The 72,089-nt window shown below is 35.5% G+C and overlaps 2 protein-coding genes across 3 annotated transcripts; one reads left to right on the top strand and one right to left on the bottom strand.

Moving 5' to 3' along the window:
• Nucleotides 1-23,688: 23,688 nt before the first annotated feature.
• Nucleotides 23,689-71,651, bottom strand: LOC108729146 (cleavage and polyadenylation specificity factor subunit 6). Of its 2 annotated transcripts, none has more exons than XM_018458125.1 (9): nucleotides 71,544-71,651; nucleotides 68,678-68,753; nucleotides 48,610-48,641; nucleotides 47,666-47,753; nucleotides 45,251-45,330; nucleotides 32,365-32,408; nucleotides 25,712-25,772; nucleotides 25,310-25,356; nucleotides 23,689-24,930 (listed from the first exon to the last, which is right to left on the bottom strand). In XM_018458125.1, exons 1-9 carry the CDS (start codon nucleotides 71,564-71,566, stop codon nucleotides 24,092-24,094), a joined length of 1,290 nt encoding a protein of 429 aa, XP_018313627.1. In that variant the 5' UTR covers nucleotides 71,567-71,651; the 3' UTR covers nucleotides 23,689-24,091. The 2 variants fall into 2 exon arrangements, with proteins under 2 accessions (XP_018313627.1, XP_018313628.1); XM_018458126.1 differs by having other exon boundaries at nucleotides 23,689-24,891.
• LOC108729147 (uncharacterized) lies at nucleotides 37,301-39,668 on the top strand. The gene is made up of 6 exons (XM_018458127.1): nucleotides 37,301-37,381; nucleotides 37,734-37,942; nucleotides 38,211-38,249; nucleotides 38,355-38,536; nucleotides 38,954-39,005; nucleotides 39,369-39,668. The coding sequence occupies exons 1-5, from the start codon at nucleotides 37,314-37,316 to the stop codon at nucleotides 38,957-38,959; spliced, it is 504 nt and encodes a 167-aa protein (XP_018313629.1). The 5' UTR covers nucleotides 37,301-37,313; the 3' UTR covers nucleotides 38,960-39,005; nucleotides 39,369-39,668.
• Nucleotides 71,652-72,089: the final 438 nt, after the last annotated feature.

The following is a 72,089-nucleotide window of genomic DNA, read 5'->3' as shown; positions in this document are numbered from 1 at the left end:
GCAGCAGCAGCAGCAGCAACAGCAGCAACAGCAGCAGTCCGGCGACGACGTGGGCGTTGCTGACTCTATATCTACCCACGTAAGTAGACAGTAGTCTGGGACGCGACCACGCAAAAATCCATTTCTACGATCGTCCCGTTTTGGCGGAAAAACAAAATCGTCGTGTCGCCGACATAACCGAATCGCGCCGCCAACCACCGTATTGCGTCTTATGTATATACACATTCATTACATCGAACATTATGCAACACATAATTCCTCGGTCGATCGCTGTCGATCGCAAGTGACAGTCATTGGTTGGTCAAAAGTTGCATTCAGCAGAGAAAGCAACTTTGCAACTGTTGTAAAATTCTTTAACATAATTGATTTATTCATTCAGATCCAGTGAGAAACCAAGGACTAGACTAATCATATTAAAGAATTTTACAACAGTTGCAAAGCTGCATTTTCTGCTGAACGCATCTATTTTACATTACATAGTTACGTTATACATGTAATACTTGTATTCGATTCGGTACATACGTCACGTCGAGTGAAATTGCGATGAACTCGACGGAGCAGCGAAATAAATAGCGTCGTTGGAGTCATAGAAGCGTGGATCCGTTTTCGCGTTACAACAAAATATTTGGTCGCGAGAAATTTTTAATTTATGTAGCTGACGCGCGTGGGGTTTATGTTCTTTTTAATACTGTTTCGTGCAAAGAATCCGATCCCAATTGCGATCTTCTTGCGCCAAGCTTCTTGCGCATTTTCGTTACGGATGCTCGACAAATCCGTCAGTGTCCCAACCTACGCACTATCGATATCCTCGATGATCCGTGACATGCGTCGAATAGAATTTAGAAACCGCAGCTAATTTCCCGTCCTGTTTTCATGCTGCTGGAGAAGCTATCGACTAACTCGAGGAAAGTCGTAGTGCATCGCGAGATGCGGTCCGATTAGCGTTGTAGTGGTGAGCGTAGCACTCTGAATGACGTCAACGGTGTCCCTGTATCCCAAGCTCCCATTAACTTCGACCGAGCGCCGAAAAATATAAAAGGAAATTTCACGAACAAGATACCGCGTTTCTCACTCCCTCGTCCGCAATTAATCCACCAGCTTCTCGTTAATGCTTCCTCCTTCACCGATACTGGCATTTTCACGATGGCCTTTTAACCTTGTACCGCGGCAAATGTCACTGATCGATATCATTTTCGTAGACGCATTTTTATCGTCGTACATTCCGCGCGCGAGACATAAAACGATAAACTGAAACGTGGAACAATGTCATTACAACGCCAGTCAATATGACGCAAAAATCGTCTTAAAAGTTTCTTAACACCAAAGTAGAATCACCTAACACTTGTTATATATTCACGTTTCGCAAGTTGGTTATACAATTACACGAGTATCCATGACATAGAATTATATTTTAATGAGTAGTAAATAAAATCTAATGTTGCACCTAAGCACTGAACGTATCGCGGGCATGTTCCTCGGCGGTTTAAACGACACTTTCGAGGCACTACTAACGTCATCTTCGTAAAGGAATCAGCCACGTGCGACAAGGAATTACCGTTTCATTATACGGACGGCAAAGAGAGGTATAGGAGCAACGAGAAAAGGTGGTGTTGAGGCAGGCTCAAGCGTAGTAAGCATAAAATAAACTTGGAGACGCATGGGGTTCTACGTTTGCCTCACGCACGTACAGCGCGAGAAGCATGTGGCTGCAAATAATAACAGTGATTGTACAGCTCGCTTCAAATGCCAGTTTGGAAGTTGATTGTGAGGACGAAAAATATTTAGATTGTTAAGCTAATATGAAATCTTAAATCCTAAAAATGCCTAAAATGTTTCAGTGAAATGTATATTACACAAGAAAATTAATTGCGACAGAAACGAACTGTTCAATTATTATTAATAATACAATTATTATTAATAATACAATTATTATTACTACAATTATTATTAATAATAATTATTAGTAATTGTATAGTCGGCTAATTAAAAATAATTAAAATTCATTTAATTTTTATATATAATCTCTAAATCGGAATCAGTGGATAATCGCTAATATCAGTGCCAAATATGCCACTGGTAATCAGTGAATAAAATGTAAGATCCCTAACCTATCTAATCTTTATTATGTAATTTAACTAACTTTGTTTTAGTGCATAAATTCAATAAATATGGTATTGGAAGATTGAAATTAACGTGCAAATAGCAGTATTTTAATTAATAATTGTATAGTCTGCTACAGTAATTAAAAATAATTAAAATTCACTTAATTTTTATTTCCTGCATACAGCATTCTTACGATCAATTGCATTTTTTATGAGAAACTATTAAAATCGATATTAAATTATATTTAACTCTTTTCCCCCCCCAATTTCACAATAGATGATAGAAATTTAGATAGATGATATCCTTTTTTATTTCATGAAAAAATAGTGACAAAATAGTGTTTGAAAAATCCTGTATAACGTGACGCGACAGCAATGCAACCAACGGCGTCATTTTCAAGGCGATTAGGCCACGGCATTTCTAACCCTTGTATTCCAGATGGAATGTCAAGTGCGAGCTTTACAAATGAACGATTGAGGCAGAAAAGCAAACAATAGCCGGAAAATGCTTCAACTTTGCACTGGACGCTAGACGTCGCAAACTCACTATATCTAGTCGAAACGATCAATGTCGGAGTCATTCATCGCGAATTACAGAGATGAAAGACTCTTTATGTGCAAATGAGCAATAAAAGGAGAATGCAATCTGTCATCGCGATGTGCAACAACCATCAAATCTCGAGACAGCGGCGTCAACACAACACGAAAAAAAAACGCAAGAAAATAAATCGCGCTCCTATTCGCAAATTTGCGATTGGGACATTGCATGAAAATCTTTCAAACAAATGACGATACAGAAGAAATCTAGTCAAGCGCAGAATCTATTGTCGATTAAAGCTATCTCGCGAATAAGCGAACGGATAATAAAGCAAAAGCTGGCTCTATCGGTCGTTGCGGTTTAGCGGAATATTCAAATTATTTATGGTTAAAATCGGATACGAGAGTCGAGGGTGATATTACCGCGGTACGTAGGCGGTATAATCGTGATGCACGATCCTATATTCGCCATCCATTCCACGACATATATATATATATACATGTATATATACATTAGAACGTATCCGAAGAAAAAGGATCTTCCACGTTTCTGGATATTGTGCCATTCTCTTCGATGGCCATACATAACGGTACTCTTTTCTCAACAAGCTGTCTCATTCTACGTAGTGAGCTCGTTCATTCAGAACGCTAAATCAATGAGCGTTATTTTTGGCGCAGACCGACGTCTGCCTGCGGCCGTACGCACGTACATAACGGCTCTTACGCAAAAATCTCATGTATTTGAACTCGCGTCGATGCTCCGTCTGTGACGTATCAAATACGTCAGCGATTATGTTATGACTTAGACGTATCTTTGACGCATACGACAGAAAAAGATTAAAGAGTCAGTGGTATAAATAGAATTCTTTAAATAGAATTTTTTTCTGTAAAGTGCGCTAATGAACACGCGAGAGTTTAATCCATAAATAAATTATCACTTTATTTCAAGTGAGATAAAATTAAATAATAGAATTGTATGTTAATAAAGATGTATGAATAGGCTATAATAGATTAAGAGAGATACAAAGATTTGTGTATTACAAGAATAAATATATATATATAATTATTGATCATCAGCAAGTTTTTTATTCTACAAGTTTATTGGAATATACATATATGCTGTGTAACTGTACTCTCTAAAAGTGAATCAGTGTAACATTACTATTTTTCAGTAATAATATACTGATTCACTTTTAGAGATTATGATTTTCTGCAGATTCAATCTATAGAAACCATAACTTCTAAAAATGACTCAATAGGGTAAAGTCGCCTATTATGAGATACCTTTTTTTAAAGGCTTGTAATTTAATTAATTTTTAACCTGAATTTCTACTTTCATGTCAAATTAATTAATTAATTAATTAAATATTAGCTGATATTATAGTTGTAAGTGTAGCACTGAAGTCAGTGATAGTACACTGATTTACATTTACAGAGTATATGAAATACTTCCTGTCTTCTTATTTATGTTTCTAAATTGCTTATTAAAAAAATTTTTTTTAAATAATTTTCTTGCACTGAATAGTCAATTTTGCAGAAAAGCCAGACACAGTCCTAAAATTTTATTAAAAGAAATGGAAAAGAAGAAAGATAGGAATCTAAAATAATACACCTAAATATTAACAATTTTTTTCTTTTGTTTTATAAATATCACTTTATAAACATCTTGAGTTCCGATATTAATCATCTACGAGAGATAAATATCAAAGAAAGTAAAATTAAATAAAAGCTTTACAACAGTTTTTATCTTTATAAATAGTTTTTATACTTTATATTTTTTATTCGCGTTCACAAACTGGTGATTGAATTTTAGATAATTTTTGCATTCGTATTTTATCGTATAATGAGATGTCAACATGACTGTATATTCCAGAATTAATTACGTATCACTAATCTGTTCTAGCTTATCCATTTTAAAGTATTGAATCTATGAAATATCCATTTCAAGAAAGGATTTTTAATCCTTCTATTCTGACATCGTTTTTAAATGTATATGTTATATATGTCCGATACAATTTTCTCACAGATCCATTACTTCAAACTAAAATGAAAATTGATTTATCACTCACCGATACGATGCGCAACAGCGGAGTTGTAGACTATGTTGAAACTACGTTAATCTGTAAAATAAAAATTTGGATTATAGAGCAGCGTTCCTAAAATAATTCATATTTCAAAAAATTAATATATAATTATTACGTGAATTTAAGTTTTGTATTTTTCTTCGAATAAATATATATTTATTAAAATAATTATATAAACCAGGGATACGCAACTGGAACTGGATGAGGCTTTTCAATCTGGCCTGGGCTACGATGTTCAACTCAGGATAGGCGATCTTGAATCGATTTTCTGAAGAATTCATTATTTTACACTCAAGGTACGTGCGTTTCACTTAATGCTCGCATTAAGCAACGCTTTACATAGAAATCTTGCTTTCTTGTTTATCAAATGTTAAACAAAGTCAAATAATGCTCGTAAGCGCCAAATAAATCACACCTTGGACGCAAAAGAACCGATTTTTCAACAGATCAATCTGAGATCACTCATCTACTGAGAAACGAGCCGTTGCAACATTAAGCATGATAGAGGCATGCATACAAAAAATATAGTCTTAAGCTGATTCTACAATAAGTCGGTAGTCGGTAATCCTAAGTCTTATCGGTGAATCGGTGAAGTTGGCCAACAGTCAACTTATATGACTAACAATAAGACTACCGATTTTCTTAAGACTGACCAAATTCGACTTTATTCCTTCCCATTAATCGAACTAAACGACTCGCTGTACAATTAACAACTAATAGATACGAAAAATCATAGTCACGTATTTGAGTTAAAACTGGTTAAGACTTAAGATTTCAGATTACCGACTCATTATAGAATCAGCATTATATTTATGGGTCAATTTTAAGCAGAATCGTAAGACTCGTAATGTGTTCTCGTAAAACTTGTATTAAGAACTTATGACTAGTATTCTAATTTTATGCGTATGTATCGTAAGACGAACGATTATTCGTAAATATCTACAATTTCTTGTAAACTTTATGGCTAGTAAGAAGCGCTGTCTGAAAAAAATATTGTATAAAGGTATAAGCGCTTGAAAAAAAAAAAATTCTTACAAGTCTTACAGGAACATGTCACGAGCCTTACGATTCTGCTTAGAATTTAGGCATTAGTTACTACGGCATAACCTCAAATTTCACATTTGCGGCGTCAAAAAATTTAGTTGCGTTTCCCCGAACTATAAACTATGAACTACAAACTACAGGTCCACATGAAAATATACAGCTTAATGTTTAAATGATTTCCAGTAGTATCTTCAAGTATTCAAATTTTCATCATATAATAAAAATAATAAATCGCGCATATACTTACACCACGTTGCTCCGCCGTTGCCCGATCAGCCCGATTCCTCTCGATCTCCTTTCCCTCTCTTGTCGCTTCTTCGTCATATTCGTGACACACACATTCACTCGCAAAATTAATGACGATATTATCCGTATTATTGTTAGACTGCACGGCGGCTCTTCCCGACTTTAATCGTGTACACAATACGCATTTTATTATATCGCGATAATCTGTTGTAATTGTTCGTAGAGAAGAATCACGATTGGAAGAAAGCTATTAGAACTTATCACAGTCACATGAGTCACATTTCGAGAAATAATACGACGAAGCACGAAGCGGCCCACACCGTTACCTGTCTCCCCGTCTGCTTCGTCTGTTTGATTCCTACGAGCACTTACGAGTGATAACAAACCGCACACGCATTAAAATTACAAATGGCGGCGTACGCCGCGCACCGCGCGCCGCGCTACCGAATTAAAATAATCGCGTGCATTCCTTGCCACTAGAATCAAATAATAGGCCTGTTCTTTTTGGTTGAACTTTTGCACCAGTTCATCTTTCTTCCTCTTCTTTCTTCCTGGAGAGAAAAGGAAGAAAGACGAACTAGTGTAAAAGTTCACCCAAAAAGAACAGGCCTAATAATGCCCGTTCTCATCAATGTAAAATAATTTTAAACTTGATTCAACTTCTTTACCTTTTTTAGTTCTAAGAATTAGACAAAAAAGAGGAAGTTGAAGCGAGATTAAAATTAATTTTAAGCATCGGTGGAAAACTCGCATAAATGTATCATATATAAGTAAATCATAAGTAACTTTAATATATTTCACTTTGATTTTTAAAGGTAAAATTACTTATTCACTTATCTATTGTACATATTTGAATATTCAACAAGAAAATAATTGAGAGGATTGGCGGAATAAAGGTACAGTTCTACTTAGGCCCTTTTTCCGGAGATTAACGCAAATAAACAAGGAATTGATATTGCTTACATTAGTTATGAACGTGTTTCGATTGTCCTGTGGTGGCGAAAATAATATAATTTATGGGAAAAAGGCATAAATGATTTAAAATCATTAATGAAATTTTTACCAGAAACTGAACGAAAATGATACGACAATAATGTGTTTTCATTACAACATATTTATATTAAAAAATCTTACGAAAACTCATCAGATGACGATTGAACATTATTTCAATTTATTTTGTACAAGTAAAGTAAAATTTCATGTTCATTTTGTATTTCTTCTAGAAGAATGTAAAAATAAAAAACATTTCTGCAATTTATAGTTTTTTTCTTTCTGTCGATTCTTGCAATATTATGATCAATATTCGGAAAAAGAAACTAAGTGCATTTTTTAAATTGCAAATAATTTTTTAAATATTGATCATAATAGAGAAATATTATAACATATAACTTCTCAAAAACATTATATAAATATATATTTAATAGTGTTCCCATTTGTAATATAATAAAAAAGTAATACATTATTTTAATTTTTATCAAAATCAAGATTTATCAAGAGATAATTAGGCCTTTATTCCTATCCCCTCAATTATTATAATATACGTATCCAAATGAAATTTATAACAATCTTTAGTTTATAAGCTGATCTTTGATCTTTACACTTTAGAAGAAATTTTTATTTCAAATAAATCGTATAAAACATCATTTTGATACGAATCATCGAATCATTTTGATACGATCGTTCGAATCGTTATTATAGAAGAGAATTAATCATGAGGTGATAATTATTTATACTTATGTGTAAATTATTTATAGTTATCTGTAATTCTCTTATAATTATCTATAAGGAATAACGAACGCATTTAAATTCTTTATCTATCGCGAGAGTGAGAGAGAGAGAGAGAGATCACGTTTTGGGAAGCATTAAATGCATGCCCGAAGCACCAGCCACCACTCCTGTCGGTTAGATTTTCGTCTTGGAAATGATAACAAATTAGCGTGTATACGGCAACGACGCGCGACGCGACGCGGCAGGATATACGTTACAAAATCAAAACAAGCGTCGCACACAGTGCGCGTTACAAGTGAACTGTTATCATTCTCAAGGTGAGAGCCAAACTGGCAGCAAAGGCGGGTCGCAAGGCCGCTGCTTCGTCGCATGTTGTATATTATTTCTCGAAACGCGAGAAGCAAATATTGCAATAGCGATTATTCTTTACGAACAATTATGAATTATCAGCTTTCTATATAATAAAATACACATTGTACATATACGATTAAAGTCAAGAGTACTATATTATCATATTTTATCACTTCGTGGGTCATCACGCTATTTCTCGAAATATGGTCGTGATAGAAGTACTAACAGATTCCAATCGCGATTATTTCTCAAGAATAATTATGAAGTATCATTTCGCAAAAATATGTAATATAATATCTAATATATTATATATATTTTATATATATATACATATATATTATAATAAATATAATATAATAATTTATATAACATAATAAAATGCACGTTGTACGATTAAACTAGAAGTGCTACATAATTCTATTCTATTGATACGCGGGCAGTTACAATTAACAATATTTTCACAAATAAGTTTTATAAGTGCCATGAAGAAGCAACAAGCGAGGAATAAGAAGATATCGCGCCACGGTGGAACAACTGTGAGGTAAGTACGCGATATATTATTTTTGTTATACATATGATTAAAATTTATATCTGCAGATTACTATTTGAATCATTTATATACGTATTAGACTTTTATATTTTCACTTGGGGGGGACCTCTATAATAATTTAAATAATTATTTCATAAAATATTTAAAAAGATAATAATGAACATATATATTAATTCCACAAATAATTTTAAAAAACAAAAAATTTTATTCTTCAACAGTGAGTATTTAATAATTTTTATATATATTCAATATATAATTTTTTAAAAATAAAATAATGCATTCGAATTCAAATGAGAAATTCTCAGTCATTAAATTCTAATAGATTCTTATTGATTGTACAAGAACGGATTTAAGAAAAATTATTGAATTTTAACAATAAATATATAAACTATATCCTACAAAAGTAAACGCTTTAAAATATTAAAGTTCATCTAATGAAAAATTATAATATTTTATATTATACAATTGTGTTACGATATTTCATTCACACAAAACTTACAGTTTATATATAGATAATATATTTTTAATACTTTCAATCGTATTTAATATTTAAAAAAATAATTTATTTTACATTTTGATATATCTTTATTCAATTTCATCCATGATGCGTACTCAGAAAAAATCTCCACAAAGATTCAAGTCACAACTAACAAGTGGAGGCGTATCTTCGTTTTGAAACTATACGTTAATTCTATTGTTCTATCCAAGCCGACTTCTATTCAACTGATTTACATCCCTCTTGACACATATGAGAGGGTGTGCATCGTCTTATTCATCTGCAACATTCGAAATGGAATCCTCCGGCAATTTATTTGTTCTTACGTCTATAAATACCGTAATCGCCAGAAGCAAAAACATAGATTCACTTCGAAACTGAGTAATATATTAAAGATGAGGGAGATACAGATTTTGCGAGCGTCAAGAGTCGACAGGTGGAATTTTGTCTAAAAGACCGGTTCTCTGTTCTTTGAGGTGCGCACCGAATTTCGTTATTTGTTTATGGCACAACGATTTACTTCGATACCACATATTCACACAATTTTTTTTTCCAATTAAATGTCGGCGTGTCGGCACAAGAAAAAGAAACAGAGATAGGATGGCGCAAATTAATGCGTCGTAAAATTCCTTGACGTTAATAATGACATTATTAACCGTCTCATTCGAAATATTTCGAGGACATTCGGTACGTTGAAGAGACAAGAGCAAGCTCATCCAGGAAATCAGTATACACGTCTTATACCACCACATCGTTTGCTAAATGATCATCGACGAACGTATCGCTGTATTCAAGTCCGTGTCAAATTACGATCTCACTCGCCTTGCAAGCGGTTCCAGCGACTTTAACCCTTTCGCTGCGCGACAATACGCACATACGCCACCGAATATTTATAGCCGGTATTTCTTTATTTGCCTCGTTGATTGTTAAACGTGGGGAATTTAACGCGGTCCGTTCTCGAAACGAACATTAACGGGCGAGTACGGAGAGATACAATTAGCATCGCTATTGAAGCGGATAATTAAATTAACGCGTCGTGATTCGATAACGTTTTTCCTCTTTTGGCGATGCGTGATTGATGTCAAGGTAATTTGCCATCTTCGTTTTGGCTTTCTGGTCTTAAGCTTGACCACACAAAAAGCAAGCCGCGTAGCAATCGCTTTACTTAAAACGGACGATATCGTAACTACAGAAAAATGAGCTCGCACGCTGGATCGGCTCCAAAGATACGTGTATTATTTCGGTACAATACAATTCTTTATTGTGAGAAAGAGAGGAGTTTACGCATTTTAGGCGATTTAGAGAGCATACAGTAATCGTTGGATTTATCTTTTTTTTTTACTGTGTTTTACTTGCTAAATCCGAAAATCATTTTAATAAAAGAAAGCAACGGTTGATTTTATTACTTTGCCGAGCCATGTCTACGATAATTTTTTTTATTTTAATAAAACGTTTTTTCTTTTTTTTTAATTAAAAGCAATTATTAAAGTAACTCTTATTATATTTGCGCTATAGAATAAATAAGATTTTGTCGGGAAGGCTATTATTTTGTAGAACGTTTATGAAGGCGAATACTAGAGACCTGTTTTTTTAGCTGAATTCCTTGCACGGTTCATCTGTCTCTTTTCTCTTTTTTTCTCTCCAATGTGGAAAGAAAAAGAATAAAGTGAACTATGCAAGAAATTCAGCTAAAGAGAACAGGCTTCTAGTATTTCGCTTTATAAACACTCTACACAAAATACATAATAATAGTATTTATTACAAAATTTTATTTATTCTATAGTGCAAGTAAGAGTCACAACTTTAATTAGTTGTAATAAAAAAAATGATTTTTATAAAAACAGAGATTTTCGTAGACATGGCTCGAAAAATAATAAAATCAACCATTGCTTTCTTCTGCTAAAATATGTTCTAAAAATTTATTTCCCGAATACTAACAATGTTTTTTCTATGATTTTAAAAGCCAGCAAGTGAAATTGAGTAAAAAAAAAAGTGATAAATCCAAGGATCCTGCGTTCTCCCCAAAGTACGCTTAAAATGCGTAAACTCCTTTAAAAACTTTCAGGAATGTGAAAGCTAGACATTACATCTCGATACTTGTGATTCAATAGAAATGCCAGGGGGGGGAAAAATAATAATTTTCTATTTAAAAAATATATGAAAGTATAGAAATAAATGCTGTTATAATTAAGCTAAAGAAAAATATCGAAATAATTAAACAAAAGATACGTGTTACTCTCACGACGGCTACTTTCTTGCCGATTAAGATGTCCGATCGTTGGATCTCTCAATTCCTAGCCGCCTAATTTGCTTATCCTCCAAAGGATCAAGTCCGGAATCAAATTAGCGGAAAACGGCAAGACGGGGAGTCTCTGTAGGATGATGTCGCGGCGCGGCCGTGAAACCGGTTGCGTGGAACGTGCGCAACGCACGCGCGTGAACGTACGCGTCATGCCAGCGCACACATGTGTGTCTGCCTACGTGTGGAAACCCGTTGACAATAAGGTGAGCGATAGCTCGTCAAGCTAGCTGCCGCTGACAGCTGATGACAGGCGCACGCACACGACCGAGACCACACACAATAGGCGTGCGCGAGCATGCCTTTGCAACTACGCAATGATAGCACGGCAGTGTTTCTTTTCGGACGATGCCTACCAATTCATATGGTAATCATGGGCCCGGTGTGCTATCTCGCCTCTTTATTAAGTGTACCGCGCCTGACCCATTTCGCTTGTCAGTCCGGCTCCAGGAATCTCTGAGTCACTCGATCCACGTACCACGCGACTAACGCGCTCCTCTGTCCTGCTGAATCTTACGTGTGTTTCTCCCTTACCACTTTTCTTGTCCTCGAAAGTCGACGCCCGGCGGTGACCGAGGCACAAGGAGAGGAATTCGAGAGAAGTTCTACTTTATCCGGATATCCGGATTACTTTGAACGTTCGCCGAAAAAAAAAATTTGTCAAAGATCTGGAAAGAATATATATCTTTTAGGAAGAAATGTTTTTCAATAATAATTTATGATGTATAATGATATTTTAAAATTAGTAATAATAATGATCATTTTCTGTTAGATTTTACAAACATCTCGTTATAGTTTGGTAAAATTGAAGTATTATTAACATATACCGAAAAGAAAATAAATCCGCAATAAATTGCTTGACATCATTAGATTTTTATGGCTTTAATATTCTAGTAGCCTGATTTTTTTCTCAGTTTTCCTTATCGCGGAAATAATAAACCAATGGTCCGCAGAAAATCGGCCAGCGTTATAAATTCTAGTACTGTTTGTTCAGTAAAATATCGTACGTTATGTTTCGTATAACGAATGGCGATAGTTTCATAGAGAAATATCATGGGTTTAACGATATATATTCCAGAAATTCAAAGCACTTCACAAATATTTCAGTGGCATTGCGCGAATCCGCGGAAGCTTACGCGAGATGTAATGCAAACTCCCACGACATTCCTAAATGAGAAATCTGACCTACTGTACGGTCAACACATACACGACATTTTCCGTAACAAATAAATGAATAACATTTCAATCGACAAGTAACCTTTAAAAAAGACGGATGATAAACTAGATATTTCGCAATGTAGCAAGTCTAATATGTATGCGAGAGAGAATCTTTTCTCTATATTGTTGATAGAAATGCGTCGATAGAAAAGTGACACATTTCAAAATTAGCAACTTTTTAGTAGTCTTTAATTCTCAATTGGAATAACACTTTAGAGAATATGCATAACTTCATTTTCTTTCCATATTATACTTTCAATTATATGTATTTTTTTAAACTGTGAGTTGTCAAAATTCAAACACTGCAGCTTCAAGAATGTATTGCATATATTTTTAGCAAAATGAAAAAATTATTAAAAAATTAGATTTCTCGATATTGTGTATTTGAAAGTAAATACAAAAAGTGTGTGTTTGGCGATTTAAAACTTAAATTTGTTTCAGTAAATAAACATGTTTTTAAAAAATAATTAAAATAAAAAATAAGAAAATTTTTATTTAAACTACAAAATTATTAAATATAAATATTGACTTTATTGTACCGTTCATATGTATATATAACATTTATTTTTTTATACGATATAAATTTCCAATTCAAATCACTTTTTGTAGAGATTAGGCGTATAATTTTTTTCTTCATTAATATAGTTTCAATCCTTCAACAAACTATAAAAAATATATTGACCGTTATATACAAGCCATATTTGTCAAATACATTAGGGAGTTTTTGCAATAGCGTTTATCCAGATGCAGTGAACGCTAAGATCAGGTTATCTTCTTCTTAACAACTAATTAAAAAAAAGGATAGCGTGACTTTAGCGTTTACTGTATCTGAATTCACGTTATTGCAAAAACTCCCTAATATTTCACATGTTTCGTCTAATAAGCAGAATACGATGTTATCGGTTTCAATAGTACTGCCTTAATTAAACGTCATAAACGTCATTGTGCAATCATACGTTATTCTCGATATTATTATCTCAAATTCCTGTGCGCCACAAGTTCAAAGTTCCGTGACGACGATGATAACGGAGATTCCCGTGGCATTAATTCCTATATTGCCTTTGTCACGAGTGGCATGGGCACCTCGTACCAATATTCTCGAATCGCTAATCAACGGGCTTGTTTCGTGGTTTCATCGTTAGCGATAAATAGCTATGGTTATTCGGTTAGGACAGGGTAGAACGGAGAGCCGCCCGACAAGGAGAAGACCGGGTTGAAGAAGGAACGGGGAGGAGGACGGGTTCTCATAAATTTAAGCAACAATTAACATTCAGAGTTAAGGCCTGTGGGAACGGGCTATTAGCCACACGTATCTGTATCGCCGTGAGCGAGCGGAAAGAAGCGCCGTCCGACACGAGGAGTCCGTTTAGGCCGTCGCGAAAAGGATTCACGCGCCGCGTGAGAGCAGGCCGCGCCGCGCAGCGCGATGCAAATAGGATGGGGACGAGGAAAAATGAAAAGGAGCGCGATGCATCGCGCCGGGGTCGCAGGTTAAACTGTTCTCTCAACGGCATGCCTGATTTATTAATCATTCGGTGCCGCAGGCTACCTACGTTATTATCCTCTCTCGCCTGCCACTTCGTTTCTCTTTCCTCGAATGGGAGCTGTCCGCTAATCTTTGGTTCGCCGCTCCTGTCACCGATCCCGATCGGTTATTATCATCTATTAACGTATTACATATTACATTTCACAAAAATTAGGCTATAACACAAAATGCATAAGGTAGCTAACATAGCTAGCGTAAGACAGTATGGACTCATGTTATGTAAGTTAATATACGAAAAGGATGGTTTTGCTAAAGTAGGATAGTAGACTAAAAATTTAGTCTTATACAGATCTGAAAATAATTTTGTTGGACCATCGAAATAATCGTGTAGAATATTCTGGTTACTAGAATGTCAAAACTTTTTGTATCATTAATTCATTACTCATCTTTACGAGTTCTATACAGTTGGAAAATCTGTGTTAATTCTAAAGTAAAAAGTAAATATAGAAACTACTAAAATCAACAACGCCATTATATTCAACTGCATTCATAAATTATAACAAGTATTCAAAGAAAATGAGTGATCTTTAAGATTCTTACACGACTAGTTTCAGCAGACACCTCCGCATTTCACAACGGATACGAATCCGTCATCCGCTTCAGTCGCCACCTCCAGATATACGCGTATCGATTATCGGATCGAAGCTGGCGCGACGAATTCCGTATATACTGATGATGCAAGATATTAAATTCGGAAACGGAACCGACGGTGTTGGTTGGGGTGGTAGAAGGGTCTCCTTCGTCGACAGAGAGCTCCCTAATAGAGACGTCGATAACAGTTCCGGCCGTTACAGTTGCGGCGTTCTACGCGTGTGCGCGCGGCACGATCGTATCTCGTTGCCATCGGCCGCTACTCTTTTGGAAAAGAATTTATTCCAATTACGAGCTCGACCGGTTGCTGCTCGTTTCGACAGATCTGATATCGACACGCATATCAGCGGTGTGAAATCTGCGACACGTTCCATTCACACCCCGTGCTATCTCCTTTCATTATTTCTGCTTAAGCTTTTTTATGTGTCTTAGCTTTAGGGCCATGGCATATAAGAAACTTAAAACGTAAGCAGTATAAAGAAATCAACATGTTGGATTTGCTACTGCTTACGTTATGGCCTTACTTCTCTACTTAACTGGTCAATTCGCTTACTGCATACGTTTTACTGCTTGAGTCTTTTGCGTATCGTGATCTTTAGAATATAACTATTTTATTTTTTACAAATTAAAATTCGCGTTTTTATATTATTTGCGAAAATAAAATACAAAATTGGCAAAGCAATTAATGCTTCTGATTCATTCTACCGTAAAAACGTGAACGTCAAGATTAGTTTCGAAGCAATCTTTATTGAATCGTGACTTTCAAGCGTTAAGCAAAAATCGATTGGATACGAGCTATGGCGTCCCGCGACGGCATGTGTTAAAGGATTAATCTGTTGAGCGTGGCGTGGCGGACATCAATTTATGGTGTTCGCCGTAAACATTTGGTTTCGCGGATTTGTGAAGTTGGTCGTGTACACGAACGTTAATATATTGAGTGGTACCAAATTAAAAAATTCTTACAATCATATAATTTGTATTAACTGGTAAAAAATTCTTAATTTATTTTTTAATAAATACGCTGAAAATTTATCGTACATATAGTAAAGCATTTTGGATGTGTGATAAACTGATCCACTCAAGTATATTATTAAAATTTTATATTAAATTTTTAACATGCTTGCAAGGATTAATTTAACGCAATTATGTTCCTTGACTATTGCCTTAGGTTGATATTTAATATTTTTTAGTGCCAAAATAACACAATTTATGAGTAAGTAAACAAATAATATAAAAATAATGCATTTTAAAATATAAATTCTCAGGTAAATGAATAAAATATATATATGTTAATTTGATATATCATAAATTAATTTTAATGAAAAAAATGTTTTCAGTTTTTCTTATATAAATTGTGTCAGTGGCACATTTTTTATGTTAATTCTTTTACAAATAATAATTGTATTATCTTCTAACATATTCATCTTGTATGAAATTAGCACAAAAATTTGAGTGGACTGCTGAAATACGTGAAATGTGTTAAATTTAACACAAATTTTCTAACTATGTAGTGAATAAATTCACAAAGATCGTGCTCTGGTTGAGTTCTCACAAACGTATTTTTTCTGAATATTGTACATGTGTACAATTGTAATTACATAAAGATGCACAAATGCGAGGAACTTTCTTCGTAGCCCTTTTGAGGCAACACCTACGATCACAGAAGACAAGATGTTCTCCTCGCCCTTTCTCTTTCTCTTCCTCCTTTCACACACCAATACTACCATCGGCCATGCATCACGTTCTTTGTGTAATGCTACACCGTACGCGTTTATCCGAGCCTACCCGCACGATAAACATCGCACCGTTATCGATATCTGTCCATATCGATCAAAGGGCTCAGGGATAATAAGGCCGTCCAACAATGTCGTGGGAGGCGGGTATCGGGACCATCAGAGACAATGTCGCCTCTCCCGATCACAATTGCCGACTATCGCTTTCTCGTATTTATGGCACGCGAGACACGCACCTTCGATCGTCCTTACTAAGGTAGACAGACGAATATATTTATTACCGAAGTTTATGAATAGAAGTTCGTTTGCACGAGTGTAACACTACATTAGCTCCATATCCTCGTCTGGATAACGGTATTTCAAATTGAAAATGATAACTGTGCACACAATTATTACTGTATTATATACTACTACTGTTGCTGAAGTCATCACAGTTTGATTATCGTTTAAAATTAATAATGCATTAAAACTGATAATAACATACTAAATGGATATATTTTCTCGCTTTGTTATAGCGTTTTCAATGGCCCTTATTCAGAAGGATAAGTACGTGCTTTTATGCTTTAAATTATGGGCCAATATAAAGGAGGGATGTTTATTGAAGTACTTCCTTTATAGAGAAATTTAATGTTGGAAGATAGTGATTAACTATATACTTATTTTGAGTACTAAAAATATTATTGTTCAGTTTTCAATATTCAAAATACGTAATTGTATAATCACTACCTTTCAATATTAAATCAAATTTCTTTGTAAGGGTTTTCAAGATTCAACGCATAAAGTTATTGCATTTAATCGTCCATTGTCTTAAATACATAGTGATATGCTTTGAAGTTTGAATATGAAAAACAAAGCGGATACTTACCAAATGGAAAATCCTCTACAGAAATGATGCGGTCGTCGTGAAAATATTCTGCCTACCACGCGCCACTGATAAGTTCACCGGATTCCTGGAGGATTTAATTACCGCGAACGACGCACTTCGTGCGTAAGCTTCTGTGCGCGTATCCTACGTATATCCAAATGTCGACAATGCTTCGTAAGCGACGAAATCCGAGCACGGTGACCCGTGCAGAATCAAAATGCACGTTTCGTATGCGGCAAAACGTATCGGCGATATCTGTACCGCGGTATCCGCCCATTACTGCGGCTTGCTAAGTACCCCATATGGCGCGCCGACTCGCCGACGGCGGACTGTTTGCACTGTTAATAACGCGCGTTAATCGCTAATTACACAGCGTCTTAATTAACGGCTCGTTGTTCGTGGGACGACCGTATAAATAGTCTCCGCGGGAAGCCGGGTGGGCGCATTGATGTACGACGACTCTGTTTATCGACACCGAGACTCCGCGCGTGACCGCGACATTGCCATTATCTGGTTGTTATCATTGACGAATATTTCATTAATCACGTGTAAATATTATGGATCGATTTTACACACATATAAATGTATTAGTATCTTAATTACATATTATATAATTGTTACGTGCACTTTGCTCTCAATGCATTTCATTATCGAACATTTGTACATTTCTTGCGATAATAAGAAACGTGACACGCGACATTATGACTCTCGTGATTTTATTCGATATTTTTTTAAATAATAATCACGTTTCCATCACACAAATTATGCGGTATATGTAAAATTGAGCACAAAAATTATATATAAATAAATCCTTTTTTATTATTGCATTAAAGAGAAAAATATATATTACATTTGTAAACGCATCTTGAAACAATACCTTAAATTATATCAAACTGAGACATGTTTCCAAATGTAATCTTACAAAAATAATCGTATTTATAATTTTCATTTCCAATGTGTTTTTCAAAGATAATTATCACCTCTAATATCGATGCCCGATATAATAATCGCTTTTGTAGAATCGGTGCTTAAAGGAGTAAAATGTCCATATCTATTTACAAAGTCATCCCTGGTCAGAACAATTGCAAGCCGTCGAAGCTGGGATTGTAAACACGGCTGCAGATTGGATAGACGAATGCGGCGCCAACGTAACGCTGACGCAACATGTAAAGGGGGAACAAACGAGATAGATATGTCTCTCGCGCAAAACCCAACAGCGTATCATCTCGAATTTATCGAAAACATAGACAGATTCTTTTTATTCAAATGGAATTCGAATTCGAATATACGGCTACAGATATTTATCATATTCATCGAACAAGAAGTTAATTTTTAAAACAAAGTAAGGCATAATCAATTTGCATCTTGCTTATTTTTAATTAATATTATGTACTCCCGCCGTATGTCGCGTAAATTAATAAATATCATTAAACCACTGTTAAATAACTTGAGCTGAAACGGGAACCGAAAGGAATTCAGGCGATGCTGGGAGGCCGAAATTCAGGAAGGCGAGGAGCCCGCGGACCGGCTCTGAGTAAGTCGGTGTGAGACGAAAATAAAAATCAAAATAAACGAAATCGAAAAGGAGGAGAACGTGAAAGGGGGTTAAGGGAAGAGGGAGCGGACTCGCAAAATCGCTGTGGCCGAGGGCCCTGAGGTGGACGACGCGCAGGGCAATAAATATCGTGCGATTAGATCTCCGATGCCGCCGCTGTTGGGGTTGGTTACGAACGGAGGGAGCAACTATTAATCACTCCATGTTAATCAAGCCGGCCGCTAAGTAGGCCGCGCCGCGGCATTAAAGTGCACTGCCACGCATCGTATTGGCGTGCCAACGAGACGCGCATACATACGCGTAATACATAGGCCGGAGGATACACGGAATAGAGGATATACGAAATAGAGAGGAGACACGGAGAGAAAGAGAAAGAGAATAAGAGAGGCTAGATAATTCAAACCACGTGTGTGGTTAGCCTTTAGCCTTCTATTCGATTTGAAAGTCCCTACCCTAAAAGATCTATACCTACCGCAGAGCACGCGCGCGTTCCTTCTCATTTTTGAGGAATTAATCGGGACTAATTGCCACGTCGGACGAGAGGGAACTCGCTATCGATCCCTCCGCCAGTGAATTATAGCGTTCAATGTCTGCAAAAAAAATAGGTGAATTAAAAGGGATTCATAGAATTTATTCTGCGAAATTATAAACCCTGTACTCTGAAAATGGAAAGTTGGTTTAGATTTCAACACTTTCCTTATCCCTTTCTATTTATTCAATATTGATAATTAAAAAGTAAAAAATATTATTCATTGACATAAAAATTGTGATATGCCATGGATATTGTATTCATTCTAGTACTAAATACACGATGAAATTTAATGACCTCATTAAAGTAACTTTTTTACTAAGCATAAACAACATATGATGCTAACGTAACAAATAAAAAATTATATTTTTCTTAATAAAAAACAAAAAAATAATTTTGCATGCTAAATCATTATTTCCTTTTGATTCGTCTACTTTCTTTCTGATGATTATTTCATTCTGCAACTTATTGTTGATGCGCATACAAATCAGATATGGATCAGATAAGCATATGAATTATCTGATTTGTGATCTGTGTTTCTGATAGATCGCACCTCAAAGAAATATAAAACGACCGAAAGGGGAAACTAGACGTGAGGAAGAAGAAACAGCGAAATGACACGAGGTCTTTATGGACTTGTTTGTCCTTCTGCGAATTATTTGAAAAGTTCTGTCGAAACGCACCCGAAAGATCGTTTCGAACAATCACGCAGTAGTTAGATTATGCGATCTTCATTCGCAGTAACCCTGTATCAGTTACGATAATAGAAATTTCTGTCAATACCTCTAATAAAAAGTTATTGTTTCAGCTTAGCACTTATTAAATGATCATTTAATTAAATCGATAATTATGTTAATAAAATTATATTTATTCTTCGAGGATGGCCCGGAAAAAGGAATTGAAACGTTCGAATAAGCGTAATTTTATTAACATATATATACATATTTGTTAATCGCACTCCACTACCTAAGCGTGATTCTCATTTGCCTGGTTAGTTTCCCTGTTATTTGAAAAAACTATCGAGTCTTTGAACTTTTATTATTTTCGTAAATCAATCATACTGCGTTATACTTACAATTTTTTGCTCTATTTGCCCAAAAGTCCACAAATCGAAAGTAAAATCGCAAGACTTGAGATAATAGTATAGCGATTGTTGGCTTGAAAACTCGCATTCTTTTTGAGGAATTATCCGACGTAATTATACGACATAAGTAATAGCAATAATTTAAAGTTCTCTTTTTAAATGCCGACAAATTTGCTCCACGTAATATAACATGTTCTCCTCAAGCCCCTTGATCTTTATCCAATTTCTACCAATTCTCGATTGTCACGCGCGTATCTACTCTTCTGCTCAAAATAGAATTTATACAAACACCGTTTCCCGGTGGGTTGAACCTCCGTTTCTGCTATCCCCCTCCGATCTGATCGACCAGCGTCCGGTGCGGTTTGAAACAAGGCGGGTAGTCGCGCGTGCATCAGCGGTGCACGAAAGCGAGGTAGACGATGTTGTACAAAAGTAAATAAAGTCTCTCAAAAGACTGAGAAAATATGTCGATAAATCTAATGTCTAACTGAGAGATAGATATGGGGCCCGGAGAAACAGTTGTCTCGCGTGCACGGTTGCGCCCAACGATCGCGATGGACGATTGTTTCTCATGGCGCCAGTAGCCCGCACCAGAAGTTACTTTCGGATTGTCTCCCGTGAGCCGGGAGCGTGGCGCGAGAAGGGCGACGATCTTTCCACCTCTGAGAAAGTTTTCGAATTCCTTCTATCCACGACCTCTTTTCTCGTCGTCGTTCGTCGTCATCGTTCCCTTCTCTCTTTCTTTACTTCCTAACATTTAAGTCCAACTTGTGCCTACGTTACGTTTATCAACATAACTTAGAGCATGATATTAATTTGACTATGATGAAAGCAAACGATTCATGCTCTGTATCTTTTCTATTATTCCTAGTACAAGCAAACAGTTCGAAAAAAAAAAATATAATTTTGATATCATTGAATTTAAAATGTCATTGCAATAATTTCTTTTAATCTTAATTCCAATCTCTCTTTCTGAAGTATAATATTTCAGTCGTGATTTTTACATGTTAAATTTCTTATCGTTGCGATCACACCATACGGATGTATCACACTCACACACACACACACACACACACACACACACACACACACACACACACACACACACACGTGTTTCATTTTTTTTTATTTAGTCATCGTTTAAATATATTAAATATATCCAATTTATTAAATCTTTCTTCATTTTAGGAAATTAGCAGTATTAATAACCTAAGCATTATATTTTTCACTTAACATTAATTATATATTGTTTATGTATCATTGATTTTTAGTAATATGCCGAAATTTTCCGCACGTCATTACAATCAGAGCAATGCACACATCTACCATGCGAGAGGGACGTACGGTACGCTATAAAACGCACTTAATTTATGCCCTTCCTATCACCAAGTCTCACTTTTAAAGCCGCCGGGTAAAACCCCTGAGGCCCAAGGCATTACTCGCGTATGACGCGTGCAATTTCTCGTGGAATTATTCCACGTACGCCAACGGCAGTTCGTGATATATGGTCAGGCGCGCGAGAGACGTGTCCCTCCTACACGTGTGACCCTTTGACTCCGGTCCGAATATTGAATCATTTTAATATCTTGGACCGAGATACACGATGCACGATCAGCCATGGCCCGCTCCGATCTTCCAGGCATACGTTCAATTACGTTCGCGCCACGCGCGTATCTACGCAATCTTATAACAACGACAACGTCGAACTACCACATAAGCTACTTTACCACCGAGCATTCTCGTAAAACATTTTCATCGGTCCCCGTGCTACTAGGAAGTAATTCCCTCGCGAAGTAATTCCTTCGAGAACAGATTTATAGCGTTCAGAAAAGAATTGATTGTATATAATATAGAAGGGGATAATAATAAATCATGTCGAAAGGAAAATATAAAACACGCTAGTAATTCAATATGAAAAGAATGATACGTCATATTAAAGAAAATAAAGTTAAATACTTGATAGATTCACTGAAATCTCGTTTTAATTGCTGTTAATCTGTAATGCAGTAATTAATTGCGAGTTATTTAGTTTCGATATCGAGTTTTGCTAAAAACATTGCAAAATTGTACTTCCACCTACTTATGAAAATGATTGTGAGTTTGTCCCCCGAATATAAATGGATAAAGAAATTTTCAATTTAATATTTTTTTCTTATATTATATAATATATATATATATATCTTATATCTAACTGTCCACATTTTATTTAAAATTATATATTATAGAATAAACTGTCCATTTTATTTTTCATCTATTTTGATTTTTAATTTATTATTTATTTTGAATATACTATTTGTGATTTTAAGTGTGTGTGCAATTTATATAATGCTAAAACAAGAATATTAAATGTCTAAATAAAAAAAATTTCATAATACATCAAACTGTATGAAGCCATGTTAATGACGTACTCACACTTAATCTACAAATAATAGTACGTGCGTAAGACAGTCATGGACAGTTCTGTCTTTAGATATATATAATATTTTGCTTTCCCGTTAAACAAACATATAAACAATTATTTATTACACTCCCAAATGGTTTTTGTCGCAATCTCATGATACTGTGTCTATGAATAAGCTTACAAAGAAACACAATCAAATATTCCCCTCCGATTTTAAAAAGCTTTAGATATATTAAAATATAGATAAAGGTAAGAATATGTATTTTTTTTTATAAACTCAATCATATGTCAAGAGGTTGCTTTTCCTTAAAAAAAGAATCGATTTCTTTCTTTCTAAACGGATATCATTTAGACCAAAGATATAAAAAAATGTTTTAATTAAAAGTTGAATTCTGTACTTTATTATAATAATAATAAATATTTTTTGTTTTTTATCAGTAAAAATGTTTTATTAAAAAATTATCTTATTTATAAAAAGTTTGTTATTATAACGTATTCTTTTTTTAATCATTCCACTTTTATGTCTTCGACTGTTTAGACAATATTCCCTCAGAAAGAAAAAAACCAATATTTTTCACGAGAGAATTTCATCCCTTAAACACGTGTGATTGAGGACTTATAAAAAAATACGTCTTATTTTTTTGTTTATGTTTTATCCAAAGCTTATTAAAATCAGAGAGGGACACACACATAAACTTGATTGTTTTTCCTTAGCAAAATCTGAATATTACATTATTTAATCAACATAAACACTTATTTAATGAATTATTAAAGTAAAAATATGTGTACATAGACATAAGCCAGAAAATGATCATGAGATTTCCGATAAAGTTCGTTAGCATTGTCTTCAATATAAAATACATTCATAAAATAAAAAAAAATCTATGGGAGGTATGTGTTATTGATATCGATATAACAATTCACACTTTATATAACTTGTGTGGATCCATTAAATGTCCTAATCCATGTTCAAAAATAATCACAGTGTAAATTGTGAAATATCTCTGTTCGTTACACGACAGCAACTATGCACACAAGCTACCTTAGACACTGTGAACCTTTGTTTTAACTGCGATGTTTCAAACGGAAAATCCTTCATTTAAGTATCATCGCATTCCTAACGAGTATATGGTCACTTGGCTCGATTAAAACGTCCTCTCGTTTGCCGTCGCGGTGGTGCGATATTCGAGGTCGTAAGTAGATTTTCCTCGAACGTATCAACAGTGAAGTCCTGTTCCTTATGCACTTTAGGCAAGCTTCTGTTGCTGACCGGACCATTTCGTCTCATATGAACGTTTACCGAGCGCTCCATGATTCCATTTCGAATTTGCTGCTTCTTCTGTATTTGGAGTTGTTTGGATCTGGAAGGTGGAGGCATCTTCGGTGGTGGTAGTGGTGGTGGCATCTTCGGTGGCGGTAATCGCGCAGCTGGACCGGCTGATAATCTCGGTGGAGCCGCCATCCTCGGTGGACCTGGCATACGCGGTGGAAAAGCGGCACGCGGAAAACCGGGTCCGGGTGGCGTTGGCGGCATCGCCTGGACCGGACGTATCGGTGGTGGTCCATATCTGAACGGCCTAGGGCCATAGAGCGGTGGACTCATTAGCGGAATAGGTGGCATACCAGACGGAGGTGGTGGCATTGGACCGTATCCCGGTGGTGGTCCCGCGATACCTCTGGCGAATCTCTGAGACGAAAATGGCCTGCCATTTGCAAAACCTCGTCGTGGCATCGCGAATATCGGCGGCCCCATCGGTCGGCCTGAGTTTTTCAACGAGCGCTTCGAATTCTTCCTAGTTGAAGCTGTGAGACTGATAGGATCCGGCATCAATACAATTTTATTTGTGTCGATCTTCTCACCGCGTTGGACCTCCTGTAACGCGGTGAGATAAATGTCGCGTTCGATGGGATAGCCACGTGCTTCTCCAAAAGCTGGATACAGACAGAGGAAGATCTCGTTTGGACGATAAGCTTTATCAATAGAGTGCAAAGTATAATCTCATTGACTGTCATTGTTAACTAACCTGTTTCAGATTGATCGTATAACGAAATAAATTGACTTATGTTTTGCATGGCGTGCAGAAAAAAAAACGATCTAACCTACGACCATGGCCTACTATGTATTTACGCTACTATTTTGACAGAATGTAAAACTGTTCATAATTCGCAAATATTTATTTCCCCATCCATTGATAATAATTCCAAATGTTTAATAAACAATTACTTGCAGCCGAAAAAAAATAGACAAAATTATTAATTAAGTCCCTCATTAATTACATCTAATAAAAATAAAACAATTGCAAGAGAAACCGGAACTTTACTATATACACAATGTTTTAAAATAACATACCTTTTAAGGAATCTTGAGTATCCCAACCTAGCTGTTGAATGAGATATCTATAACAAAGTAGCGCCGTAATCGATTCAAGTAGGGATGCCTTCTGAAATGTACTAATAGTAACTAAAATCTATACTTTACATTGCGTTTTAGTTACTGTTAGTTTCGGAATGTACTCTAGGTTTTCTACTAATCATACATACGAATATTTGATATTAAAATAATAAATAATTGATAAATATAAATTACCGACCTCTTGATACACTATTAGTTACATAAGATTAAACAAGTATCTAGATATAAATATTTGGCGAATTCAGATATCCGAAAACTTCGAATATCTAACAATTCAAACGGCAATGAAAGCATTTAGTTTAATTAATTAAAGGTGGTATGGAATTAAATAATACTGACCTACAAATTAAATAACCAGTACGATTCACACCGTGCGTGCAATGGACTCCTATAAGTTCATCTGTAACAGAAAATTTATATACCTCACAATACATAATCTAATGGTACAAATTTTGAAATAGCACGCGAAAGATACTTTATACATCGGAAAAAGAATCTGATTATTTAATTAGAATTCTGGTTAAAAATGAACAAATTATAATTTTCTGGTTGAATCTATTATAATTCTAATTAACTTCATCAGAACTCTTGATATGATCAGAATTTTCTGGTTCATTCATTTTCAATCAGAAATTTTTCTCGGTGTATATTTGTAATTATATTTTACTTCATAAAGAAAAGACAAGGTTTATAAATTCAAGTGTCCAAACATCGCAGGCCTTCCGTGTGTATTTCCTTTTCAAAGGAGTTTCATAAGTAACGGAGTAAAACGTAACAGATAAAGTAATTATATGGCAACACGAATATATATATATATATGTATGTATGTATGTATGTATACGCGTGAGAGTTCAGTCAGCGGGACACGCGATTGGTATCTCGAAAGCGCTTTCGAGACGTCAGACGGCACCGAAGACGCGCAGGAACTGAAGAAATATTCGCTTGCGAAGAGGGCGGTCAATAAGGGCATACCGCAACGCGCGGCAAAGCGTACGATTCCACGGGTCATCAATTCGGCCTGGGGTGTGGGGTCGGCACCTCTTCGGGCCCAGCAAGGGGCTGATTATAATATTATCGCAAATTACCGGCAAAAGCTGCGACGAATTCACGACGATTCGTGACTCCGGCTACGACCGGTCGGTCGCGGCGGCATTTTCGCAAGAGCCGCAAACCTTAATGAGAGTAGTTGACCAGTATAACGATCGAAGCGCGTCTACCTATCTCTTCTTCTTGGATTCCGCACGACCGACCTTCTCCCTTATGTCTTCTTGTTTTCAGCGAAGCGCAAACGAGCGGAAGATAAGTACCAAGTACTTTAGAGGCACTTCGTACCTCTTTACCACGGCTTTCAGGGCGAATTAAGTGACCCATCGCGAGTCATACGATACGCCGTTTGACCTCTGCGAGCCGCTTGATCGAACGGAGAATACATCGGTATCTCGGAACGATACAGCGCGAGTTATGCCCTTCTCCTTTGATAGATGCGTTACTATACTTTTCGCGAAGGACAATAATGCAAATATATGTAGACGCGAATTGAATGACGCCAGTAAGGAGATAAGATTTTCCATGAAAAAAATCATGACAAACGGTCTAATAAAACTGCTGACTGAAACTATTTTCGATCTAGCATCCTTCGACACAGCGCTCCATGTAAAAGTATTAAGATAATATATATGTGAATGAGCAACAACGTGTTAGCAGACTCGAGTATAAAAGCTATTTCTTCGTAAAGGAGTCCTTGGATTATCATATATGGGAAAATAACAGTGTGAAAAATCGTAGAACGTAAATCCTCAACTTGAATGGAACATAAACCGAAGAACTCGCGAACATTTGAAACAAGAGAGGATCGTAGATATTTCTGTAAATTCATTTCACGAACGAAATTTCAGTCTTTCTCGAAAATCAATAGAAAGAAAATTTTATAGTACTGTTTCGTTTAAATGTTACACATTTGTAGGATCTAAAAAGAGAATATATGTTAAAAAAGGATTGATTTTTGCCCAAAAAGATGTAAGTAAAAGAAATAGTAAATTTTCGAGGTGATCCTCAAACTGCGAAATTTTTAATAATTTGTCGTATCCAGAAAGTAAAACACTACAAAAACACTATTTCTTTTCCTTAAATCTTTTTGAATCAGTCCTTTTTTAACACTCTTCTTTATTTATATACAATCGTAGTATATAACGAAAGTTTTTTTTTTATTCTTTGTATTTCTTGGGTCATTGATTAACTCATGAAATTTTAGTAAATTATAGAATAATGTTTTCGTTAGAATATAACAATTGAAACAAATCAGAGAATAATAATGAAAATCACAGATGTAATTCGACATCAATATACGCGTACATAATATACAAAATATGCTCGTTTCACGTTGGGATCTATCACGAGGTCATCTCAATTTTACATACGCCAGAAATGTACTCTTAGCGGACGGGAATCTTCTCAGAACACGTCGGCATCTAATGTGAATCTGGAGCCAGCACCCCCGTGGAGTGCTGCTTTTATACTAACAAATAAGCCCGATCCTCAAGCAGATTGTCGAAGACTTACGATTACTTTGACAGACATTAATAAATGTCATTTTTTCAAAAATAACATTTTTGCCGAATATTATCCCACTCTCCCTAGCTTTATAAGTTAAGTAAAATAATTATATATTACAGCTTCTTTAATAACTAAATTAATAGTTAGTTCTATCACAAAACTAAAATTCACCGTAGGACAAGCGTATTGACATTAAGAAAAAGATAGGCATGTGGAATTTCGCTTATCGAAAATCTTCGGCATTCGAAGAAGTGAAATTCACAGATTGGCACTTGAATAATGTGTACATATGTACATGTCCGTATATCGGTATGAAATTATGGTCAGAGGGATATTACGGAAGTCTTTCTGAGCACCCTGCTGTTTGGCAGCCGAAATCAAACGTTGCTCGACGGGAGCTGAAGCATGATGATAATAATGTTTGTTGGTCGAAAATATGCCTTGTATATTCAGTAATATCATTAATTAAGGATGCGCCCATGATCAATTCAAAGTATAGTCTTCACACTGATGCAATTATTCGCAAACATACAGTCGCTCCAAATTTATATTAAATATATAATGTAAAAAAAATAGTACAATATAATATAAAAAATACGATCGTCGGGATCTTTAAATTTATGTTGGAGTACTATGTAAAAAAGATTGTCTTTTTTATTCATCTTTTTATTTAAACCTATTTCGTGTCCGTCGTTAATAGATATACAGATTTATGAGCATTGCTATGTATTTAAAACATTTTCGCACACGCAATCACTATCTTCATTTATGCTTTCAGGATATTATATATAGAGAGGGATATTATATAGAGAGAAAAAGAGAGAAGTATTGTGTACCACTTAAAAATTACAATTTACTGAAAATTTCGTTCCATGCTTATAAGCTATTTAATTAACGAGGTCGAGTAAAATGTTAGTTTTCTAACAAGAAAAAGGACGAAACTGTCCCCCTCCGATTTTAATGAGCTTTTAATATGTTATTCTCTAGACAAAAATAAGCGACGCGTACGTTTAAAACTATAAAACAATTTTTTTTAATTATTTATTTGTAACAATTATTTATTTATAAAGAAAAAAATTGTTTTTTTCTTTATAATTATATTTCTAAAGTACTCTTGAAGCCATTCGATTTTCATCATGAAAATTTTTCTCTTACAGTTCTGGCGATATTTGCTTCGAAAGAGAAAAACCGAGTTTCTTCTAAAGGGTGTTTCATCCCCTAAAAGTGCGTATGGGCACGTATAAAAAATACGTGTAGCTTATTTTTGTCTGAAGAATAACATATTAAAAGCTCATTAAAATCGGAGGGGGACAGTTGCGTCCTTTTCCTTGTAAGAAGATGAAGCTTAAATATACCATATGCCGCGAGAGAGATTTCGAACAGTGCCTTGCTTTATTACAAATTTCTCTCACATACAAGAAAATTGAGTTTTGTTTACGAACAGAATTCGAAATTCAGGAAAGCGGTGTAAAAACGCGGTGGAAAAACGTTTCGCTAAGTAATTCTGAACGAAGTAGAAATTCGCTGCTTGTAATGAACTTCGATCCGTCACGTTTCAAACAGCGCGAAACGAAGCGACGGAAGGGGTCGGTTGCAGTACAACCTCGTGCATACTGATGGACGAGGGTAGGCGGTCGCATGCAAATATTGTTTTCGTTCGTGCCCCCGAGATATCGCCGACGAAGGAATAAAAGGCGGGCGGCGCACCCGGAATTGCACATGCCACTCCCCGTACGGCGCGAAGGTTGATTTTCGGGCTACTGGAGTAGTCACGAAGTATGACCCGAAGCGACGTAGTAAATGTGGCAATATGATATATACGCGAGAGGTACGTCAGCTCAAATAGCCTCTGGTAGATCCTGGTCGTCTTGTACCGAGAATACGGGAAAGATCCTAGTACCGCCAGAGCGTAAAGTTCCGCCAGGCATACACATAAGAACCATCAAAACGAGGGAGGACGTTAATGTCTGGCATACATAAACATGAAAATATCACTGGCTTGTTAGAGAGAGAGAGAGTCTTTTCAAGCTGCCGATTATTGCCGCTTTAAATCAATCGAACGATTTTAAGTTCAATCGCGATGTGTACGTATACGGAGTATACTGTGTCGCGAAACGCACAGAGAATGAAGGTTTTTTGCAAAATACTTGAATGAAAATTAATATAATTTGAGTTCGCGCAAAAAGACTATAACATGCTTAATGCTTTCGAAGTGTAATACAATTTATATTTTATTTTCAGAAATAATTAGATACACATCGAGACAATTCGCGAAAGTTCAATATAATCCTAATCGGTGTTCACTCTGCTTCTTTAACTGATATTCGCAGTCTATTTTAAATCCGATATTTATAGTCAATTCTTATTTTAAGATTCTAGTTTTTCTTAGTCGATTCTAGTCTTAAGATGCTAATACACGGTTCTGAGATTGGCTTATGACATCTTAAGACTGCACTTAAAACAGTTCTAAATATAAGAATTGATTATGAATACCGGCTTAAATTAACTCTTAGTACACATTTCTTTTCTTCGAAAAATTAGGCACATCAAGTACTTAGTTATAATGTTTATATACACAATGTTTTTATATACAATTTTTTTAAATATACAATATTAGAAATACTTTTTAAAGATATTAAAGTATATGTAAGAATCGCTTAATAAATTTGTAGGTATATTTATTAAATAAGAAAAATCAATCCAGGATTGCACAAATGAACTGTGTTATAATGTGTATATAGTAAAATCGTGTATGGTAATCGTGTGTATAGTAAAAGATCAGAAAATCATCACGTATATTAAGAGTTAATGTATCTTTGTTTAAAATTAACGTAATTGAACGATTTTTTCATTGTAAAGATCAAAATCCGAAGAATAAAATTATATAACTTAAAATTATGTAAAATTGTAAAAAAAATCTTTGTTATAAACAACTTTTCCAACGTAGTTAAAGAAAATGTCTAGGTCCATCGCGAATATCAATTAGGGATAAATTTAAATGTGAAAAATTAAATTAAAATTAAATTAAAACAAAAATTAGCAATACTCTACTCTAAAATATAAATTTGATTTCTAAATGTATTTGAGAGTTAATAATCAATTTAATGAATGTAACGAGATACTTCCGTACGACCGGCGTTTTGGTATGAGACACTGGATATACGGTATTGATAAATGCTAAGTGGTGGCTCGATAGATTAGCAATTAAACGGCTTCTTTTGCCTTGGAATGCGTCTCGACTTGTTCTTCGATGGACCGTTCCATCTTCCAAGTTCGAGTTAGTTAATTCATAAGTTTCTCACGTACAAATCCGACAGCTGTAAGTCGCGATAACGTAACCGAGCAAGCTCATGCAATTTCGACGACAGAAATCTGAGATGATTACGTTAGTTTCACATCTTATAAACTTTCCGAGGAATCTTGTAAATTCCAACAATTTTGAAAATTTCGAATTTTGTGTAATAAAACATTATTTTGTGTAATTAAGTTTAATAAAACATTATTCTGTCGAATAAATTTCAAAATTTCAAGCGTCCGAAGATTACTGTCTTGAAAAAGTATACCTTGACCACAATAGATCTTAGATACATGAAGATTTAAGATAACCTCGAAATAAACCAGAGATCAAAACTCGATTCTTAAATCACGGTGTACATGTACACCAAATCCCAACGCAGCCTCATAGATATGAGTGGCCGTTTGGCATGAGAAAAAATGGAAGGACGCGAGGTTATACACGCAGAGAAGAGAAGAAAAGGAAGAAAGCGACGACGTGGATGAAGAAAGAGAAACGAGAGTAGAAGAGAGAAGAAGAAACGCTCAAGGGAACTTTCTTCTCTACTGCTTGATAAACGGCGGCAGATAATTAACAACGCCCCGGTATATACTTCGCGCGTGGGCGATCCTTCGTTTCTCGAACTCCAGCCGAATTCGTTTCCAATCGTTGTAGTCGTCTTTGTCGAATTCTTCTCATTCGAAACACAGAAGCCGGATCGTACAATCGCGCGAGTAAAACAACCACCGACTTCTACATTCGTTCTCACAACGTACAACACGACCGAGCCGTAATCGAGAGAGTAAATTAGGAAGGGATGCGTCCGTACAGTCGTGATCAACAGTTTCGTTCAAGCGAGAACTCCTACGAGATTTTTCTCGCTAGAAACATGAGTACCCGTCGATGTTCGATGTTCCTTTTTTATGATTGCTGATACAAAGTTTCGTAGAGCTATTTCCTACTGTAGTCGAACCTGATGCATTTTAGTTGGCGCCGATCAGATATGAGTCTTGCAACTTTCATCAAATATTTTAGCGATTCAACTGCTCGCAATCAATGCAAAGCGTTGCATTATTATCCACGATTGTGGTAGATGAAATAAAGTTACTTCGATTTCTGAGTCGAGGAATTTTGTTTGAAATATATTAAAGTAATGCAAACTCACCTTCACCGCATGTCGATGTGAAATCATCCATCACTTTAAAGAATCTGCAAGGAAAGAGAGCAAAAATTTTTACTTTTGGCAACATTTGTGATTGCAATTTAATTTTGTAACTTTACATTTCAGAAAGGTAATTGACGTTACAAAGAAACAATTTACTTTTTAATAATCAATCTGAATTTATAAAATTTTACATGACCGGAGCCAGCTAAAGAGACTTTCTTACGAGAAATATTAATATACAATATATATTTATATTAGGGTACATATGTGTGTTAAAACATTCTATGACCGTTGTTAAATAACGATCACTTCGTAGAATCACTCGTTTTATAATAAGTGATTCTTATTAACATTCTTACCATATAATTATTTATACGGATTATACATAGTTAGTTATCTCGACTAAATAATGTTATTAATATCTCAAGTGCGATATTATAAGCATGCATATAATAACAGCGCCGCCTTTGAAAGGGCAGCAGCCTCTTATCCGTCCTTCATTCGCTGCCCATAATTTTACGAAGCAGCCAGCGCGACGGCGATCGAATTTCCCTGGAGTCGATGAAAAAAGTAATCGGTTAAATAAATATTCAGGTACCGGTAACCGGTCGAGCAAACCGGCAGTGTAATAGCTATGTAATAGGTATGCAGAACCCGAGCGGCAAACGAAGGAGTATGGTAATGAGACTTAAAAGCCGGAATGTTGTACGTCCTGAGTTACGGACGGGTGCAGCAAGTAAGAGTCCTTTACACGTCACGCAGGGGCGCTAAGAAGTTAAATCGATTTCGAATTATGTCATGAAAACACGTCGCAACCGGCGCTCACGCGTGTCGGACGCAGATTAATAATAGCTGCAGCGCCGACGATTTTTCAGCGGGCAACACATTTCCCCTTTTGTCTCCTATAAACTTTATCGTGAACTTACTGGCGGCTTCTTTGTGATCTATGGGATAGAAGACAGGAGAAATAGAGAAACGGGAAAGAGATTTCTGAAACTTTGCAGATTCGGAGATAGGGTGGCGCTTATATAATAATTTACGGGGGTGCAGTCATGCATCACGTTGGTTTCCCTTCACCATCATCGCCGAGGGCGGAGAAGAAAAAGAATCAACGGATTAAGCCTACTTCGACTGCTTGATAAATTATGGAAAGGTGTTCATGTATTTTTTTTTTCGCGTTCTTATAACCATTTCCACAAATGATGTTTCATCTTCAACTAACTTTACATCTTTTTCTAATTCTAGGAATTACTTGAACCGAAATTGAATTTAATCTACATTGAAAACGGGTGTTAGAAAATTTCGAAAATATTTCACACATAAAGCGAATTATCACGTTTCAATGATATTTTATTACATAAGTATTAAATTTAAAGAACATTATTACGTTTTTCCATATGCTGCATAGTAATTATAACATGTTATTACGTGATTAATAATAATTTATTTCTGCATATTAGAAATTATTCGTTTAAACTACGCAGTCTAAGATTAATTAACTATTTGAAAAAAAATACAGAGATCTTATACTGAGATGAGTTTAAGAAATGTGCTTAGATTTAGTTTCCAAGGAAATGAGAATAGTGGTGACAAGCATGAAATCGTTTCAATCCCCTTCACGAACCCAGATAGATTTGGTTCTCCGAAAAGTTACTACGTTATTGTATTGGGGATTGGGTGGCCCAATTGTGGCGGTCTATAGAGGCTTAATAGGGCCGTTTTAGTGCCTTTGGTCCCTTTCAACTCCGAAACGGACTCCCTATAACACCGATTAGGCTAACGCGATTATAAGCACTAACTCACGGCTTGCCGACTGGTTTCAACCACCGTGCACCGTTCAATATCGATAGGTTATAAGGTGAGAGATATTTATAACCTGCGAGGCTTGTTAACTCATAATGACTCTCGAAATAGGAGCATCTAGTTTGGGAGTGTACTCCAATAGCATCAAATCGTAAACATTATCGTTATTCTGAGAAATATCAACTACGTCAATATGTTTTTATAAATTGAGCAACCTAGAAGAACTTACTTATGTAATTAACGCACATGCGATACAACAAATTTACATGAGCTATGTAGCTTACACATCATCCGTACACTGAAAAAAAGATTGGCTGCTGCAGCAAATTAGATGGTAAAACATGGCATAGTATTTTTAATTGGCTGCAGGAGCCAATTTTTGATTGCTTTAGCCTATCTGCAATGTCAGTATAGGATTTCGATAGACTAACACAACCAAAAATTGACTGCTGCAACCAATTAAAAATGCTATGCCATATTTTATCATCTAATTTGCTGCAGCAGCCAATCTTTTTTTTCAGTGTACGAATCTTGTACAAGGTCAGTGCAAGGAATAAGATAAATCTCTCGTGTACGTATCGGTAGCGAAACAGCGCGCAATGTCGACTATCATTCGCTCCCACGGCCGCGCATTTATAATACTTGAAATATTCGTGGCGCGTCTTCCTCGTTTCAAGAGCGTGACAGCACAATCATGGAGAGATGCATCTATCACAGGGGGAGTGGGCACGGCCTTCTACGGGATGAAATATCGAAAGATAGCTGCCGGGGCTCCGCGTGCCGCGGCGCGGCGCCGCCGAAACGTGAAAAATGACAAGCGTTAAATTAATTTGACTTTCGAATTTGAATTACAGATTCGAAGCAGACGCGAAGGTGTCGTTGTACACGGCGCTTCGCACTCCACCCAGTAGAAATTCTCCCCAAGAACCCAATATCAAGAACCAACTCATCATCATAACGATCATCATCATTACCATCATCATCGGCGTCATCAGCGCGATGGCCATATTTCCGACGCTGTCTTCGTCGGAAAATCAAAATCAAAAGCTCTGATCCACTATGTAAGACGAGCGGCCATCAATATTTATAAAACCCGTCATCTATCAGTGGATGAATTCTTTCTCGAAATATTTTACTGCGTTGGCTGCTATGAATGCATAGATTTTATCGCGTATCGAGTGTTTATTCAATATCGCCAAGTGTCATTTATCTTGCGCATTTCGAAGTAGACTGATCAATTCGGTCACTAGGAAATATAGTATTTAAATGCTGTTCCGCTTATTACATAATTTCCGTCATATAATTTCACGCATATTTAATTTGTCTCGATCATTCCAGATCTTAAATTACAATTGCAAAAATTAATCTAATAGTGAATTCGATTGGACACACTATATAGTGATGCATATTAAAGCCGTTATACATACTGATTTGATCTAAGTGTAAAAGTGAAATGCGAATATTTCAAATTATAAAATACATTTTACAGTACAATGAATGTATTGAAAATTTCACGTTTAACCTTTTTCTATATTTATATTAAACACACATCTTTACATTAATTTATGTATGACGACTTTAATGTGCATGCAGTATTCACTGAATGCCTCCGAATTTGTCATAAGACATATTGTATATCTTCTAATATAATTATATAACATTATGTAAATATATGAAATTGGCACTATTAAAAATCGTCTTTAATAATTCAATTATATTTATCACATAAATAATCAAACATTTAATTCATTTATATTAGCAAGCAATATTGCTAATTTATAAATATATTTTTATGTTAATTCTTTTTCTATATTTTTTAAATTTATTAGCAAGAAATAATGCTAATTTATAAATACACGTTAAATTTCTTTTCCCATAATTTTTTGAACAATTTTACTTTAAATAGCATTATACGTTCAGAGCTGCAGTTATCACCGAGTATTGCGAATACAAGTTCCAACCAAGGTGTTAATGGAATACACTTTTACAATCTCCTCAAATCTAAGCGATATCTTCGCTAATTAACTATAAGACCCATAGAGATGACTATTGATAACTCGAATGTTTTGTGTAAACCGTAAAAATCACGCGGAGAAATTCGATCGGAATAAGGAGACGCGCCCGTGAAACCGCGAAACGACATTTATGGCAGCGCGATTGTCGGTCGTAAGTGGCATTCATTTGAATATCGCACGGTGTGTGGTCCTTCGCACGCGCCCACCGTACTACGTGCTCGCGCCCATTTGCGTGCGTGCGTGTAACTTTACTGGGAGAGACCACATGACCGGTCTATGTCATGCCGGTTGCGTAATCACACATTATCTAAAAGCTCGATCGTCGCCCGGAAGAACAGCGCGTTGCTATTTAAATCTAATGAATATCAAGTTACAATTTCGTCGTTTGACAAGACGATGATAAATAAATACATCGTGGAGCACTGATTTTCAGACACGCAGACATGCGTTGACCATTCACGCGGCATGTTAGACTTTCGAAGTCTGTTAAGTGAATAATTTTTTAATTCAACAGATTTCGATTGACTAAGAGATGTAAGGGACAGTCGAAATATAAGAGAGAATCATGTTTTTCTAATTCTTAGAACTAAAAAAATGAAGAATAAGTTGAACCAAGATTAAATTAAAGTTAATTAATATTGATGAAAAAAGGAATGAGATGAATATTCGTCTGATAAACAATGTTAAATGACATTATAGCTTGAGCGATTCATAAGTCACTCGCGTCGACATGAGTAAAAAGTCTTATTTAACTTGTGCATACATTTTCGTAAAATTTTTGAAATTTTTTTGCCCGAGACTTTGTTTTTATTTAACTTTTTTTATTTTTTTTTATTCTTCTGTATAATTATGTAATACATTAGGAAATTTGCCTTATTTCGTTTTAATACGCTTGAATAATATGCAATCAAAATGCACAATTATAATCAAGTTTCCTTTTATATAAAGAAATAATGCATACAAATTATTCTGTGTCGTGAAGGATAATGAGAAAAGCAATCGATAGTTCTTGATCGATTGACGCTATAATGTAAGACTATAATTTTGACGTAATTTTTAAATTTGTAAAACCTTTTCGGCACAAATTTTCAAAATTGTGAAATAGGTATTTGTTCAGTAAAATCCACGACTATGTGTACTTGCCCTCCAGATAATAATAGTAGAGAAGAATATCATACTGCACTTTCCGAATGTCATACGTATGTAACCTATACATAATTTATTAACCTATATATAATTCAATTGCATTAATGTTACATTAATAAAAATATGACTTTATTATGTTTCAACACATATTTATCAATATATAATAATTTTTAAATTAATAAACATATTGTTAGATGAGAGATACCACCATTAATTATTTACATGAAAAAAATATTTTCAATATTTCGTTGTGATAAAAACATAATATAGCACATATAGAATAACATTATAGAATAACATTTTATTCTTAATGTTACTTTAACTTTTATAAACAGCGTTTTCATGCTCAGAATAAAAGATTATATCAATGTGAAAAATACTAAAAATTATATGAACTAAATTAAGTCCAGAAGAACGACGTACGTCGACACGGTATTATGAAGAAGAGTTTGCTCCACCGTATTACTCAACTCCAATCTCGCCTCAAATCTCGACTCTAATCTCGACTCCAAGAAGAATACCAAGTTATCAACGTATGCCTCGAACCCGTGTAAGAAGTGTCTCACGTAGAGATCTCACAACTGGAGTAGCTATTGTACCGCGACGAATTGATTGTAAATAGAAAATTCATATATAATCATAACAGTAATCCATTGTATCACATAGATATATAATGATTTATAAAGTATAATACACAATAGTTATTTTTATTTTCTTAATTACAAAATTGCTGCCAAATAAAAACTTTAATTCTCATTGAAACTAATTAATATAAAAATATAAAACAATAATCTCTCTAATCTAATAGATATATATCTCTCTCCTCCCTCCTTCCCCCCTCTCTCTCTCTCTCTCTCTCTCTCAATTAATTGTATTTTTCAGTTGATGCTGTATCAGATGTCGAAGAAATTGACGATGAAGGTATGGACGATAAATTATATCACGATTAACGCGCGTTACATTTAAATATTTAATAATAAATAATCAGTACAGTAATAAATTAGATAAATCGTTATACTTTTCTAGAGACAACGAGAGAAAGATTACAACGATTACAAAGCCCGGCAACACGTCCGTCCATCATTTCCGAAAGAGGTGCTCCTGGAACGTATAGAGTGAGACGCACAAGAGCGACACAATATCCATTAGAGAGAAGGCAATATATACCTAGAATAGTTCAGATTACACCTTGCGGGAAATGTCTGAGAGTAAATAATTTAACACATCATCCTCCTTATGATAAACAGATTTGTGCATAAATTATAATACATCTTGATTTAATGAGAAACTAACGCGAATCTTCAAATTTAATTTAAAATCTAATATCCCGAGAATATTTCTGACCAAATTTCTTAAAGCAAAGTATGTGGTCATCGCGATCAAAGCTGACCTAGAGCTAGCCTCTCTACTATTCCAAGCGTAGTTTTGGCTGCCCTTTCTTCCGCCCATAAATTCGTTTTCTCTGATTTTTATCCATGTTTGCGTTTTCCGTTTGTTTTTTCCTTGCCCTACATTTAGATGAGAAAACATTTTAAATTTACCGTGATGAATAAATTAAATCTATCTATATAAATTATTAAAATATTATTGACGTAAAATTATATATTAATTCTATTCTTTGACAGATATAAAAGCATATCGAAGTAACCATGAAAAGCAATCAACCAATCTACACAAGTATGTACGTTCATGCTTCTTTACATTTTTATACTATACATAGCAATATCTTTGATTTATTTATAAATATTACCAGACAGCGAATTTTATGTTGCAACATATGCACGATATGAAAAATAGAAGATATCCTCAGCGTAAAGAATTAGTCGTCGCAACAGTTTTAATTATAACAAGAATTCATGTTCCGTTTTGCTTCGAAATTCACGACCGCAGATTATATTTTCACGCAAGTACACATGGACCAGCGAAGTTGGCCCATCAGCTGGACGTAAAATCGTTCATGTTTGAGAATGTTTAATGCATGGACTGCGCGGTCGTAGGTAGGTGAACGGTTAACCGATGTTTGTATGGCTGTACTCCCAGCACAGATCCCGGAACACCGAAGATATCGTAGAAGTACTGCGCAAACACTCCGACTGACTGTTTCTCAATCAGAGTCGCGTATACGGAAGGCATACGGTTATAGCAGCACTCGGTAGACGCCTGTTTTCACGGTCATTCCATTTCCAAAGTGCGTAATTTGTCATCATATAAAATACGTAGCTCTGAAATACACTCAATTTAAAAAATGCGACTATCATTCCTAAATAAACAATTCATTCGGCTAATAATTGCATGAATTTATCAATAAAATTTATACTAATTGAAAAAAGAACATCTTGATGACAAATTGAGTCAATTGAAAATCTATTAATATATTTAGAATATAAAAAATCTGAAAATTCAAAGTAAATAAGAATACATTTTTGTACAAATCAATTTTTAAAATATATTTTTTTAAATAAAACCTTATCATATAGAATTTATTATTATAGATAATAAGAGAGAGAGAGAGAGAGAGAGAGAGATTTCGTCATTTTTAGACTTTCAAAGACCGATAAACGCTCATAAATACTATTGAATACTGAATAACAATTCAAAGACTAGGTTGAGGAGAAGATTAATATTGACCCAGGGTTATATTCTTATACATGCATTATCGTTTCTGACCAAGGATGTCCGACCAATTCTCGGAAGAACGTGGTTGTGTCGGTATTTCGCGCGGAATCGCCTTTGAGCATCGTTGCCTGGTATCGCACGGAGAATGGGCGACAAGACGGCGCGTGCACGGATGAAACGGGCACGCGAAGACGCGGAGGACGCGAGTGGTGGCGAATTTACGTAATGAAGCGATCGCCCGGGTGGTCCCGAGCGTGAGACGCGCGTACGCACGTTCCTTCGTCGTTCCCGATGCGAGACGCTTGCCAAGATGGAGAGAACAAAGAGAGACGAGAGAGTAGGAATCTCTCTTTTTCTCCTCGAGAACGACTTGTAGCTCCGGCGTCGTTCAGCTCTCGAATTAACGGCACCGGAAATACGAAGCAACATGCACGCGCTCGGACGCATTATGCGCATGGAAGAGAAACGCGAACGCGTTTACCACCCACAATCATTTGCCAAAACGTGCCTCTCCCGCGATTTCCACGCGGCACGCACCGACGGGGCACCGGGATCCCGAGACGCCACACGTCAGAATATTTGAGATGGGTTCGCCCCGAGCGCTAAGAGAACCAATCGCCAATCTTTCAGAGAAACGTCGTCGAAGTTCGCGCGATCATCAAAAGATTATCCCTCCCTTCTGGCAAAATATAGATTTCTTGTTGAACTTGCAGAAAAAATTTAAGACTTTTTAATTATGTTCATCTTGTTCAAATTGTTAGGCGAAGAATACATACAATAGGGCTGGGCATGTATTTTTGAAATACTTTTATTTAAAACACACTATTTACAATACAAAGGTATTTTGTATTTTTTATTTCAACGGATCACATAAAAGTATTACGTATTTTTGTATTTAAAATCGAAAAGTTGAAAGATTTTTGTATTTTGTAATTGAAATAATAAAGTTGATTGTCAATGTTAGTATTTGAAATACAAAATACAAAATACTTTCAATTTTTTGTTATTAATATCGAAATACAAAATATATTTGTCTTATCAATACTGTTTTTCAAATAAAAGTATTTCAAATACATGCCCAGCCCTGCCGGATACAAATAGCTCTCTAAAATCTTAAGCGGAATCTAACTCTACAGAATGAAATTTCACGCTTAAAAATTGTCAATTGAGCTACATTTCTTCAATTCTGGCTCAATTGTCACTCTTTATCACTCTTAGAAATTAGATTCCACTGTAAAGATTTTAGAGAGAATATTTTAATAATAATAGTAGCTGCAATTCGACAATCAAAGAAATGTGATCTAATAATGTTAATTATTTCAATCTTATTAATGTTAATTGTGTTTCAAATTGAATTTGATTATATTTTAGCACACCCTGTTAGAATCTATCCGATACAAAGAAAAAACGAGCGAAATTACGCTTGATCAACATACTTGACAAAAAAAGGCATAGAAAAGGAAGCTAAAATTACGATAGTAATAGGACGTATATTTATATTATAATTAGATACATATGTATAATATGCGGAGAGGAATTGATGAATGTAGTTAGATGATTTCAGCTATGCACAGTAATTAATATAAAAAGTTCAAGCCATTATTGCAGTCCTAAAATCAAGCTCACATTGCAAATGTTTGTGTTCCAATTTAACATCATGTTTCACGTGAAATTGCTTAATCCGCTGTATATGAGACTAATGAACTTCTGTTAATGTGATTATCGTTGGTAACTGAAAACGTTTATGCAATAAACGCTACTGAATACATGTCTTGCATATTGCGGGAACTAATTGCCTGCTATATTCTCGAAAATAGTGAGTTTATCACTCTATCTATGAGTCTATTAATTAATAAATCTCATTATTTAATTCCAAATTAAAAATTTATCTATTATTACTTATATATATGTATATGAATGAATAATACGTAAATCATAACTTAATAATTAAACAGTAAAATAAAAAAACTCAATATTCGAAAACATACAACTAATAATATAAAATTGACTTATAACGAAAGATATAATTTATATGTATTTATTTTACATCTTTTTATTAACTTTTCAATTAAGAGAATCAATTATCGAATAAACGCAGATATTTGTTGCCATGAACCCTGTTAACCAGCCATTCAAAGAGCGCAATTAGCCGCGTGATATTTAAGATTCCGTCGCGAGTGAGAGTAATCTCATCCGTTCTTTCTCCGCGATTTCTCCTTTAATCACCGATCGTCAATCCTGAATACACAGCGCTGCGAAATAAGGAAACGTCGTTTACCTTCCAAATACCATTTTCGAGCGTAGGCGCCCGTTGTAAGGCTATTTTTGGCACATTCGCGGCGCTTCGTAGACGCATTTGCGAAGATATCCTTGAAGCAAAGGATCAACATTTTCGATCTTCCAGACGCGTGACGACCGCAAGGAGACTCGCGAAAGAGAAAAAATTCTGGCCGGTGTAAGTTAACGTTATTGTCTGATAAATTCGGTTGATATACGAATATTACAATCTCCGAAGAATGAGCAAAAAAAAATCAAGTAGGATAAATCGAGAGAAACCTCGACACAAAAGGTGGCTTCTTTGCCACTTCCTTGGCAAAGACGGCGTCTATGTTTGTCCTATCTACCTCTGCGTTTTCATCAGAGTTCAAGAATATCTAAAATATTAAAAGGGGATGTTAGTGATGGTCAAACTTACAGGTCGATAGTACAGACTTTTTCAATTCTAAATTATTTAACTCTTTTTTTCGATTTTAGTATTTAAGTCAACTTGCCCCACCTCCTAATTTTGTGTCTATTTCAATTCACGGTAAAAGACTTTTTAATTTGATTCAGTCAAGTCGAAAAATTTTTTACGATTGTAACGTATCAATAATTTTATCACTCCAGCATCCCCTTAAGTGGCGCCTAGTGTTTTCACCTCTGGAAACACTCCATATCTCTTTCATTATCGCACTCTTTCACTTTTTCTCTCCTTTCACTTCGACCACGGCACAGCATCAGTAACCGATCCGATCCTATCAAGGATGCAGTTAATTACACGTCGCGCAACAGCCGAGCCACAAAGTCATCAGGTCTCACTTAAAAAGATCAACAAAAGAGCAGGACCAGACGGGCATCCGCGCGATAGGCTATTCGCATACCTGTCAGCTATTAACCGTTGATGCGAATCACCGTTTTATCTTCGAATTATACAAATCGGGCCGCGTTCTTTGTGCGGACCGATTGACGACCAAGGGAGGAGAGCGAGAAGCCGGGTGATTGCGCGAAAGGTCGTGCTTTGACCCGCTCGGTTGGCCCGCGAGTGGTCACCGTTGTTCCCGCATCAAAGAAATATCTCGTATATTTATCTCCCATTCGATCGAACGAGTAAATAGTATTTAATGTGATAGCCGGCGAAAAATTCGGTCCGACGTCGTTAACAGCTTACGCGCGTGTCACGTTTTTTACGCGATGCACTTACGAAAATGTTTTTGGTAGCGCCTTTGTCGCGCGTGAGAAATAATTGCGTCGGATATCGCTGTAGAACGTCTTCATATTTAACGCAAATATTTTCCAACACTTGAGGGCAGACACCGATAATTAATACTTTTATTACTGTAATAATAAATAGTTTTTATACGTCGTGTGTGTGAGAGAGAGAGAGAAATCGCCGCTAATTACGGCGCTCGAACATTACTCTTCCTCGATCGTATAATACAATCCTTACACATTATCCGACCGTATAGCACTTAGGGATACCTCTCGCACGCACATGATAACGGAGGACGAGAGAAAGAAAACGACAGCAGAAGAGAGACAGGAAACGGAAGACGAGCAAGAGTATGGGTACGCTGCACAATGTTCGGTAAATCATTGGACGTTTATTGCAGTTAATTAGTCGACTGACCGACCCTGTCAGACTGCTTTGCATGTACCATTCAAAGCAGAAAAGCTACACACATGTGCGTGATGGCGCCATGCAAAGGTTAATACGTGTCTCCATTCCGTACGAGTAAAGTATGAAGAACGGGACGTTATCTTGAACACCGTCAGAATTTCGAGAATTTTATTCAACTCATTCCGGCTACCTACCGATCATTGGATGAGAATTTTAGTAATTGCATCTTCTCCATTCAGACGCAAGATTCTTCGTGATCGGTTAAGATAAGAAGCAGAATTGTTATAGGCATTATTGACATTCTACCGATGACCGTCGTGAATTTCTTATTCTTTAAAAAGATAATTTTATTCTTTATATAAAGATATTTTTATAAGACCGAAGAAAACGTCATTCCTGACCTCATTTCAAATAGTCATTTTTAGAGCAAAAAATTAGAAATGCAAGATTTAATTTTAAAGTTTTATTATCGTTAAAATATTTTCAAAAATAATGAAACGCATTTTTAATAGTTTTAAATATAATATTAAACATCAAAAGAATGAAATATTACACGCTTTATCTTGTTATTTTTAATATCATATATTTTATATTTTATTTAATATTTTAATTAATTTTAATTTTATTTAATATTATGTTTTATTTTATTATCACACGGACGATGTATATTTTTAACTAAAGCATAATGAAAATTGGAAATAATTTCTCCATAGTTTGAGGAACTGCGCCTGTACAGCACTATTAAGTGGAAGTTGTATCATCGTTCAATGGCGAACAATTAAAGCAGAAATCATCATGTAAGGTCATAATTAATAAACTCATTGCTTGTTTCAATATAAACTAAGGTATTCTGAATGGTGTAATATGATTCGCTATATAGCTGACGCTTTACGGTCTAAATTAGTGGACGAAAACATCTAGAGAAAGAGGGGAAAAAAGAGGAAAGAAAAAGAAAGAGCGATAAATTTCCGACGCGATAATCAGAAAAACGGTACGCGTTGGATTCAGCTTCCTTGTTAAGGTAATATGATTTGTAGGCGAATGATTAACCAGCCGTCACCTGCGTTATGCGAATCGCGTGCTGATCAATCGCCAATCGCCGTGAAGAGATAATAAATGTGAAATATGATTGGCATTAAGTGAGAGGCATTAACGCAAGTCGTACTAGAAAAGGTCCACGCGTGCTTGACAAATCGAATGGATTGTTCGAGATGCCTATTATTCAATGAGGAGTCATTTCATATCAGACTAATGTTTTTTTTAAATATAAATAAATAATTTCCCTAACTTCAATCAGTTCAAAAGTATATTGTAATATAAGAAATTTTAAGATTACTTAGGTATGTTTGTAAAATTTGTAATTTTCAGAAAAATATTCTAAACAAATTGACATTTTTGATATTGTAAATAAGATCACTCGCATACTTACTTTTTAATTATATCCATAGTCGGTATTTTTCTTCCTGGTATAGCAATCTTCTCGTATTTAACGCCAGCATTTGTAAATTCCTACAACAGAACCGTTAACAAAAACATAAACAATTACATGCATATTGTTGCGTAATAAAAGCAGAATAGTCTCTGTCGCATGAAACGCAGATGCATTAATAGAACACATACTGAATTGAACACGCGTGTAATTTGATCGACCAAGCTATTGTCCTGTTAAACCGTCCCAGCGCACTCATTAGCATCACTAATTATCGCGCATAAAACCGTCAATTACAAACAATGCGAATAATCATAGTTTCTGAGTACAAGCGTGTCATTCAAGTGTGATGTGAATTGAACGTTCGAAAACCGAAACAATCGATCGTTAAATACGAAATTTGCAAGAATGGAAAGAAAAATACGACTCTGTAAACTAATCGACACGAGTAAAAGAGAGATTCACAATTATTTGTATTTCAGAAAGTATTCTTTAGTATACAAGCGTGTTTGCCTAGATGCAACAACAAGTTTTGCACTTTCATGAATCTCTCTATTATCTCTCTATTATCTCTTAGTTGATTTCAAACCTCAAAAGTACTAACAAATTGAAATAAAAAATGAATTACTAATATAAAAAATAAATCATTGCGAAAAAAATATAAATAACATGTACGTAAATTTTTAAAAAAATCAATTGTTGATAAAAAAATTAATTTTTTTAAATGTAGTAATATTTTGTGCTGCGTTAATATTGATTATCTTTAATTATTAAAAAACGTCGCTTAACGATAACAATAGTAACACAAGTGTAATTCTAACCTGAGTGATGTCAGATAACAGTTACCACTCGTTTTTCCACTCTGATGACAGATCACGTCATAATAATCAATCTTTTTGACTTTGCTTTTAGCGAGATATTAGAAACTCAATCTTGGTGATCGTGCACTATTGCGCTTAATGGCAATATCGAACCTATTTTCTTTTCTCCAGCCGTCGATAATGTGCAAGAAATTCTTTCGTTCAAGAATATCTCCGATTCTCAATCTCAACAAAAACGAAATTAAACCATAATAAATCAAAAAAGAAAATGAATTTCGAAAATAAGAAATTTTGTGATAAAAAAATATATTTATAAATTCTCTGTTTCAATGAAACAGATTCTCTAATCGTATATCTAATGCATCTTATCATATTTCTGAGATTTTCGGAAGATGAAAGTAGAAAAATTAGCATGTACCATACGTATAAATCGGAAGGATTTCGTATATGTAAACATACACAAAACTGAGAAAGTAAAAGACACATTTGATGAAATCTTCACGAACCGGTATGCGAGATCCTTTGTCTCCACAATCTTGTTTTCCCCGTAACATCGGCTATAGGCAGGAAAATTAAAGGACCGACTAAGCGCTTCATTATACACGTACTCGTATAATGCGCTCTAATTAGGCGTGGGCGACACCGAGAGATCTCTCTGTTAATTATCGTTGCCCCGTAGCGCTATTGATGTTCACAGCGGCGTGTATAATGTTTTTAAAACATATCCCCTAGGATTCTTCACTCTCATCGCGTGGCAAATGGCTGTCCAAACGTCGGTGGGGCCGAGACAAAAAGCAAAAGATGAAGCGACCGAATCAACTCCACGACTTATTAATATAATTGATCGGTCTTCGGTCCTTTTCTCTGACAGCTTTGACCCAGAAAACATCGCGGACATATCCCCATTCGACATAACGACTCGGACCGGCAATCAGTTAGCCGATCGAGTCGTGGCAGCCGGCTATTCCAAAAATCTAATAATAAGTTCATTAGCTCAGTCTCTCTTCCCTCGCTACAAATTAGTCAGACCGCTCTCGAGTGTTCTCAAGCTGGAATTGACCCCGATGCGATATTAGGATGTCAAGGCGAGAGCGAGTGAAGACGAGCAGATGAAATCGAGAAAGACAGATAGAAACGAACAGCGATAATAGATAGTTGAACCAAGTTTGAGAAAAAAAAAGAGAGAATCTGTATATCTGCTTGATCAAGGAATGCAGTAGGTGACAGCTTGAAAAGTGAGAAGACGTTGTTTGGTCTCTTGTTTCGAATTACTAAAAGGTAAAGGAGCGCGTGCATAAACATAGCGAATTACGACTTGAAATTCGAACGATACGCGATATGTTTCCGCATTAAATTCATGTGAAAACGTCAGTATTATTTCATCAGACGATACTGTCTACATATGGCCCCTTTTTAATCGCATGGAACAATCTCAAATTTATTTTCTACGTTCTGTATTAAGTTTACAATATTTATTTCAAAATTATCAGTATATATTAATTATCGAGTATAGGGTGACCATTATTATTCACAAGTCGGTGAAAATCAGTTGTTTGGTTTCGCTAAATTTAAGTTTCAGCTTTATATCTCTTACCTTTTTGTCGTAGTAGCGACATGTGTTGGTCAAGTCGATGATATACTTGAGATGAGGAAACGCTTCCAGCAATACTGTCGTAGTAAATCTGCAACAACGGATATGACCGGATTAATATGTGCGCGCTGAGTGGCGTTTCAATTTATTGATCGGTCGTAAAATCCCTGTGCTACTTAAATCGTAAAACGATGTCTTTCTTATAGACATAGAAAAGATAGGAGAACCTATAGTCGGTTAAAACGGCGTACGGCGGAAAGATTCTTTTCGAGGGGCGCGATCTGTATGACTGGATGATATATTAAGGGAAGCAAGGAATTTCTGAGGTTCCAAACGAAAGGGATTGGATTAGGCGGGGGTGTCGGCCCAAATAGTTTCACCATCCCTTTCGATATATCAAAACCTTTTGAGAGACGTACCAGGTGCATGCATGCGTGCGTGCGTGCGTGCGTGGATACAGAAACAAGCACGGCTATGCTTTGCCTCGAACGATTCCCCATAAATAAACAACCCTCGCTCGTGTCCGCGTCGAGATGTTATTAAAAAAAAAGCTTGTGAAATTTATTAGGATACTAGTCGATTTAAAAGCAATTAGCGGCGAGCTAATGTGACCCGGCAGATTTATGTAAGTGACCAAGTGAGAAGTATCACGTCTCTCTTCGAGCGCACCACTATAATCATTACTATAATTTCCACAAGCATCGCGATTTATTGACGAACGACTAATATTCCTTTTTTTTCGCGCATCGGGTTACCGCGGCGCGACACCACTCCTCCGTCGATCTCGCTAATGTGCTTTAGTACGCTCATGCATCATCTCCTGTCCACAAGGAGAGAAATTCTGCACCATGCTGTAAACGCAGTACAGACATCGGGATGAAAAAGAAGCGATCGGCGACGATGTTTACACGAGAGGTGTCCAAAAGACAAGTCATCCCGATACTCACCGTTCGGCTGGCTGCAGATTTCTCGCTATGGCCTGAAACAAAAAAGAAGACAACATTCATCATCAAGAAAACGCAGCGAGAAATAATTAATAGCTCTTAGCTTAGCGACAGCTACAAGTGCACGATGCTTCGGAAGAAACTTTAAACGGAGTCTCTGAATGACTTCATCTCCGCAATGATTACCATCGCTGCATACCTTCGTCTCATGAGACTTACATGATATCGCAAGTCATCTCCCATTTCTGGTTAATTAATAGCGCAAGCTTAATAGGCCGCACGAGACGATCACGCGCCGGATCGCATATCGCTAACAAGTGATTGATTGACTTGAGTCTCACGTTAAATTATGATACGCTATGACGTGATGAACACCAGCGGGAAACTTTAAAGGCACGCTCCCGCCACGGGAACGATGACTTGATGATTGTAATACCGGCACTTCTCGATAAGGAAAACATTGATATCAAAAACACGTAGTCTATTGACTCTTATCTTGTTCATACCGTCATAATGAATTTTTTTAAAGATTTTAAAGACTATTTGCAACAATTACGTCGTTGAATTTATTCGTTACTCAGTACTCATATTTTTTAACGATATAGGGGAAAATGAACTATTAGTGTTATACAGAGCAAGGACAAAATTGAACGATTTTGCTGAAGTATCTAAAAATTTAGTTAGATTACTAGACCATCGAAATAATTACGTAGGAAGCTCAATTATGCTGAGCAATGCTATAAAAAATTTTGATATTCTAACAACCAGTTTAAACGTCTTATAATTTTTGATGATCCAACGAAATGATTTTCAGATGTATAGCCAATATTTTAGTAAAACTATCCTTTCCATATATAATACAACCAGGCAGGCGATTTCTTGTACAAAAATAAGTCGAAAATGCAGAATAAATTTTTTCATCCAAGGCTTTGTTTCCAAGAAAATCAAGTTGAGTACACATGCACTTAATGAAGATATTTGTGTAAAGACACCGTAAACATTATTATGTTTACATAACGTCCACACGATTTCACGAATGGCAAGATTTTAAAAAATGTAAAAAATAGTTGAACTTTATTTATTTTATTAAAAGAAAAACTGCTTATAGACTTTGGACGAAAAAAGCTTATTCTGTACTTTCAATTTGTTTTTGTACAAGAAATCATCCCTCGTCCGATTGTACTACAGGTTTGTTTCCACCATGTATTTCTCGGACTGTATAAAAATTTAATTAAATAATGCAATTTTTAAGAAAGTAATAATATAGTGCGTACTATTTAGATACACGCTCGTTTAGATCAACAGGCGTAGAATACGGTGCAAAGTAAATTGAAACTTTCGTTAATCGGCTTGTAACGTCGCACCCGCTATGGGTGGGCTAATGTTAATTATAGGTTTAGACGTAGCTATCCGATTGGCTGGGCGGAGAGATCGTATCTACGGATGAGTACGGAATGAGTATCGGTCGCATTAATAACGGACTCGTGGTATGGCTTTCGTATCCGAACGTAATAATCCGACATTGACTAGGCGTGAGATATTTCCTTATCATATTTATAACCGCTTCTGTTACTCGTACGTTTCACCCCAAAATGTAATTTCGCGATTTCATAATCAACACAATTCATGAACTGCATGTATGTGTTTACAAAATGCGTTACAAAATATAAAAACTATATTAATAACCTCCGCTGGTAATTTCAAAGATATGATTGATTTTTTTATTGTAAATTCTGGAAATAAATTTAAACCTGTAAAAAGTAAGTACAATGTAATTCAATTTCTGTGATAATAAAAATTCGTGATTACAACTTTCATAAATATGTAAGAATCTTTTCAGATTTTTTTAGTCTAAAGTCTAAAATAATATAAAAATCTGTGTTGAAGTTCGAAGACCCAGGTTGCAGATAAAGTGTGAAAATTTCACACTTTATCTGCAACTTGGGCCTTCGAATATTGTTAAAGATTAATAATTAAGTGTAATTTAAAATTTAATAATCGAATGTAAATCAAAAAATAAATACTTTTATTTTTAATTTAATGTAATTTCTTATAATTTTTAAGTAGTAGTTAACATAATTAAAATATAATTTCAGTCTTTAATGTTGCGAATGATAGTGCTGCATCATTAACAATTCAGTAATTATGCACAGAGAAAAATTTCTGATTAAAAAAGGAATAAACTAGAAAATTCTGATCATGTCCGAATTCTAATTATCTCAACTAGAATTATAATAGATTCAAAACAGAAAAATTTTTATTTGTGAATTTTCAGAAATTCACCAGAATTCCAATTAATAGAGGAAAGTCACCGATACTAACACAGGTTCTCCTAAAGTGACACCCCCTTATTTCTTAGAAACTAACTATTGCACTTTATTAATACTATACTGTTAAATCTATAGGGTCAAATTTAACCTAACGTAAGTCGCCACTGTTCCTACTAAATATATCATTATTTTTTACCAAAACGATAGTTAAATTTGACACTATATTATGTTAATTTGACACTGTATAGTGCCAACTATAACCATTGTTTTAGTCTAAAATAATGATATGATTGAGTAGGAGAAGTGGCGACTCACGTTAAGTTAAATTTGACACTATAGATTTAATAGTGTAATAAAATCATGATCTGTTTAGTTAATTAAAGAAGTACAAATTCATAATTCGTATATTTATAGCTTGTTTCTATACCAAATCAGCTAAAAACGAATTCTACGAATGCGAAAATAAAATTCTTACGATTTTCTTTTGCAAATTATATGCAATACATGGTTTAAATAATAGTAACTATATTATTGATAATTTCTTCTTTCCTCTACAATTAGACTCTTTTTCCAATGTGTATGATTTATATGTGTAAAAACATAAGATTAAAAATTCACAATAAACAATGCCACGACGCAATCGAGTCTGGTGAATGCCAGCGTGTGCCTCGCCTTTGACGAGTCGAGATTCGCGTATTTGCGCTCCAAGTAAGGACAGAAGGCGCGAGGTAAATGCAAGGATTTACGAGCCTTCTTGGGAGAGGACATTCGCAGCACTCCTCAACGAAAAGACCAGGAACGCAAACCACGACGAACGGAGCAGAGTCGAAAGGACACAAAGAAGACGCGAATGAAAGAGGAGAAGGAGGATAGAGGATATACAGGTAGCTTTGGACCACCTGCGAAATTTACTAACCCCACTCGCGCCAGGAGCAGTTTATTTTTCGCACGATATACTCCATTCCTCGCAGTTGACAGCCAGATCGCTCTTTCCACTGATTCTACCATTCAATTTCACGATCCTTAGTCTAATATATGGGCCCGTCTAAATCAGGATTATGGGACCGCGCCTGTATTGTGAATCTTCCTGACGGTTCGCACGAGTTCATGCAGCATCCGACGCGCGTCAGAAAGTTTCTTGCTACACATACCTTTCAATTTTCATCTTCTAGGATCGCGAAAGTTTGGAAATCATTTGTTTTTATAATTACTTAAAATATGCTGATTTCGGAATTAAGAGAGTATTATTCCATATAATATACATCTCTACTGCATTTTGTATTATAATAATAATTAAACTATTTATTGTACATCAAAGAAAGAATTTAATAACAGCTACCAAATATTAAATAAAATAATTTCAATCAAATGTTCGGTTAATAACTAATAATTTTATTTTTCTAAATATTTAGTAAGTATTACCAAACAATTATATAATTATTTGTTAATTACTAAATATTTAGATAAGTAAAATTATTTTTTGGTACTTTAATCGAACATTTAATTGAAATTATTTGACACAACATTTGGTAACTATTGACCAGATTCTTTTTTCAGTATAAGAACAATTATGTTTAAAATAATTTTATAATTTCTTATATAAAATATTAATAAACTGAATAGTGTAGAATAAAATTTAACCTCGAAAAATAAAACAAATAAATTATGAATCATAAAAGATATACGGTGCATTTCAAATTCAAGTGTGTAAAAAGTGACTTCAATATGTATATGATTAGTTTCCCGTATAAAAATTTAACACACTATACACTGCATACAAATAATGGATTTACACATTTAACCGTATAGCATAGTGCCATTTTTACACAGAAAATTAAATAACACACATTATTAAATGTGTCACTTTTTACACACTTGGAATTACAATGTGGGAGTCAAAAACGAGGCTTCACACGCTCGACAAATTTGGCCGGGCGGAAACACAACAACGGAACAGATGTTAAATCATATTTCGCTCCGTGATAATAATTCTCTGATTCTGTAAAGCGCTTTGGGCATGATGTATAATATTCCTTGTTTAACATTCGGTAAATAACAAGGATAAAATGATACACCAATAAGTACCTACATATTTTAACGATTCAAACATAAACAAAGACTATAGGCAAGTTTATTAAGATAAAAAAGAAAATTACATTTAGAAAGCATATCGAAATATTTTTACAATATACAATATCAATATATAATATAAATATATATCGTTATGCGATGGAAAATTTGAGTAGGTCATAAAAATTCGTAAAAATAAGTGTTGATCAAATACGCAACGTGGTACGAAGCCATTGTGAAAAAATGTGATCTTCGCGCGCGACGTAGGCGTTGGCCAACGGTAGGTATCGGTGATATTTATTGGAAATATTTACGAGGGGTGAGCTTCCACGCCTTTGTACCGAGTGGGCCGTAATATTCCGAAGGTCCTTACCTGGTCGACGGCGTAATCTCGGCGAAACTGGCGTGAGAACTTTGGCGAACGACGAGTAATCGCAAATTCAGGTGCGACGTATTGATAATAATATAATTGACGTCTCAAAACATGAATTAATGTATTGCAAACCGTTAAAAAAATAATTGTTCTACAACAACAATTGTTACAGTTACGAATAGATATCTATATATTATATTTTCGCAAAAAATACAGAAAAGAAAAAATATCTTGATTCTTTTATATCTAACTTTTAAAGTCATAATTATGAGAAATCAATCAGTAAAAGTAAAAGTCTAGATAAGAACTTCATCAATTATATTAAAATTATAAAAATCAGATGATAATTTTGTAAAAATAAACTCGTAACAGCTGAATAATTCTCATATCTCTACAAAAGATACAATACACCGTAAATTAGCGAAGCAAAATTAGTCTAATGTAAATTGGGACGGCACAGCATTTCAAAGGACGATGAAAACAATGGCGAGCGAACAGAAGCACTCTCGTAATAGAAATAAGCGAAACGTCGTCAAATTCCACGTGTTACTAGGTTACTGTATATTCCATGAATTGCTCGTAAACTCCTATTTTCCTGAACAAGCACGGCGAATGTGAAAAGTGAACCAAGCAGAACATTACCATCAAGCATTGTCTAAAAAAATCATTCTATCTCACTTCACACTAACACATTCAATCAGAAGTATCTTTCGAAGTTATCTTCACAAACAAGTGTCATCCAAAATTTATTATGTGTTAATTGCTGAGAATCATAAAAAAACACATTATTTCAAAATATAATGATCAATGAGCAATTAAATAATTTTATGCTAGCAAGAAAACTTCATTTCATAAAATTATTTAAAACCAATGCTTTATATTAAAATTTTTTTTAATTTATATATAGAGACAATAATAATTAATTTCATTAATTAATCTAAGAAAGATTTTTTTTAAACGGATAGTATTTTATAAATTATAGATCAGATTTATAATGTTTGTCCTAAACTTCGAAATTTTATATATCATTTATACAAAAAGAATTATATTATCTAGAATAAGAAGATACAAGTAATGCAGATTTACGTGAATTAAACCTACGGGAACGAAAGGGAGAAAAAAAGAAGTTAGCGATTTGCGAGAGGAGCATTTTACTGCATGAGAGAGTGAGCGACATTTCTACGCGTTCATATAGAGCTATGCAGGGAAGCCATATAGACTGCTATATGACCATCTCGAACTGATATATGCGTGACGTTATTCGTATCCACTTACTTCCTCGTTTGGCAGAAGATTCGAAGCGATCTGAAATGGGTCACCTACGCGGATAGAAGACATGTACGACAACACGACGACGCGTCGCTTGCTAGTCATCATTAATAACTTTTTAGTCACTGAAAGATGTATCTTCGACTGCATACGAATTCGAGAGACGTCAAAACTTATAAATTTGAGAAAATAAAAAATCTGGGCACCTTCACTATTAAATAAGAATTTCAACATAATTAGATGAAACTATATAATTATATAATTTGTCGTTCTAATTCCGAATTGATTCCTTTATCTTTAAGAGAACCGGTTAAACCACATAATTTATGTATCGTAACACGGTGATCCGTTTTTTTGTGAGTAAGTATTTCTTAACACGTAGGAAGTAATTTCATATGATATTGGATAATAAATGGCTCCGTTTAGCAGAAAAAGCAGCTTTGCTACTGTTGTAAGATTCATTAATATAATTGGTTTCCTTAATAATAATTGGTTTGTACATTTAAATTCAATAAGAAAGTAAGGATAAGAACCAATTATATTAAAGAATTTTACAACAGTTTTAAAGCTGCTTTTTCTGCTGAACGCCGTTAATGAAACGTGAATCCATCAATCTCTGCTTCCCGCGTGCGCAGTAAACTATCTCAAAAGTAGAATGTCTTCGTAAGGATTTATGAAAATTGATTCTCTATCCTCCTTCTTTAATAATCGCACCTCAGTTCGACATTCCGCGGCGTTTTTACAATTTCACGATTTCTAAAAAGATTCAAAGCTGATCGATACGTCGATTAGCGACCACTCCTCAGGCTCCTTTGTGCCCAGTGAATTGACCATCAGCGGGTTTCCAAGAGATATCATCGGTCATTATGCGGCGGTGAAATACAAAGTATCTCGGAAGTACGTCTTACTGAGTTTTGCGTAAAAATTTTATGGATAGATAATAAATTTGAAACGCACTATGAAATCGCGCATGCCGATTTACGCGTGAGAAGAGATCAACCAAATGATTTCGGCAAAAAGGTGCCAAAATTCTCCAACAGATACAACGAGGAGCAAAGAGAGAAATTAAATCGTTTGTATCAGCAATACATCAAGGTTTATTCCTTAATACGTGAATGCTGCAATCACTCGAGAATTGATTATAGGCATTGTATTACCGCGATATGACGACATAGCCTCGCCATTCTGTATGGATAACGAATTAGTACCGCTCCGACACGTGGCTTTATAGACTACCATCCGCGCGCCGCGTGTTTCCTATCACCGACTATCGTGAACGTTCGGCACAGCACGGCGAAAGCGGGAACATGTTTTCTGACCATGTATAAATAATAAGGCCGCGTCGACAGTCGCTATAATTCAATTCACACCTGATAACCGCGTCCATAGAATTTCCATATTACAGGCCGTAATAAAATTAAAAATATTTTCAGGGCGGTCCGCGCGCCCCGGGGGGTCTGTCTCTCCTTATTCGTGCCCAGCAGACGAGAATCGCGATCCTCCATGTTTGCCGACATCACGAATTTGTTCCCCGAATTTGTTTCTCGTTGTCGCCGGTGGTCCGTCGTCGGCTGTGACATACGAGGGAACGTATGCAAAACGATACCGCGAAACTGAAATATTTATATGCCAGATCGGAGCGATATTAGACGCTAGACAAGTAATTACAATGAATCTTACGTGAATGAATGATGATCTATTGGCAAGATATTCAGCAAGAAGCTAATGAATATTTGCTTTCTATCATCATGTTTTATTATAAGCGACGCTATAATAGATTAGAATATAGACTTATGGTACTATTAAATCTTAACACAATAATCTAATATATCATCTAGCTTTCTTATTTCTTTCTTTAGTTTATTAGACTTCGAACAGTTAAAACTCTTGACACTTTGATAGTTGAAAATACATGAACATCCAGATTCTTATCAAGTACAAAACACTCTCAATTAATTGCATTTTCTTAGAAAAGGCGGTAAAAATCAAATCTGAAGAAAGACTAACAAAATATTATAATTGTTATAAAAATAAATATTATTTTTAATAAAACTGTTCTTCAATTCATTTTTCGTTAAATATAAAACGTTCATGTCAATTGTGGGGGTGCTTTATACTTATGGCTAAAACTGTAATATGCTATCATACATTATTCATAGAATCGTTAAAAAATGTGCTGCTAATTTAGAAATAGCAAAATAAACTCAATAAAATATGCAAAAATAAATCGATATAAACCGCATTATATGAATTTTCCACAGGAACAGTGTTACAATATCGACACGATGTATGGTCTCCCTTTGTAGCATTCGCGACGTCGTCGACATGCATTAAGGAATATTACGGGTGAATATCGCAAAGGACGTTATAACGCTTTCGTGTGAGTAGTGCCGAATGGAGCCCTAGTAGACTCTCTAAAGTTACGTTGCGTGCCATCATTTTGCGGCGTCTAACTTCCGGTATTCACGGCGCAGTTACAGCAAACGGCCGAAATGACTTATACCGGCATTGGCATTTCCTAGTCAGGATCGAACGCCACTTTTATTACGAATTTCTTACGGACGAAGCATACTGCAAGATCGTAACAATACCCGAGAAATCGCATTAAGTCGCCAATGATGCCATTATTACCGAAACAAGAAAGATCCCGGCAGCCCTTCGTCTTTATCGACACTGAATGGTGTTTCTCTCCCATTTTTTTTCTTCCTCTTTTTTTCTATACCCGGATCATGCCCCTGAAGAACAGAGTCTCGTCGGCGTGCCAGCGGTTCCAACGAATTGATTGTTTTAGCTACGGGGGTGAGAATACATTATACATTAACGAAAGACCGGCGCGACCGAAGACAAGATTAACGATCCGCAGGTATTTATGGCCGTGACTTGTCGGGATCGTTTAAACAAATGTTTGTTTCTTGCCTCGGTGCGACCCCGCCTCGTCAGTTTCTCGAGAAGGAAAGGCAAGGTAAGAAGATTTCCCGAAGATCTTAAGATCCGCAGCTGCTGCTGATGGCGCCGTCGGTGTACCCGGTTACCCCCCCAAAGCACATTCATTCGCAGTTGACTGACTTTGTATCTCCCTCTTTTTCTCCACCAACCACCATGCTTCATCGCTTTTCGCCAAATCGCGCGTCTCCATGAAATTCGTTCGTGCGCAACGGAAACAGATCGCGACCAATGGGTACCGCGTATCGCCAGCTAAACAAATAATTCCTCCGATATTGCTCTATAACGTGCGTAACCAATCGCGCGGTCTTCCCCGATAGATTCAACGCACCGGTTACGCAAAGATTTATATGACACAAGCACCGCCTGCCGTCGTACTGTGCCTTTTTCTCGAGAACGTTGGAACTAATCGACGGTGCAACAGAACCGGTGGGAGGCGGTCGCGGGGCCAATAAATTCGGAAATTTCTTCACGTGTCATCCTCGCGTCCGGTGACGCTCGCTCTCGTAAACAGACGGGCGATCTCGCAGAAGGGAGGATGAGGCCTCCGACCACCAGGATAGAGCGGGTTCAAAGAAGACGGAAACGAGGGGAACGGAAGAGAGAAAGAGAGCCAGCGACAGAAGACCGGGAAAATCTCGACGATGCGGGGAAGGGTGACGATAGCGGGGGTAGGATACAGAACAGTAGGCGCCGGCTCATACGCGCGCCATTCACAGGAAATTTATGTACCAGAAGTATAAAGCCAGCGCCGCGTCTCTCGGGTCGAAGAAGCCGTGGCATCCAAACCACCGGCGAATCCACAATCGTTCGTTCCTTTCATCCCCTCAATCTCTCTTTTTTCATCTTGCCCCCTTCCTCATTTTTCTCTCCGTTTTGTTTTCCCTCTCTTTTCTTCTTCAGCTTGCACGATACAATCGAAGCAGATACTGCACTTCGTCACGTATAATGATGCTGGATATGGAATGGGAGAAATCGAGCGAAGAAAGAATGTAGAAGGCAAGATCGGGATGGACGCGAGGAGGGGGGCACTAGTTGAGAAATATATATATATATAAAGGAAAAGTAATATTATTGCCTCCTCAACGATTCCCATCGCTCTGTGAGAACTTCCCGCGGAACATTTACGGTCCATTATTTCCCCCGTACTCATATCAAGAGGGTCGGCTGGTGCACATACTGAAGAAATGGCCCCTACGTCTCTACTATATTTTCTAAAAAAAAAAAAGCTGTGATCGTCTCCGAGCTCGTTTGCGCTTTATGTTACCATAATACGAAATGTCATTTGAAAAGAAAATAATCATGTCGTTCATTCATATGATATGAAGCATTCTAGAAATTATATATCGTAATCGTAAAATATATCGGATAAATATGTCGCAAATCTTTATAAAAAAGTTAATACCCACAGTAAAAATTTAAAGTTTCCTAATTTTGTTGATAAAGAAAATATGGAAATCTGCTATGCAACTTTTTTAGATAGAATTTTTTTATATTTTAGAGAGTACAGACAGTATACAGATATCTATGCATGTAAATACTCATTCGTTAAATAAACTCTTTATGGCCTCTATTTAAAATATATTTTTTTGATAAAAGAATATTAATTATGTTATTTCATAAATAACTAATTTTTTAATCATTTTATTTGTGAATAGCATTCTATTCATTATTTTACATGCTTCAAAAATTAAATTACTACACACATAAAGATAAAATCTATTTAATTTCATAAATAGTTGGCACTTTATAATAAGCGCGATAAAATCATTTAATATCCTTTTAATCCAAAAAAAAAAACTTACTTTCATGTTTCGTAAATCCACATAAAAAAGTCGGAAATTTTAACTGTCAAATAAAATGGAACATAAAAAATGAAAAATAAAATATGTTAGATACCTACAGAAGGATAATTCTGTGTGTTCTACACACAAAAATATTTAAATATACGACAACATTAGATTATATATAGAAGTACAATTGAGAACAAAAGATAAATCGTGGTTAATAATGCTTTTTTTATATTCATCAAATTAAGATCTTAAGGAATTATTTTTAATTATCCTTATTTTTAATACGTACGAAATTATGAATTTATAAGTATTATTTACGTCAAAGATAAATCTCACGACGTTGGTACAAAAATATACTAAATTGTATCAAAAACTCTACGAGCCGTTGAATTGCATTATAGACATCACAGACATCCTAATCAGTTGAGTATATCTTCCAGATTCTTTATGACTACGCGCGTCACCGTTTTATTGTGCACGTACGTGTATAAATAGGCAGTACCTACGCGTAACGAAGCCTCGCAAAATGAGAGGAACGGCGAAACACGATCGGGTAAGAAGATAACGCTGGCTACTGCGAGATCTTTGCTCCGCAGGCTTCCCGGAAAGAAAGGACCCCCCGAGATGGACATTCGCCATCTTATCTAGTGGAGATAGACCGTGGCGCAGCTACCATATCTGATGAGGCGCGATAGATCGGACGGCGTGACAAAAGTGTCCTGCACGTCGAGTTTCTCGCGAACATTCTCTTCGACGTGCACACACCTGTAAGAACTCTCACCAGCGCCTACCGTAACAAAAACTTTCATCAACCAGTTAACTCGTTGCAAATTCTATTCGTGACAACACATACCTATACCGTTTCTTAATTTATGTAGATCAATATCTAAACTGCATTTCACGTAAGTTAGATAAAATTTGGATAAAGTATTGCAGAACACGAAAATAAAGAGATTGATACATACATTATTATGAAATTAGATACTCGCATAAATTTTATAATCATTAAATGTAAAAATGTAAAATCATGTAAAAATTATGATATTATACAATAGTAATTGTTTTGTTTATGTTTTAGAGTACTTGTACACATACTAACACCAATTGCAAAAGCTTTATAAATTATTTAATTTTATATGCCAAAATGTATTTATTTCATAGAAAAAAAATTTTTTATTTCATAAAATTTTAATATAATCAATACATTTAAAGAATTCTCGTTTGACAGAAAATAATATAAAATTTGTAAAGTTTTTACAATTGGTGGTAATATGTATACACGTATCTTAAAATACACAAAACAATAACACAATAGCTGTTTCAAAATATTCAAATTTTTACATGACCATTTGATAAAATTGATGCGAATGTCCGAACTTTCATGAACGGTAGTATATCGTCATCGTGAAAATTCTGTATATCGCATCGTTTTCTATTTTAAAATCGGACTGCCAAGTGTGACAATGTTAGATCGCGAGACAACGGTGTCGATAACAAATAAAATAACCGGCAGCGTCCAATTTAGTAAATGTTCAACACTTTCGCGACACTCGGGCGTAGATAAAAACTAGTTTCATCAACAAATGACATGTTTATATGCTTTCTTCGGTGTCGATCGGCAGAACTTCGAAAGCAAAGTCGTTCTGGCGCAGTGGGTCTCGGCGTGACGCACGACGACCTCTTTTAGAGGCGCCAGGCTGCTAGAGGAAGAGCAGGAACAAGGAGGGCGACGACGAAGGAGAGGAGGATAAACGTAAGAAGAAGAGAATGATGAAGAAGAAGAAGAGAAGAAAAGAAGGAAGGCGTTCCGACGAAACGGAGCGCGGTGTCGGATCTAGATAAGATCTCCGAAACGGGGATCAGTAATATTTTACAAAGTCATCGAAGTTGCTCGCTAACTTCGGCATAAATTACAATCGCCGTCTCTCTTTCTCCCAACCGTCTTTCTTCTTCCTCCCGCCGCGCAGCTCATCCCTTTCGTGAAATGCTATGGGAAGATGAGGAGGCGCCCGCGGATCCACCTCTCTTCGGCGAGTGTTAAACAAACACTTACCATTGCTAATAACATAGAACGCACGTTCGCCTCGCGGTGAGCCAATAAATCCGCTTATCTAACGATCATGCACGGCCGAATGTCGATGGGAAATGTAATAGTGACGCGAGAACGTGTCCCGAATTAATTACCGTAATCTTTCGATACGGGAGATTCGTGAAGAGGATCATTAAATGACGTAATCTTAAACTAACACCTCTTCGACGAATCAATCTATATTTAAATATTGTTTAATTGAATAATCTTGTATATCAACTTATGAAAAAAATTAGTAAAATCTAGTTATAAATTTTTATTAAAATTCGAAGTCATTTCATATTACATCAACTCTTTTGGGCTACTTTGGGTATGGTATACTTTGCTTTCTTTTCTAATGCTTTTCCAATGCTACTTCTATTGCTTATAACTTTTTTTATTAATAAAAGATACATACATTTGCTTGGCAATGTTATATTAATATCTGGCGTTTCGATTGAAAAAAATTTTTATAATATATTTATTTTTATATAAGCAATCAACTCAATTGAGTATGCCATACCTAAGTGTGTCGTTCCCGTGTGTGGCACCGAAAGATTAAATTTCCACATCTAATTAGTATTCGGTAGCATCTAATATAATTACTACTTATAGCTCAGAAATTAATCGAACCATCATGTATAATATATTGGATGTTAATAATTATGGATGATAACAAATTTTATGGTAATGATATATTGAATATTGTACAGGTCTGTTATGTCAATCTAAAGTAAAATATTCATAAAGATTTCATAAACTCGCAACAAAATTGGCGTGAAACCATAAGAATGCCAGATTGCACAAAATCAGCTGTTTATCTTTGAGATTAACGTCTGGGACAAGACACCACAATGCACCGTTTATTATCTCCGACAGTGACCAAACCGATTACTATCGTCGAGGGCAGTTACTTAATATTTTGTCATAAAAAAAGGAGACGAGAGGGTCAGTCAGAAGGACGCGGGACCCCGGTCCGTGACATGAATACGTCGCACGAGCGATGAAGTTCGCGAGGATCTCGCTCATAAATCATTACGTAAAAAAAATGCATGCGGCTAATCCTACATGGTATGCTAGCAAAAACGTCATATATGATGGCAGTCGTGAGTAATGATTGCCGCATGTCGGGCAACAAATCGATACGATATCCTCGAGATGTAATGCGAAGCGTTACGTTTCAAAAACCACACAAGTGACTCCGACTGATGCTGCTTTCGTCATCACTCGCGCGCAGCCAGCACTTTTCCTAATGCAGGTAAAAGCTATGAGAAATGAAAGGGTCGTCTGGGAAAAGATATCCTACATTCCTAGGTTATCATAACGGAATTAATCAGAGTCGACGGAATATTTGAGTATGATCAAAACTACACTGTGAAATTCTAATGAACAAGCGTCGAGAAAAAGTCTCATTAAATTTAAAAAATAAAAAATAGGATTTCTACAAAATAGAAACGTATATATTTCTAAAGAATGTTGTTCTCGCTCCCCCCCCCCCGAACTATCTTAATCAAAGTACTTAATATCGAAAGCGTATTTCATGTCAAAATAAATATCAACATAGTTGCACTTTTATATTCTATGAAAAAATTCTGTAAATAATTTCGAGTGTATACCAGTGTATTCGAGCCTTATTGACTTAAATTGTAGATAGAAAGAATGAATTGCAACGTGTGAATCGAAACACGTTATGCAGTACACGTACGTTAAAAGAATACATTCCTTAGAGGAATGTTAAGCAAATTTAAAACAAAATGATCAACCCCTCCATTCATCTTATCCCCGAAAACACGGCTGCTTATACGACGAGGACGAGTAGCCCGTGTGTAACTGAGAAGTTCATGCGATAACGATCTCAATGTTCAGGATTTCGAGGGTTGAAATACAGATATCACCCACGAAGAGACGCTATCTACTCTCGAGCGAGACCTATCCTAGCTCCTTGACATGAATTAATATTCTACCACCGTGCAGAAATCGCCCACATTGCTGCGACAGTCTAAAAAAAAAGAAGAAAATATAGCTAGTCGAGATGTGCAGTCCCTGCTATCTCTCAAAAGAAAACAGTAAGAGAAAATTTGATAGCTTCTATTTATCTTGTATTCCGATTATCTAATGAAAATATTTACACGTTTACACATCATTACCGAAGAGCAGATGTCACTTAACATTAAGTAGAAATTAATCAAATTTTATTAAAAATAAAGTAATCAAGATTCCTCATTAAATTTACTTTACTTTTTAGTTGTATATTATGTACAGGGTGACAAAAAAGTTTGTGACAAAAAGTTTTGTATATTTAACAAATCGTTACCCAAATTCCAAATAGCAAGCTTAATTTGTCATTTTGATATAAAAATGATGACAAAATACATTGATATGTAGGACAGAGTTCTAGATTTATAAGAGTATCGCAATTCTTTGATCTATGCGGATGTTCGCAACTTTTTTATTGACTATTTTGACTGTTATTTTTGATCTGATGGTCTATCGTCCAATAAATAAGTAATAAATAATAAGTAAGTTTAAGTAAGTAAACCAATAAATAAGTAAAGAAAATAATAATTCTTTAATATAAATTGGTTATTAGGTAAAACATGGCAGACCTTTGCGCTAAAGCTTTATACCTAGGGTAGTAACATACATTTAAAAAAATTAACAAAAGTATTAGTTACATCTTATTAAATACCAAAAAGAGTGTATCAAAATTTTCATCAATTTTGGTAACTAAAAACCACTCTACTGGCTGCCTGGAAAAATTTATCTGTGGAAAAATGCGCGATCATCGTTGATGTACTTATTTCCGAAGCGCTTTAAAGTTTTAATCAAAGATGGCTATTTTTTTAATGTTAATTTTTTTTCAGTTCCAATTTTTTTTGTAAATATATGTTACTAATAATTTAATAAATACAAAACTTGCCGAACTTTTTTATTACCTTATAAAAGTAATAAGAGGAAATGCAAAAGCAATATTTATATAACGTCAAGTTTCAAAATTCAAGAGAGTAGGATCTATTTATAAAAGCGTTTCTCTTCTCATTTCCATAATTCATCATAGAAGAGGCAACTCTGCACAGGGACTCTGCATCCACCGACAGCATATGACTAACGCCATCTTAAATCCATCAGATCAACAGCGTTCCCCAATCAGACTACGAGAGAAAGACAGAATGTCTACGGTAAAGCGTCGGCAGAGTATCACATTTCGTGTGAGCCGATCCGATATTTGTTACAAGTTCTTATAGATGATGAAGAAGCGTTCGCCGTGCGCGAGCCGAGGCAGCCCAAGAAAATGGGTGCTAGCACTGACCCTTTGAGGGCCCTATTAACGAGTGGCCCCCCCGCGGCCGACGCCGCCACAGCGGGCCCAATGCCCAATCAGCCCCAAGTCCAATTCGGGGTCCTGGCTTCGACTTGTTTTATGTAATGCCCGCGACGCCAGAATCAATTAGCCCTGGCACCCTCCTATTTTGCGTATGCATGCACAACATATATGCATAGCAGGCGATCCCGGCGAGCCGAAACTTATTTGCAACTGTCCTGCGCGCGCGGGAACGGCCGGTGGACGGGAAAAACCGGTTCCGGAGCCGCGAGTTAGGCGGAAATTAAATAGCTCGGGACAAACGGGGATCAGAGCGTTGCTGCTCATCTCCGACCGTGTGGCGAATTAGGATCGCTAATTTTGCCGCTCAGATCCGGCGGGTTTTTTGACACAACCGGCCTGTGATACATCCAGCGGACGTTACGGCTGGATAAAGGATGGCGCCAAGTCTCTTGAGTTCTTAGCCTTATTAAAGTTAACGTCAGCAGGCTAACATTAATGAAATTCGCGTACGCGATCAATTTTATCTTTACAGATACGATAAAAGCATTATTTCTATCGATTATATGTATGTCGCTCATTTACTACAATAATAATATAACTCAAAAATGATCATTTTTTTTAGTTGATTGCAGAAAAAAAATGAAAACATAAAGAAAAAAAAGCATTCTTTTGTACCCATTTCTATCCCAATGTAGATTAACTTTAATCAATTCAACTTACTCTTTATCTTTTTCTAGTTCTTATAATTAGAAAAAGAAGAAGCATTAGTGAACCGAGATTAAAATTAAACTAAAATTAAATTAAGATTAAAATTAAACTAAATTACATTGGTAGAAACCAATTGGAGCATTAATCTTTTATTATCAGTTCTTCATCGAAAATTCATTTTAAGATCGATATTCCAAAATTCTAATGACTGAAAAACATTCAAATCCATTTTCTGGAAAACTTTGTTTTCTGAGTTATATCACTGTTGCAACAAATGTATAGAGCCACATGTACATATGTATATTGTATATATACAAAAAAAATGGTTTCGCTAAATATTTAACAAAATATACACACAGAGCTGAAAATAATTTGGTTGGACCATAAAAATAATTATATAGGACGCTCAAGCTGATTATTAGAATGTCAAAACTTTTCACAGCATTATTCATCATACTTAAACATTATTCATCATAGTAGCGTCCTATATAATTATTTTGATGATCTAAGGAAATCAGTTTTAGATCTAGCTAAATTTTTAAATACTTTAGTAAAATTTTCCATGTAAATATATTATACCACCATACAATAAATGTCGCGGTAAGTAGCGTCATCAACGAGGAAATAAAATAAAAAACCACAATCTTTCAAAAGAAGTCATTGGAAACTTTCATCGTCATCCACCATCTCGGCATAGATGCGGTATGTTAATCGATAATTATTCTACATTGATTAACATACAAACTATCGTTAGTATGGTATAATTGTCATAAAAAATAGCCCGTCTAATCGTATCTTTGGCGAGATAACGAGAATCACGACGGCGCGAGAGATTATGTTATAAGCGAAGAGATTCAACGAATTATATAGGTATATACGCTGATCAGGAGTGCGCCATCATAGCCCAGCACGGCGCGGTCAATTAGGCAGACTATCGTTACGTGTTTTAATGAGATCTCGACGCAGAGCCGAAGGTATATAAAAGTGTTTTATGTCCTGTGAAACCTGGGCACCGTTGTGCCGTCAATTAGGAGACTACGCGCCGCATCGTCCATAATCAGCATATGCAACGTGGCATATGCGCGGCCCTTAGGCCAATAACCAGAAAGCGACAATGTGATCTCGACTTATTATTTTGGTAGTAAAAATACTGCGACGCGGTTGTTAGACGCCGACAATATTTTCTTGTTTATACAAGATATCTTTTTCGAGCGTATACCAAAGATTAGTTAATATCCGCGAAATTCACTCGCGCACATTTTATTTTTAAATATATAGAAAGAACTGTATATATACATTATATATATATGTGTATATTAGATTCAATTAAAATTTTTGCCATGTACGAACGATACATTTTTTGTGTTGTGAACATACATTCACAAATAAAAAACATAAATCGAAAGAGAGTATTATGATTATTATAGCCAGTTTAATTATATGGAAAGACTGAAGTATCTAAAAATTTAGGTAGACACTGATATAAAAATAAATGTGTTTGTCTATCAAAATAATACTCAAGCATAATGAACAATGCTGCCAAAAGTTCTGACATTCTAGTAACTTAAGTCTTACATAATTATTTTGAGATAGTCCAACAAAATTATTTTCAGATTGGCAAGATTTTTAGATATATCAGCAAAACTATTCTTTATGTATAATAGATTACGCAGTAATTATGTATATAATAGATTACGTAAAAGTCATGATCCGACAATAGTCAATTCTTTATATTTAATAATTCTTATATGTCCTAGAAATTTCATTAAATATTTTAATCTCCAGATACAAAGTAAGCAATATTTACGGATAAATGTTAAAAAAGCAGTAAATAGAATTGATCAAATCCGATCAATATTATAATATCGTCACTTATGACAGATGAATCGAAAATTCTATCATTAAACTTTGAATAACCATCTGTCCCTTTTACAAAAATTGTATTCCCGGATAATCCCAAGGATTTCAATGAGAAGCGATGGATCGCAGCGTGAACGGCCATACGTCAACCAGCTTGCGTTACAGCGCACAGCGGCCGACATTGGAGCATTTTATCTAGTCGGAGGATTTAAACTCGAAGGAGAATCGGCGGCCGTGTGCACCAGACGGCAATACTGCGTATGCACCGACTGCAGGAGCGTGCATACATCAACCTGTTTATATCTACGGAGTGGGTCATCGTGCGCAACAATACGACAATTTGGCCACGGCCGATACGAGATCTCACGACGTTGCTTTCCCACCCTCCCGTTATACCCCTCCGGAGTAGACGTGCGGCTCTCCCGCCTCCACCCTTTCATTTCCTCCGGTTCCCTGATGTTCGCATCGATTTAACGGAGACCCGTGCCGCGATCCCACGAGCCGTGCATGCGTACGTGCGTGCCTGCGGGCGTGCGTGCTTGCGTGCACGCACTCATACACAGGCGCGCACGTGGCGTAGCGACGACGCGTGTACCTGCCGCGTCGTCCATTTCGAGAATCCGACGCGATCTTATCTGCCGTGCAGCCGCCACGACTCCCGCGAAGAGAATCTTTGATTTAGTGCGAGGAGAAGTACGGGAGAGGACAGCCGAGAAACGAGGGAGAGACTCAGGGAACGGAGGACATTGTTTCCGAGTGAACCGCGGCAGTGTTCCTCAAGAGCGATGCAATTCCTAAAAACTTTTTTTTATTTTAAATAAATCTTTTTTTTTCGGAGTAAATCCTCCTTAGAGAAAACCGAAATGTTTTTTGTTACTTTTAAACATCAAATATAAATGTTCCTTGGAAGTAGATCGCGCAAGTATAACGGTTTATTAAATCATAAATCTTTATATTTAACGTAAGGATCAATGTTCTCAGAATGTAAAAAATGCATATTTCTGGTGCTTGTTACATTTTCCTTATTCATTCATTCTAATCGATTATCTATTATTATTTCACAATCCGAACCGATATAAGAAATGCGTCATATTTGTGGAGCTTGTTACTTTCTTTTTGTTTATTCGCTCCAATCAATTTTTATTTCTTATTTCTTATTTCAATCCGAAAGAAATATCTTACTTTCTTTCCTTATTTATATTTTGTTATTTCATATTATATTTTTATTTTATATTTATTTATATTTTATATGGTATATTTTCATACTATATTTATTGCTAAAAATCGTTAATTTTTTTCTTTTTTAAATTGTGTTTGAAATCATTGCGCACGTTGTGAAAGTTGTACTACAGAGTTGAAAAATACGACTTAATGAATTGCACAAATACTCACATCCTTCAGCGGAACTTTAAATGCTAGGATCTTGGTGCCCTTTATTACATCGCCGAAAGCATTGTACTCTAACCATCTGAAATACGCAGAAACGATAATTATAAGATTGATTGCGTTCAGCAGATAAAACAGCTTTGCAACTGTAAAGTTATTTAATATGACTGGTCATGTCTTTAACTTTTTGGATCTAAATGTATAAACCAATTATATTAAAGAATTTTACGAAGCTGCTTTCTTTGCTAAACGCTGCCACTAATAATAAACAGCGTTGCGTTTGCGGCGATTTGGCAACAGGAAAATAGGTTGAATGAGAACGCCGAATTGAACGGATTAAGTACAAAACTTTATATTCGTTCATCGATACCCTTCGAGTCTGATATTTCTGAACGTATCTTATATATAGAAAAAAAATTTAATGCTTTCAGCAAAATTGTTAGATATCTATATTTTTAACAACTTATACATATTTTATATTATTGTTTTATATAACCAAATATTTAGTTGCTTCTCTCTTGCGAAATGCATTTTTCTGCTTTTTATATGTATAACAAAAATATTTATACTAACCAAAGATTTTCAGTTCATATAAAATTATAGCTTTTGTTCAGTACATTTCAATTAAATATATTTTTGTTATTATAGCATAATTTTGATTCATAGAACAAAACATTTTTCCTAATGTAAATGTTATGAAAAAGAAATGATACGTTTAAAATATCGAGATATCTGAGAGCATCATTTCCTTTGCGTCCTTCCATTTACTATCAGTTTTAATCAACCGATTTAAATCGATACAATTGCACGCAAATATCACATATTTATATCTTACAGAACCGTATAATTCTTCGCCTCATTTACTCTAATCGATATCGACTACTTTACAAAAGAGCGTCACTGAAAGAACTAAACATCCGGCGCGATAATTATTACGTAACGCAATCTATTATACAATAGAGTAATAAGACGTCGCTGTAAGAAATTGATCAATTATAGTCAAATGTGAGGAGAATAATTTGCCAATTTCCTGACTTAAGGTGATGCTGGAGCCGCCTGTATTACCGATAAAACTAGCGTTTTTGATGTTTTTGTTCCTGTCGAATTTCTTCGTAATGGTTTCACAGAATAAAAATTTCTTTTTCACGATTAAAATGTACACGCTAATGTATTTGTCGCTGGTGTATTTTGTGTTCAAAGCTAGAGAAAAAATAAAAAAATACAAATTTCTTTATTCATTTTACCTTCAGCGTTGGTCGCCATACTGAGATAAAAATGGATAAAGAAATCTGTAATTTTTTATCTTTTCCAGCTTTGAACACAAAATACACCAGTGACAAATACATTAGCATGTATATTTTAATCGTGGAAAAGGAATTTTTATTCTGTGAAACCATTACGAAGAAATTCGACAAGAACAAAAACATTAAAAACGCTAGTTTTATCGGTAATACAGGCGACTCCAGCATCCCCTTAAAAGGATCCTAAAGCCGTCTGCTCTATTACCGACTAAATCGTAATTTTTGTATAACAAATACTTTTTTTCTCTTTCACAGATTCTATATTTCACAGATGGGATGCTAGAGCGACGGCCGAACTTGATCGATGTCGATAAAACAGATTTTTAATTCCAAATAAAATATTACGTACATCAAGAAAACATTACATACGTTAATTAAAACATTACGTACATTAAGCAAAATCATTAAGTAAAACGTTACGTATTTTTCTTGCTCTGCTATATCCTACATATCACATGAATGGGAGATTACACTTAAATCGTACTTCTCAAGCCATTTCTCTTGTAAGCTTCAAAATCATAATTTGAAGGTCTCATAATACTCTTATAAATTATTCAAATATGGAAAAGTACTTTTTGTTTGGATATATCCTTGCATTCATTTATATATATGTGAAGGAAGCGAACTTACATGGTAACATAAAAGTGTAATTTACAATTTTTGGGGGATTTTCTCTCTCATACCTGTTTGTATTTTTCCAAAGGTATTTGCGTTTTTTTTTATTCTGGAGGATTTTTTATTCTGTATAAGAAAAACGAAATGGTTTGAGAAATACGAAATGAGAGTTCTGTCGATACTCCAGCATCCCCTTAAGGCTTACTGCTCTACTGTAGAATGTACTTATTTAAAAACAAGATCTGCAGGATATAGCGGGTCGATACTATCAATCATGTAGTTTTTTCCCCAGAGCGGAAATGTGAAAAGTGAAAATTTTTATGAATGTATGTATCTATGTACATAAAAAATACAAAAAATGTTCACTTATCCAGGGCTGGATATTTTTGCATTTTAAATACATTTTTTTAAGTATTTTATATTTGGCATTTTAAATGATTACCCAGCCCTGCACTTTTCACGTTTCTGCCTTAAAGAAAGTCACATGATTAACCTCCTAGTCGAAGATTAATAATCGCAGGAATCAAACTAACTCGCCGAGTAAATCGCATTCGAATATTGGCGAGCAGGTGAATAACTCCATCTTGGAAAAAAAGGCGGGAAACAGCGAGTGCGAGTGATCAGATACGTGTACTCTGCGTACTCCGTTGATAAGTTAGCTATCTCTGAAAATAGCGTCGAATCGTTTTCCCGGAGTCAGCAGTATGCCTTGCTGTCGGTTCTATTTTGATACGTTAGATAAAAACGACACTACGCTTCGCGGATCAACGATCGCGTACGATTGCGTTTTAGCAACGCGGCTACGACGTATCTGAAACAATCTGAAACTTCTAAAAAGTCGGCACAACGTAACCTCACTACGATTCGATCCTACTTGCGATAACGTTACGCAAGCGACTTTCAACTATTTCGAGAAACTTGGCAGATTTTCCTGTACAACAAACAAAGCCGCTTACCTGTCCGGCACCGAATTCGTCATATTTGCTACTCGCTCAAAGATTTTCTCGCGAAAGGAACAGCATAACACTGAAACGCAATATTGCCGTCACTCAGCACGCGCACGCAGCTAGCTAGAACAGCAGACGCACTCGCACGGAATCGAAGACACGTAGAAAGATCGATCGATCTCTCGATATCGACGCGCGACGATTTGACGGGGTTTTATGAGTAACGAATTGCAAAAAACCGATATGAAAGTAATTTTTTAATCCTTTGAAGATGGGATCTTTCCGAAGAAAACCTTGTGATGTTACGATTGCAAAAAAAAAGATGAATCCTTTTTGATATAGAAAAATATCACTGTGCAATTTAATACTACAAGCTCACAATCAAAGTTTAAAAGTCGTTTGGAAATTGGTTCGAAATGTTTGCGTAGCACTAATAAGCTTTACAAAATCGATATTTCAATGATATATATATCAAATACATATACAGGGTGTTTCCAAATTAAATCGCAAAACTTCGGGAGCGTGTAGAGGAGTAAAAAACTAAGAAAAAAAGTC

Source organism: Mycetomoellerius zeteki, unplaced genomic scaffold (genome assembly GCF_001594055.1).
Source record: "Mycetomoellerius zeteki isolate Tzet28-1 unplaced genomic scaffold, Tzet1.0 scaffold70, whole genome shotgun sequence".
NCBI lineage: Eukaryota > Metazoa > Arthropoda > Insecta > Hymenoptera > Formicidae > Mycetomoellerius > Mycetomoellerius zeteki.
This window is presented reverse-complemented; position numbering and strand designations above follow the sequence as displayed.

Excerpts from the sequence above, each read along its gene's own strand:
- LOC108729147 (XM_018458127.1), top strand. The coding sequence starts at position 37,314 with ATGTGTACTTGCCCTCCAGATAATAATAGTAGAGAAGAATATCATACT. Across the intron at positions 37,943-38,210 it reads TGTACCGCGACGAATTGATT|TTGATGCTGTATCAGATGTC; the intron begins GTAAATAGAAAA and ends TGTATTTTTCAG. Across the intron at positions 38,250-38,354 it reads CGAAGAAATTGACGATGAAG|AGACAACGAGAGAAAGATTA; the intron begins GTATGGACGATA and ends ATACTTTTCTAG.
- LOC108729146 (XM_018458125.1), bottom strand. The coding sequence starts at position 71,566 with ATGACGAATTCGGTGCCGGACAG. Across the intron at positions 48,642-68,677 it reads TTAAAGTTCCGCTGAAGGAT|GCCATAGCGAGAAATCTGCA; the intron begins GTGAGTATTTGT and ends TTTTTGTTTCAG. Across the intron at positions 32,409-45,250 it reads ACTATGGATATAATTAAAAA|ATTCTTTAAAGTGATGGATG; the intron begins GTAAGTATGCGA and ends CTTTCCTTGCAG.